At 41.1% G+C, this 72,089-nt stretch overlaps 1 protein-coding gene across 1 annotated transcript; it reads left to right on the top strand.

The window, feature by feature from the left end:
• The first annotated feature begins 24,882 nt into the window (after positions 1-24,882).
• LOC141602097 (uncharacterized) lies at positions 24,883-51,985 on the top strand. Its single transcript, XM_074422410.1, has 5 exons — positions 24,883-24,958; positions 25,073-25,252; positions 50,851-50,984; positions 51,084-51,210; positions 51,336-51,985. The coding sequence occupies exons 1-5, from the start codon at positions 24,883-24,885 to the stop codon at positions 51,983-51,985; spliced, it is 1,167 nt and encodes a 388-aa protein (XP_074278511.1).
• The last annotated feature ends 20,104 nt before the right edge of the window (positions 51,986-72,089 follow it).

The raw sequence follows: 72,089 nt of genomic DNA, 5'->3' as shown, positions 1-72,089 counted from the left end.
GGGGTTTAAACAAAGGAATTGAATTGTTGTGTCTATTTGGGAGTAATTGTCGGTTTTGACCCTTGTCCACCAACGGGAGTTGGTTAGGTTGGGATTGATTACATTACCTCTTTTTGGTCATGTGCCGACTTGGGTTGAGCCCGCGAGGGAGAACCCAAGTGGGGTGCCTTTGTTTTTCGGTTTGAAGTTCACCTTCGGGAGAAGGGTAGGGATGACAGGGAGTTTATCGCGGGCTTAAGCCCTTGATCTCGATGAGAGGTGAGCGGAGTGGGCCCACTTTGGTGAGCCTTGAGTCTTGAGTCGGGGGAAATCGAGTCATGAGCCCGGGAGGGAGTTGATTCGGTATCACTAGTGTCCCACCATGAGCCCGGGAGGGAGTTGCTGGGCGAATTAGAGGCGTCTCCACCCAATGCACCTCCCCCTTAACAACTAGTTGAAGGAACTCATGATTTATTATGAATGTCGGTGGTTTAGTCGCGCCCTAGGCCTTAATTAACTTGAGTAAATCGTATTTAATAGCTTGCTTTCTCGTTCTATAGTTTAATTAGTTTAATTTATTTCTTGTTATTTAGTTTAGTCCTTTATATAATCATTCATCCTTGTTTTGTCCGACTTAGATAAGCATAAGAATTTAAACAATTAGTAATCACCCTTGCTCCTTGTGGTTCGACCTCGACTACCCTACTACATTAGTTGAGTTAATTATTTGATTGGGGGAGTGCGACATGAAGGAAATGTAGATCTATATACATACTAACATACTCATATATGTTAAATTAATTTGTCATAAAATTAAATATGGATTTTATGCATGCAAACATTAAAACAATTAGAGAAGAAAACATGTCCTTACATTGTTGATTTCGGATTTATTGGGCACAAAAGAAATTTCCTTTTCTTTTGTTCTTGAGCTTTCCTAAGATGGAAGAACAAGATCCAAGTATAGGATCTCTCCTTAGGAATAATACCCAAAGCTAACTCTTAATCTAATTAATGTTATTTGAGCTAGTAAAATATTAATCTTGTGAAAAATTGAACCAAAATTGTTTGGTTTTTAGCTCCTAAAACTGGGTAGAGGAGAAGGAATTTTGGAGTATATTATCTCTCTAATTTATCATTAAAATGTAGAGAGGAAATTTTTATTTCTTACACTAGAAATTATAAATGTGAATGAATGAATAATTTAGAGGAGAAAAACTCTCTAAATGCTCTAGGTAAAACCGGTGGGGGGAGGAGCTTTAGGGGAGCCAATGCATGCCCATATTTGTCTTCACAAGGTAAAAAGGGTTGCATGGCTACTCTTGCTTTTTAATCATTATGTTTTCTATTTAAAATATAAACACAATTTTAGCCTAATACTCCTCTAATATGTCGGCACTTTTGGTTAATATGGATTCCATATTATTTTTGTCAATTGTCAATATGTCACATGTCACATGTCACATAAATTTGTTATGTATTTTTAACATATTAAAAATCAACGTATTAATAAAAATACGTCACATAAAAATCGACTTAGTAATTTCATAATTACTTGTGCCAAAATATTTTACCAATTTATAAATCACAACAGATTCGATTACTGAGTAATGATACAATTCGATTACTCAGACCGTATCTCATTTAATCACATTTCAATTTGATACGTAAATTTTACTTCCAAAATCGTCCGTCAATTTTTCAAGTAATTTAATTAACTCGTAACGTTATACGATTAATTAAATAATCAATTAAGAGTGTTGCCCTATAGGTATGACCTAAGGGGTCAACTGATCACCACCGTCGCACGACAGTAATGTCAAACTCTAGTCAGCCAATCATTACCGATATATGTTGACCAGTTGACAGTATAAATACTTCCCAATTGTATTCTTTAAAATGAGATTTAATAATGATATTTAAATCATGTAATCGCACTATTGTTGAGGACACATTTCCCAACAATCTCCCACTTGTCCTCGACAAGTGTGCGTTACCAATTCTCTTGTCCTATTACTATCTCCCACTCAATGCAAGGTGTCTTTCAGGTCGTACTTGCAAGTGATCATATCGAGAGTGGTTTCCTCGATCTGGAGAATAACTGTTTTGACCGGATTTATCCACTCTGGATTCCTTCCGAGCGTGGCCATGCATTTCCAGTTCATTACTCCTCGAGTGGCCCTGAGATATTGTTATAACCCTGACTAGGGGTGGACAATTCCTATCGCACTCATTCCCTTCGACTAGCCACAGTCATCATAACCCAAAATATGCCCATTTGACCCCATTTACGAAGGTCGTAGTAACACAAATCAAAGTTAATCTGAAACTGTGCCATCTTAGGAGAATAGTCTTTAGTCAAAAGAATCGACTCATTTGAATACTATAGTAGCTCTCGCCACGACCAGGCTATATAAATTTGCCAGAACTCTATAAGCGGTCATTAGGCCCGACAAAATGTTCCTAACAGTCTGCCTATGTGATCGACTAGTCATCTCACATGACTTTATGGCACTTGAACTTGCCATCAATCGCCTCACACTCTAGTCACTTCGAGACGTCACCTCATACAAGTGACTATGGGCAAATACTATGTTAATCCGAGTTCACTTTAACGAGGTTCAATTCTCACTACAACCCGTTTGGATGTAACAATGTATAAATTAAAGATAAAAGACAAATGTGATTATGAACATGAACAAAAACAACACTTTTATTTCATTTCAAAATCTAACAAAAATTTGGTACACATTTAAGTCCCATGGACGTAACATGTCCATCATGCTTAGCCTGCGATAAAGGCTTGGTGAGCGGATCGGCTATGTTGTCATCCGTCCCAACCTTACAAATCGCAATTTCCTTTCTTTCAATGAAATCTCTTATTACATGATATTTTCTAAGTACATGTCTAGATCTATTACTAGACTTTGGCTCCTTAGCTTGGAAGATTGTCCCACTATTATCACAATAGAGAGTGATGGGATCATTGGCGGTAGGTACTACTTTTAGACCTTCCGTGAATTGCCTGATCCACATAGCTTCCTTGGCAGCTTCTGATGCTGCTATGTACTTAGCCTCCGTTGTAGAATCCGCGATTCTGACTTCCTTGAAGCTTCTCCATATAACGGCACCACCATTGAGCATGAAAACAAAACCAGCTTGTGATTTCATGTCATCTCTATCTGTTTGAAAACTTGAGTCCGTGTATCCATTAACACGCAACTCAGTATCGCCTCCAAACACTAGGATAGAGTCCTTAGTTCTTCTTAAGTACTTAAGGATGTTCTTGACAGCAATCCAGTGACTCTCACCTGGATTCCCTTGATATCTACTCGTCATGCTCAAGGCATAAGAGACATCAGGGCGTGTGCATATCATGGCATACATGATTGATCCAACAGCGGAAGCGTAAGGGATCTCATTCATGCGTTCAACATCATGGGGTTCGGAGGGAGATTGAGTCTTGCTCAATATCTTCCCAGTTACCATAGGCACCAAACCCCTTTTGGATTTGTCCATGCTGAACCGTCGAAGAATCTTATCGACATAAGACTCTTGACTTAGTGCCAATATCCTCTTGGATCTATCTCTATAGATCCGGATACCTAATATGCGTTGTGCCTCTCCTAAATCCTTCATTTGGAAGTGGTTACCTAACCACTTCTTAACAGAAGACAACATTGGAATATCATTTCCAATGAGTAGTATGTCATCGACATACAAGATTAGGAACACAACATTGCTCCCACTGAATTTCATGTATAAACATGGTTCCTCAACACTTCGAGTGAAACCATTTTCCTTTATGACATGATTGAATCGATGATTCCAACTTCTAGATGCTTGCTTAAGACCATAAATGGATCTCTTAAGCTTGCACACTTTGTTAGGACTTTTAGAATCAACAAAACCTTCGGGTTGTATCATGTACACCTCCTCTTCTAAATGCCCATTTAGAAAAGCGGTTTTGACATCCATTTGCCATATTTCATAGTCATGAAATGCGGCAATCGCTAAAAAAATCCGTATGGATCTTAGCATGGCTACGGGGGCGAAGGTCTCATCATAATGGAGACCCTGGACTTGGGTAAATCCTTTTGCCACTAACCTAGCTTTGTAGACATCGTCATGTCCTTCTATGCCATTCTTGATTTTGAATATCCATTTGCATTGAAGGGGTCTTGCCCCTCACTACTACAAAAAATAGCAAAGAGATCACTAATAAGAAACCGGTTAAATTATCAAACCGGTCTCTTAACATAAGAAACCGTTGATTTTGTAAAACCGGTTTCTTAAATTAAGCTAAGAAACCGTGTTGAATTAAAATCGGTTCCTTAGCTTGTTGGATTTTTTTCCCACTCAATTACAGTGTTTACCTGTATCTTTTTATTCCTTTTTAATTCATTTTGTTTCTTAAGCACCCATAAGTCATGGTTTGTCAGTTAGAACTTATCATTCCCCATTACTAGCCTCGCCGCACATCGCCACCATTAATCGCACTCCCAACAAGAACGGCGCCACCTAGTATCGTTTGCTTCTTCGTCCACCTAGTTCCCTGATAATAGGTACTAATTTTTCATCAGTTCGTTTTCATTGCGTTTTAATTGTTTAGGGATTAGGGTTTATGGGTTGTTCGATCTATTCTTAACTAGGTTGTTTTAGGATTTTTATTGTTTTTCCGTCCAGCCAGTTCTAATTTGGGTTGATCAATTTATAATTTGGGTCGATCAATTTAAGGGTTTTGGATTCAAATAAGTTTGCATGTAATCATTTACTTTAATCATCGTTATATAATTACGAATGCGAATTAGTGATGATACAATCTTGTGATTTGCATAATTGTTGATGTTATGCTAAATAAACAGCTCTGAACTACATCTGTCTCAACTAAATCTTAGCAATCCTTTTAGATAAGGTAATGTGCTTAACCCTTTAGCTGGCTTTCTGGTTGGTTCTGTTTTCATAACACGTGACGTGGTTTTCACATTGTGCCTGTTGATTGAGGACAATAGGTTGATGTAATTGGATTTTGCTTTCTTGACCTTGCTTCAAACTATGAACCTGATTATGATGGTCCAAAACCTATTTATGTTTGCTTTGTAACCTAATGTCAATTGCTTAAACTTTGTGTTTAACCTAGACTTTCAGAGAGTTTTTACTGCTTGTTTTTTTCCCTTTTGTGCAGGAGTGAGGCGAGTGTTGACTTCGAGTTTGGGTACAGATAAGATGATGATTTCAACGACGAAGTTAACTAGAAGAGTTATTATTTTGCTAGATTATATAATTGGGGATTAGTTTAATATGAATTCGAATATAATTGTAAGATTGCTTACTTTTGGAAGTTGATGTTAATTACGTAACTTAATAATTGTAATATTTTAGTGATTTCAATTTTTGATTAATAATTTGTATTACGTAGGTATCAGTTTTTTTTAATTCTATTTTTTTTGTTTTTAAATAAAATATAAGAGACCGGTGTTAGTCCAAAACTGGTTTCAAAGAGAATATCAAAGAGATTGGTTTTAGTCCAAAATCGGTTTCAAATATAATATCAAAGAAACCGGTTTTGGCCAACAACTGGTGTCTAAGTCACTGATCAAAGAAACCAGTTCTTGGTGATAACCGGTTTCTTTAATATAACCAAAGAAGCCGGTTTACATAACCGGTCTCTTAGGCTAAGACACCTATGAGCTAGAGACCGGTTATAAATCGGTTTCTTATAGCCTTTTTAACCCGTTTCCTTGCCATTTTTTGTAGTAGTGCCTTTAGGCAAATTTACCAAGTCCCAAACTTGGTTTTCATGCATAGAATCCATTTCGGACTTCATGGCTTCAAGCCATAAGGAGGAATTTGGACTAGAGATTGCGGTCTTGTAGGTGGCGGGCTCGTCACTTTCTATAAGTAACACATCGAGTGTTCCATCTTCCTCGATAAGTCCCACATATCGATCGGGATGGCGAATTACTCGGCCCGTCCTTCTTAGTGGAGGAGGTACAACCGTGTTAGACGACGAAGGAACATCTTCTTGCATCTCTACCTCGGTTTGTAGCTCTTGAACTTCATCAAGTTCAAAATTTCTCCCACTCTGTCTTTTAGAAATAAATTCTCTTTCTAAGAAGACAGCCTCACAAGACACAAACACTTTGTTATCTTGAGGTTTGTAGAAGTAGTAACCTCGAGAGGTCAAAGGATAACCTACAAAGATGCATTTTTCGGATCTTGGGGCAAGCTTATTGTCGGGTTTAGTCTTGACATAAGCATCACATCCCCAAATTTTCATGTAGGATAGATTAGGAACTCTTTCTCTCCATGTTTCAAATGGAGTCTTTTCGGTGGCTTTAGTGGGACTATTATTTAAAGATAGAATTGCGGTTTGAAGCGCAAATCCCCAAAACGAGTTCGGTAACTCGGTTTGACTCATCATAGATCGAACCATATCAAGTAGGGTTCGATTTCTCCTTTCGGCAACACCATTGAGTTGTGGTGTTCCGGGTGGAGAAAGTTGTGATATAATACCACAACCTTTCAAGTGTGAATCAAATTCAAGACTAAGGTATTCACCACCACGATCGGATCGTAGTGCCTTAATCCTTTTGTTCAATTGGTTCTCTACTTCGTTTTGAAATTCCTTGAATTTCTCAAACGCTTCACTCTTATGTTTCATTAAATAGATATATACCCATATCTACTTAAATCCTCGGTGAAGGTTATGAAGTAGTCATAATTACCACGAGCGGTGATAGTCATTGGTCCACATACATCGGTGTGTATGAGTCCCAATAGCTCACTAGCTCGTGTCCCTTTACCACTAAAAGGATTACGAGTCATTTTGCCAACTAGGCAATATTCGCATGTACCAAATGATTGATAATCAAATGGTGTAATCACATTAGTCGAAATTAATCTTTTGATGCGATTCTCGTTTATGTGACCTAATCGACAATGCCAAATGGCAAAGCTAAAACATAAGTTCCCTTGGATTCGGCCGCTACCCGAGCTCCATTTCCAAGGCGTAGATCCACATCTCCCTTGCTAAGCCTCTCCACATCTCTTAAACCCTGTAAATGATTACAAAGGTGAGAACCACAACCGGTATCTAGTACCCATGTCATAGTGGAAGTATAATTTATATCAATAACATAAATCTCTTTAGGAATTGTACCTTTTGGAGTAATGAGTCCCTCCCTTATATTTCGCAAATACACGGGACAATTCCTAAGCCAATGTCCCATGCCATAGCAATAATGGCACTCTTCATTAACTTGCTTGAAGTTCTTGATTTTCTTTCCCTTCTTCTTGAACCTCTTGCCCTTTGAAGCAAGAACTTGATTGCTAGAGCTCCCACTAGCTTTGGCATCTTTATCTTCTAGAGACAAAGACCCTATAGATTGCATGAGGTAGTCTTCCTGAGACGGACTCACACGAGGTCTAGTAGTAGTGGGTGGTTTAGAAGAGGTGATGAAGTTAAGGTTTCCATCCGAACCTATCCCGAAATGAAGTTCTCTAGTTGTGTCGAAATCATTGTTGGAGCAAATGTCGTCAAGAACATTGTGGTAAGAATCAATAGTTATTGGTGCGGTAGCATTTGATGGATTCATTGTAAAGAACTACAAATATGGAGGAAAAGGAAATATTAACAACTGTCTTTTAAAATCATACTTGTAAAATATTAACAAGATATGAACATTTATATAGTGACCTCTACCCAACTATTATAAATGATTCCAAGACCCAAATTCATATCAACTTAGGCACGGGGTAGCCGATGCAACCTTTATCGATATAACTCGGTGGATTAACCTTTTAATCGATTCTACTTTTAGAACTCTTGGTCGATAAAATTACTCTAATATTGATCTATAGCCCAAAACACATCAACAAGGGCACGGGGTAGCCGATGCAACCCTTATTAAATACTTTTGTTGAGTTCAATCCAAATTTCGAATAAATGTGTCCATTATCCAAACCCATATCAACTTAGGCACGGGGTAGCCGATACATCCCTTATCAACATGAATTTGGTGGATAGACATTTATCACCCACTTCCCCTACGTAACAAGGTTTGTACCCCGGTGTGGCCGAGCGCACTCCCTCACGAAATAGGTTTTCATGGTTTCTACTATTTGGTAAGGCTATGTCTCAATTGATTGTTTTAGCGAGAGGTCATGTCAATTTATTATCTATCACGTTTTAAATGAACTAAAGCGGTGAACTACGATAATTGTAATTGACACGGTCGATAAACTCGATGAAAGAAGATGCATATTTTAGTTATGGTGATTTAGCGATGCATGTGACATAAAATAAAATGCAAGCATAAAAGTAAATAAATCCTAGTATGGCCTTTCCTAAAAAAGAAAAACTCTTTAACTATTACATATTCAGAAACCAACTCCATTGGTCCCTTGAACTTCGGTTGTGGCACGCATCTCGAGGTAACACCGTCTTTATGTATCGTCATTCTTGAAGAAATCCGTCTTTGGGAACTCCGGAATGAATAAAATTACATAAAAATACATAATTTCCTATTATACATATGTAACTAAAATAAAATAAATCTATTAAATTACAAAACGGTGATACGAGATCACAATAAAAATTACAACCGAATCGATATTCCCATACATTTCGGGAAATACCAATTAAAATCTAAGGCCATACTAAGTAAAAATACATAATTCAAAATTACATAAATTAAAAATTATGACAATCAAAAGAAAAATGCAGCATTATAATATGTATGAACATGCTTCATTTTATGCTAAATCGCCTTTAATTAGCCAATATCGTATATTACTCGGTTTTTACGGATTTGCGTGATTTCAACATTTTATAATCACAAAAATTACATAAATTCATATTTATGCACTAGTTAATTACCCTAACCACTTAGGACTCAAAATTTAGTCTTCACTAATAAATTGACCATAATTAACTCAAAATTCTAAAATTGTTCATTAATAGTCCAAAATTACAAAAATAAGCTATTAAACTTCAAATAAATCACTAAACTTCAAATAAATTCAAAATTTGAAATTTAAACTCATGAACATTCTGGAAAAATACCATGACACTCATAATGTTCAAAATCTTAGGTTAAAAATTTCGAAAATTTTCCGGAAAAACAATGTTGCGGTTTATCGATTTTAACTAAAATGATCATAAAACATGTGGAAAAAATATTCTCATCAACTTTTCAATTTTAGATCTGAAAAAGATAATAAAAAGCAACATTTGATGTTTTTCCTAAGTCATAGATTATGTTTTATTAATTTTTCACTAATAATGTCACTATTTATGCTATATTTCTTCAAAAATCCATAAATCATGCTAAAAGACTTCTTTATAGCCAATTATTTTACACACATCTTGTAAAATTGCATGTGACAACATATTAAAAAACTATGACCAGATTCGAAATTTAACTCATATTAACCTATTTTTCACCTAAATCCGAATTTAATAATGAAAAATCCATTTTTCGAGCATAACAAGTCCAAAAATTATGAAAATTTACAGGTTATCTCAAAATAATATATGTGACAACATATCCAAAAATCACTGGACAATTCGAAGTATAGCAAATTTTAGACCGAAAATGACATTTTTACTCATATAATCATATTTAAATGTCATTATTGTATAATATGAACAATAAAAATCCGTAAAATTAACCAACATATCCTAAAACATTTTAGGACCAGAAATATTAACATGCATGGATGAATTTCGTGATATATCATAATAACACAAAATATACAAGTTTTATATGTTATTCTTTATAACTCGGAAAAACTTTTAACCGATTTGCATGCAAAAACCGTGGCTCATGATACCGATTGAAGGAAATGTAGATCTATATACATACTAACATACTCATATATGTTTAAATTAATTTGTCATAAAATTAAATATGGATTTTATGCATGCAAACATTAAAACAATTACAGAAGAAAACATGTCCTTACATTGTTGATTTCGGATTTATTGGGCACAAAAGAAATCTCCTTTTCTTTTGTTCTTGAGCTTTCTTAAGATGGAAGAACAAGATCCAAGTATAGGATCTCTCCTTAGGAATAATACCCAAATCTAACTCTTAATCTAATTAATATTATTTGAACTAGTAAAATATTAATCTTGTGAAAAATTGAACAAAAATTGTTTGGTTTTTAGCTCCTAAAACCGGGTAGAGGAGAAGGAATTTTGGAGTATATTATCTCTCTAATTTATCATTAAAATGTAGAGAGGAAATTTTTATTTCTTACACTAGAAATTATAAATGTGAATGAATGAATAATTTAGAGGAGAAAAACTCTCTAAATGCTCTAGGTAAAACCGGTGGGGGGAGGAGCTTTAGGGGAGCCAATGCATGCCCATATTTGTCTTCACAAGGTAAATAGGGTTGCATGGCTACTCTTGCTTTTTAATCATTATGTTTTCTATTTAAAATATAAACACAATTTTAGCCTAATACTCCTCTAATATTTCGGCACTTTTGGTTAATATGGATTCCATATTATTTTTGTCAATTGTCAATATGTCACATGTCACATGTCACATAAATTTGTTATGTATTTTTAACATATTAAAAATCAACGTATTAATAAAAATACGTCACATAAAAATCGACTTAGTAATTTCATAATTACTTGTGCCAAAATATTTTACCAATTTATAAATCACAACAGATTGTATTTATAATAATTCATTCAATTCTGATTGTTTCTTTAAACAATAATTTCATCCGAGTAATGATACAATTCGATTACTCAGACCGTATCTCATTTAATCACATTTCAATTTGATACGTAAATTTTACTTCCAAAATCGTCCGTCAATTTTTCAAGTAATTTAATTAACTCGTAACATTATACGATTAATTAAATAATCAATTAAGAGTGTTGCCCTATAGGTATGACCTAGGGGGTCAACTGATCACCACCGTCGCATGACAGTAATGTCAAACTCTAGTCAGCCAATCATTACCGATATATGTTGACCAGTTGACAGTATAAATACTTCCCAATTGTATTCTTTAAAATGAGATTTAATAATGATATTTAAATCATGTAATCGCACTATTGTTGAGGACACATTTCCCAACAATAAACCCCACATCAACCCATCTTCCTTGTAGACTGGTTCATGGCTAATTGGGCAACTTGAGTTTCAAGTGCCTTAATTGACGCATCTTTCTGTTGATCACTCAGCTGCCACTGCTTTGTAAAGGATTGCAGCATAGACTTTAGCTCACCTATTTCACTCACCCCACCGGAGGATGATGCACCGTGATTGGGAGGAGCAAAGGAAGAAGGCTTCTGAAAGCCTTGTTGATTCTTGTGTGGAGGAACAAATAGCTGCTGCTAGTGCGGAGGAGGGGTAGGATTGAGCACATTTTGACTAGTCCACCTCAAATTGGGATGGACTGCCCCTTGGTTGTTGTAATAGGAACCCCCTCCTTGCCTATATTGTTGAAAGGCAAGGACTTATTCCTTCTCCACAAGACAGCCAACAGCAGTGTGACCATCATTACTCTCACACCTCTCACATGTGACGGTCTCCCCTCTAGTAAGCATATGGACTGTCTGAGGCTCCCCAGCAGCATGTAACTCCAACTTGTCAAATCTAGCATTCATGGCTTCCAGCTGAGCCACAACCTGCTTATCAACCACATGAACTGTTCTAATACCATCCCTCGGGTTTCCATACTCAGCATTGTGATTCGCCATCTCTTCAATAAGGGCCCACCCCTTATCATCATCTGTATTTTCCTGGAATCTTCCACTAGATGATGCATCAAGTATGGCTCTGTGGTCGTCATACAGCCCATTGTAGAACTGGTTAGACAGAAACCACGGATAAAACCATGGTGAGGAATAGACCTCACTAGCTTCTTGAATCGGGACCATGCCTCATATAGACTCTCATCAGGTGCCTGCCTGAAGCTTGTAATCTTCGCCCTCAGCTAATTGGTGCGATGAGGAGGGAAATATCTCTTGTAAAAAGCTAAAGCAAGGGTTTCCCAGTTAGTAACCCCTACGGCAGTGCGGTCCAGATTAGTCAGCCACTCCCTGGCTGAGTCAGTCAAAGAGAAAGGAAATAGAACTTCCTTGATCTTGCCTTGAGTTACCCCCTTAGTGGCGGGGATAGTAGAACAGTAGTCTGTAAAGACCTCCATGTGCTTTCTCGGGTCTTCACCTGCCACACCTCTATAAAGATTTCTTTCCACCAGATTGATGTAGGAGGGACGGATATCGAATGTATTCCCATCCTCAGTCTGGAGATTGAAACCCTTTGAAATTGAGGATGCTTTAGGCACCGAGTGACTAGAAAGTTTTGGCATCTTTACTTGTTGATCGGCAGAAATAAGAATGTCTTCTACAAAAGACTGGTCTTATGCGAAAAGAAAATGATGTAGTTCTGGTTCGAAAGTACTAAAGTCTTCCTTTCGTGATTCTCTTTGCAGACGAAGGCTATGCCTGAATAGTCTCTCTGGCTCTGAATCAGCTGAAATTAACTCAAACCTGTCTGACCTGGGCATAAACAATACTGAAAAAAAATAAGTAAGAACTGCCTCAAGGAATAAAAATTCCCTGAGACGGATAAAATAAACGAAGCAAAGACAGATAGGGCAATTGCCTCCCCAGCAACGGCGCTAAAACTTGATACGTCTGTCGTATACCTATCAAAAATAAACTAACTGAACTAACTATATAGCTGGGGAACTCAGGTCGATCTCCTCAGGGAGGCAAGATATCTGTAGAAGTCCGTCTATTTGGTCACAAATGGGGGGGGGGGGTTGTTTGAATTGTTTTCTAAACTAAAAGGTTTAAGGGAAAGAGAAGTAAAGACAAGAGCAGTAAAGGCAGAGGAACAGATGTAAACTATCAGATAAAAGGGGACATGTCAGGATTTCGGTTCACTACGGCAGTCCAGTGACTCAACTGTAAACAACTCAGACGAATTAATGCAAGACGGATTTGGAAAGGTCCTTTCGGTCCACTTTCTATCCTAAAATACCACTAACTTAACTTTCATTCTCGTCAGGGTAGTCTACTGTTCATAGCAGGCCTATTTAGTCCAATCTTTCGATCCAGGATTAATTTCAGCCAGATTAAAAGCATGACTCAGAAGCGTGCACTCAACTAAGTCGGTAAAATACAATTAAATTGCTATGGTGACAGAATCTCGTGATTAATTCATCTAACCTATTTACTACATCGTCACATTTATACCGTAGATCCCCTAATCCCAACATAAAAGAAGTTTAGATACTCATGTTGCTATTAATACTAAAACTAACAGTCAACATTGAAGTAACAGTAAACATGATGAAATAACAAATAAAATGCATAAAAGAGAATTAGGGCAAAGATTAAATATGACTAAACGAAGAATTAAAGCAAACAAAAGAGAGATTATTATTAATAAAAGAGAAAGGGATTACAATCGTGCGAATCCGGCGTAAAGAACACAAAATCCGAGCAAATCAATCCGGAGAACAAGGTTACAGAGAAAGGGAAAATGTAACGCAGTCTTCAATGAAATAAAAGCTAAGTAGTGAATGATAGATGATAAAAACTAGATACTAATGACCTACCTAAACCGTGCTTAAATAGGAAAATAAATAAGTTTATCGAAATAAAACAACTCACGGGCTAATTAAAGTCCACGACAGCAGAAACCACTCGATCAAGTGGAATAAAACCACTCGATCGAACAAAACTCAGGATAATCTACTCGATCGAGTAGAATAGTTACTCGATCGAGTAACTCTCTTTTCAGCATCTTTGGATCGAGTAGAAAACTAATCGATCGACCAACTGGGACCATAAAAATCACTCGATCGAATGGTAAAACTGCTCGATCGAGTCTTCTGTCTTCAATTCAGCCCAAACTCGTCACTGACTGCATCGTAAACCGTGCCTTCACACATTCCAATGCAGTATCTCAATCTGGCAAATCCCGTCTCCTCTAAATACATGTAAAAAGGATGAAAAATGGTACGATTCCACTACTTTCGCGTTCATTTCTACAAAATGGACAAAACGAACCAAAGTAGCCAATTCGGGGCATAATTTAATGTAAACAGTACAAAAATGCATGGAAATACGTGCTAAAATAGGCTAAAAAGACTATACAATATGCACGTATCAATTGTGCTGCTATTGTGACCCCTCCGCCTCAGGTTGAGAGCAAAAAGGAGGAAAGTTCGTCTGTTTTCCTTGCTGCAGGTACAGATGAAAATAATGCAGGAGCTGTCAAAGGGCATTGTGCAATTAATGTCAATCAAAGTGGGAGCAATGACGTTAAAGCCGGTGAGAAAGGAGTAAGGATGAGAAAAGGTCGCGCGTATGTGGACGTCAACTATTCTCATCCTAATGATTCAAGTCCAAGCTCGTGGAAATTGAAGAGGACGATTAATGTTGCTGACATGACGTCCTCCAGTCAAAAGCCCTCCAAGGGGCTACTGAATTGCTTCGGGAAGTAAGCGGGGAAATGCCCCGTGTAAGAATTTGTAAAAAAAATTTTTAAATTTTCCGTTGAATTTTGTTTATTGCGTTTAATTAGGACAATTAGAATTTAGACAATTTTTAGCGTAGATTAGAGACTATAGACTGTTACTTTGCGTATTTAGTATTTATGTATATTTTTGCGAGTGTTTTTATGCAGGTTTGGGGAATTTTACGCAAATTCAAAGGAAGAATGGCGAATTCAAGAGCTTACACGAGGAAAAGAGCTCGATCGAGTACTTTTTGTACTCGATCGAGTGAAATGTGTTCGATCGAGTGATTCCATATTACTCGATCGAGTAAAGCGGAAAAGGGGAGTTCTCGATCGAGTAAATTTTTACTCGATCGAGTAGATGAATCCAAAAAGTCCTCGATCGAGCAGGTCTAAACCACTCGATCGAGTGAAATTGCAAGAGACACACATGGAGTTTTCTTTAACTTCCTTCTTTTTTATTGTTATTTCATTTTACCCCTAATTTTTTGACACCCTTCCTCTTTTGCGATCAAAAACACCCCAAATCCCCCATATTTCTTGCCTATTTGCCAAATCCGTCACGTACATTTTGTTACTTGTTAATTAATCGTCATAAGCCCTCTGTTTTCCCCTTGATTCACGCCATTTTACACGATCAATTCGAGTTTTTAGGGTTTCACGATTTTTCTATTAAAAATCGCCATTGTTGCTTATTTCTTGCCGATTAATTGCAATTTTTAGGTTTTTAATCATCAAGTAAGTGATCGTTACACTTCTTTGCATTTAAATTTCATTTATTTTGCCTTTTATGAAGTGAATTAGGACCTAGGGTTTTGATTTTCTGTTTTGGATCGAAATTATTGACTATAAATTTGATTTAATGCTTAGTTTCTTGCTTGATGCTTAATCCCGTCTCCTCATTGATATTTACTTGCCTAGTTCGAATTTTGCACGAAACTTGCGATTAGGGCTGATTTTCAGTCGAAATTTTCGACTATCAAATGGGTTTCCATGCTGTCATATGCTTAATTTACTCCAGTTGTTGCTTAATTGCTGCCATTGATTCCTGCTACCCCGCCCTATCACTGCTTACCCGCTGTTATTCGAAACTTTTGAGGAAAATTGGGAATTTTCGTGCTGTAGTTGAATTTTTCGACTAATTAGGGGAATTTTCATGTTGTTTTCATGTCTGTTTTCTTATCAAATTCCCCTGCCCTATTTATTCAGGATGGATTCTAGCTCTCTGCCCTCCACTAGCTCGACTTCTAGTCCATCCTTGCCTGAGACGGTGGTCCCGGCTGTCACCACCGCCTCCACTTCTGTTAGTACCGCAGCCCCTGTGTTCTTAGTCTCTGCTGCTGGTACAATTTTTACGCCTTCTAGCACTGCTGCTAGCCCTGTTTCAGCAGCCACCTTAGTCACAGCCACCACCACTGCTAGCACTGCTGCTAGTCTTTCTTCTTCAGTGGTGGTCACAGCAGCCACAACCTCTACTTCAGCCACAACGGACTCACCTGCAGCTGCAACTGCTTTCAAAGCGGCCCTAGTTCCCCGCACCGTCACTGGACGGGCTTCTACTTCGGGTTCTAGAGGCCGGGGCCGAGGTCGTGGACGTGCTCGTTCCACGCCAGCCCCTAGTACTTATACTTCTGCTACTCATGGTGGCACGGTTACCATCCGAGGGGACGACTCCCTCGACTCCCACCCTGAGTACCCGCAGGTAATTTTTGTTAATGGTGTACATCGTAAGAGGTTTTATAACCTCGTTGGCTGTGAGTGTTTACCTACCCGGTTCTTAGACAAGCAGGCACTTGAAAGACTCGGCTTCTACGAGTCAGTTTGTGAGCTTTTACGGGGCACGGGGATGGCCGGACTCATCACTATGAGTGGCCACACTTTTCTGGAGCCGAGTCTTGAGTTCCTCAGCTCCTTCACCTTCTTTTCCGGGGCACACGACGCTGCCCCCACTAGTCTTACCGTGTCATTCTGGTTGTTCAACCGGACTTTTTCGACGACTTTGGAGGAGTTTGGTACCAGACTCGGCCTTTCCTTTATGGGCGACACTGCTGCCCTTAGGAAGGTCATTCGTCAGCTTTGGCGGACCTTGGCCCAGACCACCTTTCCCAAGCGAAAGCTCGCGCAGGTCCACCTTCCCCCTGCCCGTTACTTTCTTAGACTGATGGGGAGCACTATTTTTGGCCGAAGGGAGCCAGACAACATCAACAACAACGAGCTCTCCATCTTAGGCGGTTACCTGAACATTGACTGCGAGGGTCCTTTTACCCTCAACATCGCCTATCTGACCGCCCAGTACTTCCAGGCCCAGGGGGAGAAGGTCACGGGATCTATTGTCTGCGGTGGCATAGCCACCATTATTGCCCGTTCCCTTTTCCCTGTCTGGCCTCGTGACTTACCGTACCTAGAGGGGGAGAGGTATCTGAGCCTAGATGCCATGCATTCTCAGCATTGGCTGACCACAGACTACCGGACTTGGAAGATAGACGGTTCCTTGTCCGTGGACTTACCTTGCACACTTCTCCCCCGTCTAGCCCCTTTGCCTACTGTCGCACGGGGCGCCCGACTTCCACCTCTGCCTGACTACCACCTCCAGGTCCGACCACCTACTACTTTGTCTGCCGCTAAGAAGCGGCACAGACTTGAGACCGGAGAGGGGTCCACACCTTCTAGGAGCGGCCATCCTTCCACGGCCACTCCTACACCCATCCCGATCCCCACTCCTACTCCTACTTCTGCACCCGCCGACCAGACACAGCCGGTCCTACCGGCTAATTTTGTACCTCCACCACCCTTTGAGGCGTCCTCGGTCATGGACCAAGGGCGCCGTGATGGTTTGTTAGTTGAGATTGCAGAGAGACAGGCTCGTATGGAGCGGGACATTGCTTTGACTTTGTTCCCTCTATACGAGTATCACATGCGATGACACCGTCTGATCCCAGAGGGTTGGCCACACCCTTCCTTTTACCGGTACCCAGCTGAGGGCTACCCGGAGTCTGCTGAGGAGGAGGAGGACGAGGACCCGGTGGCAGCGGCGGAGAGAGCTCGAGCTGAGAAGAGGAGGAGGAGAGAGCATGAGGTAGACCCGGACTACACGACAACGGTGGAGGACGTGCGTGACAGCGACGAGGAGGCTGGCGATTAGATGCTGGTCTACTCACTTCCCCAGTTTTCTGGCTGGTTTGGGGAAGTTCGCGTTTTGTATGTCCATCTCACTCTTTTATTTTTGTCTTCTACTTTTTTTATTATTTTTATTCTTTATTGGTTGTATATTCCCGTTCCCCTGTATATATCTGTTGGTGTATGCTGGAGGACAACGAGGGCGTTGTCCGTTTTGGTGTGGGGAGGGTATTGCATCCTTTTGAGTCTGCATTTGCATTTGGTTTGCATTCACGTTTATGTATTTCAGCTTTGCATTGTTTATTTATTTCATTAAAAATAAAATTAAAAATTAAAAACAAAAAAATTAGAAAAAATTCAAAAATTTTCACGTTTATTTTTGCATATAGGTTGAGTCGGAACGGTTGATTTCCATGATGACATTGCACTATAACTTGTCATTTTTACTTGAGCCTTGCACTTTCGTTGATAGTTATTAGCTTTGTCATACGCATACTCTACGAGTGTTTGTTCAAATATAGCTGATTGTTTAGACTTGACCTGATAAATTGGCAACCTACTTTATAATTTCTGAGGTTTAGAGCCCATAACTGGTGACATTCATGACCAGTTCATTAGGAATTGAGAGTAGTACTCCTTGCATAGCATGTTCATCATTTTTGCACTTTTATGACATTCGATTTCTTGTCAAATGCACACATTCGGGTTTGTGGTCGGTGTCACATGCAGGGAGGTGCTTGCAAATTTCCCCTTTTTCTTATATTTTTCACCCATTTAGCTCCACTTAAGCCAAAACTTGCCTTTTTGACCCATTAGCTACATCCCAAACTGAGCATACCTAGTCAAGCTAATTTAGTATGTCTTTTGTGGTATGATTTTTCCGTCTGCAGTTTGGCCCGTGTGTATATGATTGGAGTTGGTGGAAATAGAGAAAGGAGAAAAAGAAAAAGAAAAAAAAAGAAGTGAAAAAAAAAGAAGTGAAAAACGTGAAAAGAAGAAAAAGAAAAAAAAATTGAAAAATTGAAAAAAAAGAGGAAATCAGGTGTACAGTGAAAAGCCAGGAAGAATGAAAAGTTCAAAAATTTAAGCTGGTTGATTTTGAGTCCGTCTGTATTCATTTCTATCTTGTGATGGTCCCACTCCTCCGTTTTATTCCATATTTTTGAGGAGATTGTGTATGATATTAGTGAGCTGTGTGCCAAATGAAGGGCACTTATACTTTATTTTTCAGTCAGTTGAGATTCAGATGGTTTTATATGGTTCTGTTAGGAACTAGCTTGACGCTTTTACCTCCACATTACCATAACTTGTTTTGCCTTTTCTCACCTGAACCTCACTATTCCCATATTATTTGTAAGCCCTCGGCTGTGACGCACATTATTGGTTGGAGTGTGTGCATTAGTACTTGAATTGTCTTTTATTTTTGTTGCATGCATGCTACGTAGGTGGCAGTTAGGTGAGTGACTATTTTTCCTTCTCTCTTTTACATATAACATTCACCCTGTGCTTCATGAGAGAAGAGTGACCACGTGAGAGTCCGATTTTGTTGGTCTTGCAAGGTCGATAGGTTGGCTATATTTCTGAAAAGCTTATAACTCGTTTGCGTATTGACTGCTTAGCTATAACTGTTAATTTTTTGTTGCATTAAATTGGTTCAAGTAGACAAGTTAAGCTAGCACTGAGTTTTCATTTCCGTTCCATTAGTTGCATTTTAGTTTACTCGAGGACGAGTAAAGGTTCGGTTTGGGGAGATTCGATACGTGCAATTTGTATAGTCTTTTTAGGCTATTTTAGCACATATTTATAGGTAATTTTATACTGTTTATATTGCATTTTGCCCCCGAATTGGCTACTTTGGTTCGTTTTGTCCGTTTTGTAAAAATGAACACGGAAGTAGTGGAATCGTACCATCTTTCGTCCTTTTTGCATGCATTTTTGAGGAGGCGGGATTTTCCGGAGTGAGTTTCTGCATTGGGATACGTGAAGGCACGGTTTACAAGGCAGTCGGGCACGAGTTTGAGCATATTTGAAGGAATAATACTCGATCGAGTGGTTTTATTACTCGATCGAGTGGTTTCTGTGGCCTTGTTTGATCGATCGAGTGGATTTATACTCGATCAAGAAGTGCTGGAAAGTGGAGTTACTCGATCAAGTAACATTTATGTTCGATCGAGTAGATTATCTGGAGTTTTACTCGATCGAGTGGTTTCAGACTACTCGATCGAGTGGTTTTGGCTTTCGTGGGCTTTAATTAGCCCGTGAACTTGTTTTTGTTATTGAAATTAGTTTATTTTCTATTTAAGCATACGTTAACTAGGTTTTTAGGATATCATCTATCATCTATTCTAAGTTTTATCTATCATTTCCAAGACTGCGTACTCTCTCTTCTTCACTGTAACTTTTATTTTCGAGGTTATTTCGTTCGGATTTGCTTGTTCTTTACGCCAGATTCTTACGATTGTAATCTCTTTCTTCCTCTTTAATATTAATCTTCCATTTGTTCACTTTAATTACTTGTTTTGCTTCATTTAATTTCTGCCCTAATTACCTTTTATGCATTTTAATTATTGTTTTATCATGTTGAATGTTGGTTATTTATTTGTTGTTAGCATTGATAGTATTAATAGCGATATGAGTAGCTAAACTTGTTTCATGTTGGGTGATACGATCGTTATGTACCAAAAATAAATACCTAGCTACTACTAACAGAAGTCAGCGGTAAGTAGGGTCGATCTCCATAGGGAGCCGGTCAGTATTCACTTGTCTATTCGGTTTGTCTAATGTCACAATCGGGGGTTTTAAGTTGATTTAACTAAACTAAATAGACTAAAGCAAGAGAGAAATGAATAAGAGAAATTAACAGAAGAGAAGGGAAACTAGGATTTTCGGGTCATCAATGAACGTCAGTTAAATGCAGCTAAGGTCACAGATCAGTCGATGTGTCGGTCTAAGGGGCAATGAATATCTCCTTTCGGTCTCAATTCACCCTAAAATGCTATTAGCTTAATTTTCGCCCTCAATAAAGCATCCTATTGTTCACTGCAAGTCTCACCCCTTCCAACCTTTCGGTCTAGGTCAAGGCTTACCTAAATTAAAAGGCTAATTGCTTCGAATCAACTAGCAGGATACAGTTATAGCAACGATTAACAACATAGACATAACTACAACGACAGATCTAATAACCTAGTTAACAATTAACATCCATTCATTGACTACCATAATCCTAGCAGAAGAATTTAGCTAGACATAATTAAATAAAGAACATAAATAAAGAGAGAAAGAGGAATAAACATTAAATTAAAGAGGGAAAAGGGAGAGAAATGTTACTGAAATAAATCCGGAAATAAAGATGAACAAGTACAGAAGGGAAAAGCAGCGTTCCGTCTCCAGGGAAGAAGAACTGAACTCCTAATCTGATATATCGTCTTCCTATTTATAGGAAAAGCGATTTTATTAACCCTAATAACGAAATATAACTTAAAAAGCCCGAGCCCACTGAGAAACCACTCGATCGAGTGGTTTAAAACTACTCGATCGAGCAAATCTGAGCCCAAACCGTTCGATCGACTAAAAATAGCACTCGATCGAGTAAACACTCAATATGCAATGTTCGATCGACCACGAAACTAGTCGATCGACTAATTATTTGACCTAAAACCACTCGATCGACTAGAAAAGCACTCGATCGTGTGAAAACTAACTTCAACAGCTCATTATTCTCGTTAGTACAGGTATGACTTGTCCTTTTAGCTCCCGAAATGGCTTCATGCATCCCGAGACAGCAATATTTCCGCTCCAAATTCATTCTTCCTCCAAATGCATGCAAAACGGACGGTAAATGGCTTGATTTCACTACTTTCTGGTCCATTCCTGCAAATAAGACAAAATAAACCAAAGTAGCATATTCGGGGCATTTCGTAGCAATAAACTACGATAATAGCATAGAAATACGTGCTAAAATAGGCTAAAAAGACTATATAAAATGCACGTATCAAATCTCCCCAAACCAAACCTTTACTCGCCCTCGAGTAAACTAAATGCAAACTAATGGAACAGAAAAAGATAACTCAGAGGTAGCTACAAATGCCCACTTAAGCCGATTTAATGCAGCAAACTAACACTTATAGCAAACAGACAAATGCAAACGATTTGTAAGATGTTTATAATAAAGCTGAACCGTCGACCTTGCAAGACCTTTAAAATTGGACTCTCACGGGTCACTCTTCTCTCATGAAGCAAAGGGTAAGCATATGTATGTAAGAGAGAAAGAAATATAGTCGCTCACCTAAACTACGACCCACATAAACATGCATGCAACTGATATGATAGACAATTCTAGCTACCAAACATACATTCCAACCAAACGAGGTCCTGTCACAGCCGAGGGCTTACAAAAATATGGTAAAGTGAGGCAATGGGTAAGAAAGGTCAAAACATTTATGGGAAAGTGGAGGTATAGGTGATCAAGCTAGTACCTAAACAAAACCATATGACAACATCCATCCTTACTCAATTATTGATTAAGCATAGTACCCTTCATTTGGCACAAAACTCACCAAACCGAACTGGAAATACTCCTCAAATGATATAAATAAAGCATAGGAGTGAAACCGTCAACCAACCAACATCTTTTTTTCGAAAACTTTTTCTTTTTTTTTTTCTTTTTTTTTCGGTTTCTTCTTTTCTCTCTGTTCCGGGTGTAATTCCGAAGAAGAGTTGTGACCACGTGAGCTTGTAGAATGATGCCGTTGCTCATCTCTTCCTTGTATTCTCTCTTGTAAAAGATTAACAAACTGAGGGCTCGGCTTGGGGCCGAGCGTACTCACTCCGACGCTCAAGTCAGTGAACTTAGAGAGATAAGTTGTATGTAACTTGGCGAAATATATAGTAGAGAGATAAGGGAGTTTATACCAATTATTCAGTTGGTTTTGGGATCATTTTGGGATCCTCTTCTCAATGAGAGAAGTGGAGTATTTATAGACTTTCACCTTTTGTCACGTAGTGGCCAAGTGGCCAAGTGGCAGAGCAGGTGGAAAGACTATCTTACCCTCGTCCGAGGGACCCATGGCAGGCCGGCAGGACTGGTTGACTCCATGCCGAGGGGACTGGATGTGAGTACGCGGATACGCCTCTCGGCCGGCTAGTTGTCGAGCCGAGACCCAGTGACAGCCGACAGCGTGTTTGCGGTTAGGGTCATTAATATGTTGACTTGCTGTCTTTTAGCTTTGACCTTGCTCAATATGTTAACTCGGTCAGCGGGTGCAGAATATGCCCCATCAATTTGCCCCCAGTGTAGTCTATGCCGTGGTATGGACTCCGATGCATGTTGAGCGTATTCTGCGCATGTTTAACTTCTTCCTTGGCTTGACTCTGTTTCTTGGTTCTGTTCAGGCCGTACCATATCCCCCCTCCACATTGTTGTGTAATGGACATCAAATGTGGAAAAGAAAATGGCGTTGGCCGAGACCAAGGTTGAGAGTGCCGTATGCTTTTGATTGCCCCAGGCCGGTGCTGCCAAGCTTGGTTGATCAGCTGGCCGTCGGCAAGTAGATACCAGGAAGCGTGTCAAAGAAGATTGGTTACTGTTATGTCGATTGACATTCCGTGGCTGCATGCTTGACACGTGGCCCGGTGTTGATTGGCTGACGCTTCATGGGCTTTGCTCTGATTGGTCCACTGAATGGGCTTTGCTCTATAAATAGAGCAGTGTGCCCCTAATTTTGACCATCAAACTTCATTTTTTTTTTCAAAAAATTTCTTCTTTCTAGTTTTCAAAGAGTTTTCTCTCTCTGTTCTTCGAAGCGTTACTCGGCGTAACACTTTCTTCCAAGGTAAACAAACAAGTTTTTTCCAACTTTTATTTGTTAAGTGTTTATTGTCACCATGTCTTCTGCTGATGCTCAACCCAGTACCTCTGCGCCGGGGGGCGAACCGTCGCGTCCTGATGAACAGGAGCCACTGGTTGTCACCCCGATAGGGTTTGGGGGCCGCAAGACGCCTTCTCCTGAGATTGATCCAAAATTTTTGGAGGGTGTTGAGGATGATGATGATGAGGCGACCCAATCTGATGGTGAGAGGCCGCATTATTTGTGGCACGGCGAAGCCTGCTCGATCAAACCAGATCTTGTCTGGACGAACAAGTTCGCTCGTGTCGCTGGCCCGAAACTTTTTGAAGATCATTACTCCTTCGGAAGGGGGTATAGAATTGTTGTCCCTGAGGGTGATCAGGCAGTCTGTTGCCCTCTCGAAGGCTGTATCGGCGTGTACATCAGACACCTGGAGTATGGGCTCCGGTTTCCTCTTAATGTACACGTTGCTGCCATAATTAAAGCTATGAATGTCGCCGTGGCACAACTGCATCTGTTGGCCATTAGGACGATCGTTGGCTTTGTATGGGTTAGTTTTTTTAAGGGGGAGGCCCCAACGGTGAACCTTTTTCGTCGGCTCCACCATCTTCGGTAGACTGCCCTAGGTGGCACGGGGTTGTACAACATACAAACCGAGCCGGGTTATGTGACCGTCTCGAAGCTGAAATCTTGCAAGGACTGGAAGGGGCGGTGGGTATACGTCGAGGTTCCGGAGGACTATCCATTGCCCCGGTCCTTCCAGCGCCGCGTCAACTTGCGGTGTGAGAGTCAGGGGGAGCATGAAAGATATGTCTCCCGTAATAAAATTAAGATGGACGCCATGAAGGTTCATCTAAAAGACGACGAAGTGAGGGCTATGAGCATGTTCGAGGCGACGAAGGATGGCACGCCGAAGGGATGGATGCCTCCGACGCAGATCGTCCTCCAAGACGAGCCGCTTTGCCACGTCGGCCTCATACCGGCCCTCAGCCAGGGTGAGTAGGGTCGGTATGAGGCCCCTCTTTGATGCTTTGATGTTTTAGCCTCGGTGTACTTCTCTCGTTTAACTCTTCTTTTGTTTCTTGCAGATCGGTTTGGTCAGGATCTGTCCGTCTCCATCCTCAAGAAGTTGGGACTTGACCAGGACGGGAAAGTTGTTGAGCTGCATCCTAAGGCCGCGCCACGTGATCGCAGACCGGCCCCTCACGAACTCATGGAGCAGGCGGTGAAGGCAATGGACGTGGCGGCGACTCAGGCGGAGATTGGCGGTAACGTGCCGCACCGGAGACCAAAGACAACGTCTACGCGGCCACGGCGTCAACTCCAGCTCAATCTTCAATCCCCATGGTCCAAAAGGTGCAGGTAGTCGTCGATGTTGAAGAGGAGGTCACCGTTGTGGAGGGTCCTCCTCCTTCAAAGAAGAGGAGAGAAACAATGCCTGCTGCCGCTGTTACCGAGGCAGGGGAAAAGAAGGACTCAACCGGCCCTCTATCCAAGAAGGTCAAGACTGGTACGGATCTAACCTATGGCTCGGATTTAGCAGGTTCTTTAGGCATTCCTGATGACAGGCTTTCTGATATGTCGATGAATGTTGACATGGACGCCTTGTCTGAGTTTTTTGTAGATCAGCCGTCGCCACCTGTTCTTCTCACCGAACGGCAATTGGAAAAGCAACCTGTGCAGACGGGTGATAAAAATGTCACCGCCGACTCCTCATCCCAGAAGGCTTCCTGTGTTCAGCTCAGGGAGGACGGCGTAAAATTGGCCAAAAGGCTGGTGAAGTGGGCTGAAGCTGCCGGCACTCGTATGGTCGAGCAAGAAAAGCTCGTGGCTCAAAGTGCCCCTACGCTTGAACGGCTTAGGCTTGAGCTTTCCGCTGCTAAGAAGGAGGCCGAGAGGACAAAGAAAGACTTCCTGGCCACCATGAAGGACTTCCTCGCTGAGCGAAAGCTTAAGGATGGCGCTGAGAAGGTGGTCCTGGCCGAGAGGGCTAAGGTTGAGGCGGCGTTGGCTGATGCCGCTAAGCTGCGGGAGGAGAGAGACAAATTTGAGGGTGGCTATAAGGCCATGGTTGAGCAGAGGGAAAAATGGAAGTCCCTGCATTCGGCTGAGGCGAAGGAGCATAAGAATACAAAGGCTATCCTTGCTCAGAGGGAGAAGGACATTGAGACTCTGAAAGTCGTCATCATCCCTGACATGTGTGCCCGGTACCGGGACCAAGCTGAAGATGCTACTAGGGATGCGATCAAAGAGCTCCTTCCTGAAGGTAACTTCCCGTGGCAAGATTTTGACCGTCTTCTTGATGAGAAGGCGACTGCTGCGGAGGCCAAGGCCACGGATGAGGCGAAGGCGGCGAAGGCTGCTTAGGAAGCGGAGGCCAAGGCGGCCCATGCTGCAAAGGTGAAGGAGGCTAGGGAGGAGGCTGAGAGGGCAAAGGCAAGTCAAGCTGCCAAGTCGTCCTCTGGACCGCCCACCGTTGGTAATGCTGCTACTGCTGCCGGTGGCGAGCAGCAACAAGCATAGGGAGACGGGCGGTCGTCACCAAATTCACCCGGCATTTCCGACAGCTTCAGCTGTTCGGAGGCCAATTTTTGAGCCTTTCCTCCCTGCCATCCTTTTGGTGCTTCATGTCTCAATGTTGTAATCTTTTGTTATACCTTTTATTTTTTTGGTAAAACTTTGGTAGGTTGTGCTTAGGCTATCCCTATGGGGACGGCCGTCGTCTTTGTCTCACCTGTAAAACATTTTTAATAGTGCTTATTTGTTCTCATCCTCCTTTCAGTTGTCTTATTACGTTTGAACATATTGAGCGCTTTTTCGTTTTTACTTTCGGCTTGGCCGAGGCAGTTAGAAGGCGCATCTCAATTGTACTTAAACGTTTTTCAACATGTTGGCATGTCGGTCGCTTCCTCCTCCACTCCCGGTCTTAGCCGAGGCGGTCAGATTTGCGCTTCCCAACCGCCGTTGTGAACATGTTAGTGTATCGGTCGTTGTGTCCCCGTCGCTCCCGGCTTTGGCCGAGGTAATCGGGGTTACGGCGCGACAGCGTTCGTATCTGTAGACATATTGATCGTTTCCTCTACCAGGCCTTCGGCGGGCCGAGGCGACTAGAGTTGCGTCTCAACTGTACTTATACGTTCCTATTAGCGTATCGGTCGTTGTGTCCCCGTCACTCCCAGCTTTGGCCGAGGCAATCGAGGTTACGGCGCGACAGCGTTCGTATCTGTAGACATATTGATCGCTTCCTCTGCCAGGCCTTCGGTTGGCTGAGGCGACTAGAGTTGCGTCTCAACTGTACTCATACGTTCCTATTAGCGTATCGGTTGTTGTGTCCCCGTCACTCCCGGCTTTGGCCGAGGCAATCGAGGTTACGGCGCGACAACGTTCGTATCTGTAGACAGATTGATCGCTTCCTCTGCCAGGCCTTCGGTTGGCCGAGGCGACTAGAGTTGCGTCTCAAATGTACTTATACGTTCCTAAGAACGTTGGTCGCTTTCGCGAGTATCAACTGCATTTGGCGTGACTGCCCGGCTTTGGCCGCGGCGTCTGCTTTGGCACGGCTATGAAGGGGACAAGCATTTCAATGGAAAACTTGGATCATTCTTCATAAGATATAATCGCGCATATGGGTGCCCACAACGGCCTCGGACACCTCCGCCGTCATATGAAATATTTCCTTAGGTTGTCTGTGCTCCTAATGGCTCATTAGAAGCACACCCTCCATGTCTGTCAGCCAGTATTCATCGAATCGCCCTCCTGCTGTAAGGAGGGGCTCTTGTGCTTCCCCCCGGTCTGAGACGTACATTAGTGTCAGGGCCCGGATGGACATCACTGGATTACTCCCATCCATTGAAAAACGGATTTTCTATTCGCCCCGTCGGAGCTTGCTCCTGGGCCTTCAGCTACATACTTGCTGAGGCTCCCTTTCGGATTAGCTCTTCGATGGCGTCCCTTAGGTGCCGACAGTTGTCGGTTTTATGGCCGGTGTGGCCGTGGTACTCACAGTACTGGCTCGTGTCACCGTCCCCCCTCATCTTGGGCGGTCTTGCCCACTTCTGTCCATCGTTCTTGCTTAGGGTGAAGACCTCGGCTATAGAGGCGACCAGGGGGGTGAGACTACTGTACCGCTTTTGGGTAGTACGGTCCCAAACTTCCCCCGGTGCCCGCCGAGTTCTGTTTCCTATTAAATCTCTCAGGCCGTGACTTAATCCCGTCACGGTGGTCTTCATCTATGTTGTCCCGGCGGCTCTTCCTCTCTGGGTGCCCGACTTCACTATGGCCTACCCAGGTCTTGTGATAGTCTTCCACCTTTATGGCTCGGTCGGCCATCTTTCTGGCGGAGTCGAAGTTGAGGTCCTCGCACTTGATCAGCTCGTTTTTGAAATCGCCTTTCGGGAGGCCTTTCATCAGTGCGAAGGCCGCCAGTTCGGTGTTCAGTTCACGGATCTGTTGAACCTTGGCGTCGAATCTTTTCACGTAACTCCGGAGGGACTCGTCCTCCCCCTGTCGAATAGTTAGGAGATCTGATGTCTCCACGGCCCTTCTCTTGTTGCAAGCATATTGGGCTATGAAGTTGTCTCTCAGGTCGGCATAACAGTGTACCGAGCCATTAGGTAGCCCCTTGTACCAACTCTGACTCATCGCATGCAGGGTTGTTGGGAAGACTCGGCACCACACCTCATCAGGCTGCTCCCATACCAACATGTACGACTCGAACGCCTCGATATGGTCGGTCGGGTCGCTATCTCCTTTGTATGATAAGGGCGGCAGCTTCAGTTTAGTCGGCACAGGGATCTCTAGGACATTGGCACTGAGGGGCTGTCTGACCACGTGTCGAATGACACGCGGCAATCGGCTCCTCGCACCCTTAGTCCGACTTCTCTCCATCTAGCAGGAAGGGCTTCTTGTCCGACTTTGGTGAGTCGGACTTCTTTCATTCCTCCGGGGGTGGCCTCGTTGTTTCCGCGGCGACGCTGTCCTCCCGCGAGTGGGGGAAGGACTTAGGTCTGCCACTGGCACCACGGGCTCCGCCGGCATCCTAGCTTGCCCGGCTCCTTGAATTGCTCCGGACAAGTTCTTCGGGGTTACTCCATGGGCCCTGGTCTCCTGTGGGTGCGCTGCTGTAACCGTCGTCGTGACGGGGGTTAGCGGCTTACTACCCATCAGGTCCAGGAATAGCTTCAATTTCGCTGCATCAACCACGTGTCCCATGACAGTGATTTGGTCGGTAGGCAGCGATGTTTCTGGCTCTTTTGGCATCCCGTACGCCGTGTCCATGACTCGGCCGGTGGGGGACTGCCCGATCTCAGAATTGCGGACTGTGTCATCCTGGAAGAATGCATTTCCTCCACTCACAGTTTCTTGTTGCTTTGACATCTTCTTAGCTCGTTGAATGGGTTTTTTGTTTTTAGTAAGGGAGGTGACTAGCTTTTAGTATCTATTCCCCACAGACGGCGCCAATTGTGCCGGGTGTAATTCCGAAGCAGAGTTGTGACCACGTGAGCTTGTAGAATGATGCTGTTGCTCGTCTCTTCCTTGTATTCTCTCCTGTAAAAGATTAACAAACTGAGGGCTCGGCTTGGGGCCGAGCGTACTCACTCCGACGCTCAAGTCAGTGAACTTAGAGAGATAAGTTGTATGTTACTTGGCGAAATATATAGTCGAGAGATAAGGGAGTTTATACCAATTATTCAGTTGGTTTTGGGATCCTCTTCTCAATGAGAGAAGTGGAGTATTTATAGACTTTCACCTTTTGTCACGTAGTGGCCAAGTGGCCAAGTGGCAGAGCAGGTGGAAAGACTATCTTACCCTCGGCCGAGGGACCCATGGCAGGCCGGCAGGCCTGGTTGACTCCATGCCGAGGGGACTGGATGTGAGTACGCGGATATGCCTCTCGTCCGGCTAGTTGTCGAGCCGAGACCCAGTGACAGCCGACAGTCCGTGCTGCTTAGGGTCATTAATATGTTGACTTGCTGTCTTTTAGCTTTGACCTTGCTCAATATGTTGACTCGGTCAGCGGGTGCAGAATATGCCCCATCACTCTCTTCACGTCTTTTTCTGTTTTTTTTTTTCATTTTTCATTTCTTTTTTCTTTTCTTCAACTTTTTTCTTTCGTTTCTTTATTTTTCACGTCTTTTTTCATCAACCTCCTTTTCTTCATAAATTACCAACTCCAAATCGATATGATATGAACCAAACTTGGACCAATAAAACATATACCGCAATAACATACTAAACTAGCTTGACAAGGCAGGCTAAATTTGGGATGTAGCTTAAGGATCAACAGGCAAATTTGGCTAATGTGGAGTTAAATGGGTAAAAATGAAAGAAAGGGAAAATGTAAGCACCTCCCTGCATGTGACACCAACCACTAACCCGAATGTATGCAGGCAAAAAGCAATTGAATTTCATAAACGTGCAAATTAATGATACATGTTATGCAAGGAGTAACTACTCACAATCCTACATGAAACTGGTCATAAATGACATCAGTTTATAAAGCTCTAATTCCTTAGAAATATAAGTAGGTTGCTAAAATCTCAGGTCAAGTCTATTCGTTCAGCTAAATTTAACATTAACTCGTAGATATGCAATAAGACAAAGCTAAAAAGATAATTAGTATTATGCAAGGCTTAAGCAAAAAGACAAATGCAGTGCAATATCATCATTGAAATCTACCGTTCCGACTCAACCTATATGCTAAAATAAACGTGAATATTTTTGAATTTTTAACATAACAATTTTTCAATTTTTATGAGATTTTTGAATTTTATAAAAATAAACAACAATGCACACAGAAATTAAACGTGACAACATAAATGCAATAAAAACAAGATGCAGACACAGATATGGATGCTTAACCTCCCCAAACCAAACCGTACAATGCCCTCATTGTACCAAAACATGGAAAGGAAACGCAAACTAAAAGAGAAAGAGAGTAAATGCGGAGAGTTTACAAGATTACGCGAATAAGGGACCTCCCCAAACCAGCCAGCAACGTGGGAGGTCGCTAAATAGCCCAAATATCGTCACAGGAAGCTAATCCAAGTCAAAAGCACTCGATCGAGGTGAATAGTGGTCGATCGAGTAGAATGGGCATCCAAAAATAGTTCGATCGAAAGGAATAGTAGTCGATCGAGTTGTTCTCTCTTTGCAGGTACTCGATTGAGTGGAATAAGAGTGCTCGATCGAATAGAACAGCAGCAAAAGCTCTCGATCGAGTACAAAAAATACTCGATCGAGTGAACCTTAGTATATTCCTGCAAAGACGCAATAAAACAGCCCGTAAAACTAACAAAGCGAGCATACTGATATAGTTTATGGTACGAAGACCAATTATTACAACTAAAACTGAAATAAAATAAAAAAAACAATTAAAAACAAATCTCCGGATTGCCTTCCGGGTAGCGCTAGCTTCAGACAGGTCCCAACTCGACCTTTCTTTTCTTCGAGGCTCTCTAATTAGTCACAATCAAAACAGCTCAAAGCGCGCAGCATGAGATCGTACAGCTGCGCATGTGCTACACAAAAATGTAAGTAGCACCACAGTGGAATCAAGAAATAGGAAATATAAATGTACAATTGTTTAAGTCTAACAAATTTCCTATGCGAGCTCCTAAATTTATCCACAAAATGAAGGAGCGCTGGAGCAATTGACAATAAATTAGGGCCCCGTTTCAGGTTAACAATTTTAAGACGACAAGGATGGTGAAAAATCGCTAATTTATTCGTCCACATGGGAGGGGGTATAGCTTTAAAAGAAATAGCACGAGTCAAATGAGGCATTGTATTATTCAAACAAACAATAATAGAATTATCGTTATCTACCTCGGGTTGGTTGCTCTCAATGATGGAATCATAGACAAAGGAAGATATTACCTCTTCCGTGTTAGGAGCAAATACCGACTCAGCTGTCCTTTCATCACCCTCCTCAGCTGGATTCGTCCCATAAATCTCAGCCTCAAGCGCATCCAGCTCGGCCTTGAAAAGGGGAGACTCACCATAACCGTTGTCATCATCAAAATTGTCGTCTAAAATGAACCCAAGTAACAAATCATTGCTCTCCCTGGCCAACTCACTCGATAGAGCAGAATTATTACTCGATCGAGGACTTTCCTCCTTATTTCCACTTGATCGAGTGCTTTGAACCACTCGATCGGACAGGTTTTCTGGAAATTCACTCGATCGACAAATATAAGTCACTCGATCGAGTGATTCTTCCTATACAGTGCTGAAATCCTCGTGTAAACTATTGAAATATGACAGAAATTCGTCATCCGAGTCATAAAAATCATCCTCAGCATTGGGCAACACGGTTTCTTCATGGGAAAAACCGCTCTCGGTAAAGTATACCTCTTCTGGTTGCCCACTATCTGACTCAGCTGCTAACTGAGCAATTTCAGACTCGAGCTTATCAAATCGTGCACAAGTGCGTCTATCATCTTCTTGCACTTGGGATGCAAGTGTCTTCAACAAAGATTTCAACTCCGCAACCTCTTCTGTCCGTATATCAGGGGGATCTTGTTGTTGCGGTGGCCATTGATAGGGTGGATGTGGCGGCACAACTACAGGGTAATGGCTAACACGTCCCCAAAGCTTGAACTCGTAGACCGCGTCATTTTCTGCCATACAAAAAACTGCATTGTGCTCAGCAGCACCACATCTCCCGCAGTAAATCACCTGCTGTGCCATATAATGGGACATAGGTGATGGGTCAAAGGTACTCAAGCCTTTCCTTTGACGATCTTTCACGTAGAACTGTCTAGGTAGAATCTGTAAGGCCTATCAAAACAGCACTAAAGAAAAAGATTAGAACGGCCTCAAGGGAGAAATCCCTTGAGGCTAAAAACAGACGAAATAAACAAATAAATAAAATAGTTGCCTCCCCGGCAACGGCGCCAAAATTTGATACGGTCGTTATGTACCAAAAATAAATACCTAGCTACTACTAACAGAAGTCAGCGGTAAGTAGGGTCGATCTCCACAGGGAGGCGGTCACTATTCACTTGTCTATTCGGTCTGTCTATGTCACAATCGGGGGGTTTTGAGTTGATTTAACTAAACTAAATAGACTAAAGCAAGAGAGAAATGAATAAGAGAAATTAACAGAAGAGAAGGGAAAATAGGATTTCGGGTCATCAATGAACGTCAGTTAAATGCAGCTTAGGTCACAGATCAGTCGATGTGTCGGTCTAAGGGGCAATGAATATCTCCTTTCGGTCTCAATTCACCCTAAAATGCTATTAGCTTAACTTTCGCCCTCACTAAAGCATCATATTGTTCACTGCAGGTCTCACTCCATCAAACCTTTCGGTCTAGGTCAAGGCTTACCTAAATTAAAAGGCTAATTGCTTCGAATCAACTAGCAGGATACAGTTATAGCAGCGATTAATAACATAGATATAACTACAATGACATATCTAATAACCTAATTAACATCCATTCACTGACTACCCTAATCCTAGCAGAAGAATTTAGCTAGACATAATTAAATAATGAACATAAATAAAGAGAGAAAGAGGAATAAACATTAAATTAAAGAGGGAAAAGGGAGATAAATGTTACTGAAATAAATCCGGAAATAAAGATGAACAAGTAGAGAAGGGAAAAGCAGCGTTCCGTCTCCAGGGAAGAAGAACTGAACTCCTAATCTGATATATCGTCTTCCTATTTATAGGAAAGGCGATTTTATTAACCCTAATAACGAAATATAACTTAAAAAGCCCGAGCCCACTGAGAAACCACTCGATCGAGTGGTTTAAAACTACTCGATCGAGCAAATCTGAGCCCAAACCGTTCGATCGACTAAAAATAGCACTCGATCGAGTAAACACTCAATATGCAATGTTCGATCGACCAAGAAACTACTCGATCGACTAATTATTTGACCTAAAACCACTCGATCGACTAAAAAAGCACTCGATCGAGTGAAAACTAACTTCAGCAGCTCATTATTCTCGTTAGTACAGGTATGACTTGTCCTTTTAGCTCCCGAAATGGCTTCACGCATCCCGAGACAACAATATTTCCGCTCCAAATTCATTCTTCCTCCAAATGCATGCAAAACGGACGGTAAATGGCTTGATTTCACTACTTTCTGGTCCATTCCTGCAAATAAGACAAAATAAACCAAAGTAGCATATTCAGGGCATTTCGTAGCAATAAACTACGATAATAGCATAGAAATACGTGCTGAAATAGGCTAAAAAGACTATATAAAATTCATGTATAATTGGGATTAGGGGATCTACGGTAGAAATGTGACGATGTAGTAAATAAGTTAGATGAATTATTTGTGAGATTCTATCACCATAGCAATATAACTGTATTTACCGACTTAGTTGAGTGCACGCTTCTGAGTCAACTTTTTAATCTGGTTAAATTTAATCTTGGATCGGAAGATTGGACTAAATAGACCTGCTATGAACAGTAGACTACCCTGACGAGGACGGAAGTTAATTTAGTGGTATTTTAGGATAGAAAGTGGACCGAAAGGACCTTTCCATATCCGTCTCACAGTAATTTATCTAAGTTGTTTACAGTAGAGTCACTGGACTGCCGTAGTGAACCGAAATCCTGACATATCCCTTCTTATTTGATAGTTTATCATCTTCTTCTGCCTTTATTGCTCTTTTCTCTGCTTCTCTTTCCTTTAAACCTTTTTAGTTTAGAAAACCAATTTAAACACCCCCCATTTTGTGACTAAATAGACGGACTCTTACAAATATCTTACCTCCCTGAGGAGATCGACCTGACTTCCCTAGCTATATAATTAGTTTAGTTAGTTATTTTTGATACGTATACGACAACCCTGTCACTTTTCCAGCTAACAGCACCACCATTGAGCATGAAAACAAAACCAGCTTGTGATTTCATGTCATCTCTATCCATTTGAAAACTTGAGTCCGTGTAACCATTAACACGGAGCTCGGAATCTCATCCAAACACTAAGATAGAATCCTTAGTTCTTCTCAAGTACTTAAGGATGTTCTTGACGGCTATCCAGTGACTCTCACCTGGATTTCCTTGATATCTACTCGTCATGCTCAAGGCATACGAGACATCAGGACGTGTGCATATAATGGCGTACATGATTGATCCAACGGCGGAAGCATAAGGGATCAACTTCATGCGTTCAACATCATGGGGTTCGGTGGGCGATTGAGACTTACTCAATATTGTCCCACTTACCATAGTTACCAATCCCCTTTTGGATTTGTCCATGCTGAAACGTCGAAAAATCTTATCAACATAAGATTCTTGACTTAGTGCCAATATCCTCGTGGATCTATCTCTATGGATCCGGATACCTAATATGCATTGTGCCTCGCCTCAATCCTTCATATGGAAGTGGTTACCTAACCACTTCTTAACAGAAGACAACATCGGAATGTCATTTCCAATGAGTAGTATGTCATCGACATACAAGATTAGGAACACAACATTGCTCCCACTAAATTTCATGTATAAACATGGTTCCTCAATACTTCGAGTGAAACCGTTCTCTTTTATCACATGATCGAATCGATGATTCCAACTTCTTGATGCTTGCTTAAGTCCATAAATGGATCACTTAAGTTTGCATACTTTGTTAGGATTTTTAGAATCAACAAAACCTTCGGGTTGTATCATGTACACCTCCTCCTCTAAATGCCCATTTAGAAAAGCGGTTTTGACATCCATTTGCCATATTTCATAATCATGAAATACGGCAATCGCAAACAAAATCCGTATGGATCTTAGCATGGCTACAGGGGCAAAGGTTTCATCATAATGAAGACCTTTGACTTGGGTAAATCCTTTTGCCACTAGCCTAGCTTTGTAGACATCATCATGTCCTTCTATGCCATTCTTGACCTTGAGAATCCATTTGCATTGAATGCTCCATCTTGGACTTCATGGCTTCAAGCCATAAGGATGAATTTGGACTAGAGATTGCGGCTTTGTAGGTGGCGGGCTCGTCACTTTCTAAAAGCAACACATCGAGTACTCCATCTTCTTCGATAAGTCCAACATATCGATCGGGATGGCGAGAATCTCGACCCGTTCTTCTAAGTGGAGGAGGGACAACCGCGCTAGACGACGAAGGAACATCTTCTTGCTTCTCTATCTCGGTTTGTGGCTCTTGAACTTCATTCAGTTCAAAATTTCTCCCACTCTGTCTCTTAGAAATAAATTCTCTTTCTAAGAAGACTGCCTCGCAAGACACAAACACTTTGTTTTCTTGAGGTTTATAGAAGTGATAACCTCTTGAGGCGGTAGAATATCCTACAAAGATGCATTTTTCAAATCGTGGGGCTAGCTTGTTGTCACTTTTAACTTTGACATAAGCATCACAACCCCAAATTTTCAAATAGGATAGAACTGGAACTTTTCCTCTCCATATCTCTTATGGAGTCTTTTCGGTTGCTTTTGTAGGACTAATGTTCAAAGATTTCATTGCGGTTTGGATAGCAAATCCCCAAAACGAGTTTGGTAGCTCGGTTTGACTCATCATTGATCGAACCATATCAAGTAGGGTTCGATTTCTCCTTTCGGCAACACCATTGAGTTGTGGTGTTCCGGGTGGAGATAGTTGTGATATTATGCCACAACCTTTCAAGTGTGAATCGAATTCATGGCTAAGATATTCTCCACCACGATCGGATCGTAGTGCTTTTATCTTTTTGTTCAATTGGTTCTCTACTTCATTTTGAAATTCCTTGAATTTCTCAAAAGCTTCACTCTTATACTTAATTAAATAGATATACCCATATCTACTCAAGTCGTCGGTGAAGGTTATGAAGTAGTCATAATTTCCTCGAGCGGTGATACTCATTGGTCCACACACATCGGTATGTATGAGTCTCAATAGTTCACCAGCTCGTGTTCCTTTACCGCTAAAAGGATTACGAGTCATCTTGCCAAGAAGACAATATTCGCATGTTCCATATGATTGATAATTAAATGGTGTAATCACATTATTCGAAATTAATCTTTTGATGTGATTCTCGTTTATGTGACCTAATCGACAATGCCAAATGAACGATTCATTTGGATCACTTGATTTGAGTTTATTTGATTGAATGTTGTAGATGTCATTAGTTGGATTCGAGGTTTCTAAAATGTAAATGCTATTAATGGAAGGAGCTTGGCCTATAACCAAGTCGTTCCTTGAAATAATACAACGATTGTTTTTAATGACAAAACAAAAAATGTCCATGTCTAACATGGCGATTGAAATAATGTTTTTAGAAAGTGTAGGCACATAAAAAAAATTATGTAAACACAACTCAAATCCATTAGGCAAAGCCAATACATAAGTTCCCGTGGATTCGGCCGCTACTCGAGCTCCATTTCCAAGGTGTAGATCCATATCTCCTTTGCTAAGCCTCTTCACGTCTCTTAGCCCATGTAAATGATTACAAAGGTGAGAACCACAACTGGTATCCAATACCCATGTCGTAGTGGAAGTATAATTTACATCAATAACATAAATATCCTTAGGAATTTTACCTTTTGGAACGATGATTTCTTCCCTTATATTTCGCAAATATATTGGACAATTCCTAAGCCAATGTCCCATGCCATAGCAATAATGGCACTCATTTTCAACTTGCTTGAAGTTTTTCCCTTTCTTTCCTTTCTTCTTGAACCTTTTACCCTTAGAAGCAAGAGCTTGATTTCTTGAGCTCCCACTAGTTTTGGCAGCTTTCTCTTCCAAAGATAAAGATCCTATAGATTTTATGAGGCGGTCTTCCTGAGACCGGCTCACAAGAGATCTTGTAGTAGTAGGTGGTCTAGAAGAAGTGATAAAGTTTAGGTTTCCATCCGAACCTATCCGAAAATGATGTTCTCTAGTAGTGTCGAAATCAATGTTGAAGCAAACGTCGTCAAAAACATTGTGGCAAGACTCAATAGTTATCGGTGTAGTAGCGTTTGATGGATTCATTGTAATGAACTACAAGTATGGAGGAAAAGGAAATATTAACATTTGTCTTTTTAATCATACTTGTAAATAATTTAACAAGATATGAGCATTTATATAGTGACCTCTACCCAACTATTATAAATGATTCCAAGATCCAAATTCATATTAACTTGGGCACGCTTTGGCGATACAACCCTCATCAATATAACTCGGTGGATTAACTCATTAATCAATTCTACTTTTAGAACTCTTGTTCGAAAAAATTACATTAATATTTATCTTTAGCCCAAAACACATCCGGCTATGGTCGAGAATACTTTTGTTGAGTTCAACCCAAATTTCGAATAAATGTGTCCATGATCCAAATTCACATCAACTTGGGCTCGCTTTGGTGATACAACCCTCACCAATATGAATTCGGTGGATAGACATTTATCACCCACTTCCCCTACGTAACAAGGTTTGTACCCCGGTTTGGCCGAGAGCACTCCCTCACGAAATAGGTTTTCATGGTTTCTAATTTTTGGTAAGGCTAAGTCTCAATTGTTTATTTAGCGAGAGGTCATGTCAATTTATCATCTATCACGTTTTAAGTGAACTAAAGCGGTGAACTACGATAATTGTAATTGACACGGTCGATAAACTCGATTAAAATGCATGTTTAGTTATGGCGATTTAGCGATGCATGCAACATATAAAAAAAATGCAAAGCATAAAAATAAAATCCTAATTGTATGCTAAAATTACATGTTTCACCGACTTAGTCTAATCTTCACATGCTAGGATTAAAATGTTGGACGTTGCATTGCATGCATATAAATCGACAATATATCGAGTATAGACAACTTCCCTAATCATTAGTAGAGGCCGCTATCGAGGCGGGCGGGATTAGGTGTTCGATCAAAAGAGCTTCAGATCATAATACGTACCCTCACCGCTTACTCCAGATCTCTGTGAACATCCGTGTTCATTGGCATCCACGAGAGTCATTCTAGACATAGAATGCTAAGGGTAACGAGTGCTTAGTATTCATGTCACTACTTTGTGTCTTGACATGGCACGAGGTATTCGAACGGTTTCCAATTTTCCACAATAAATTGGTGGCGACTCCACAAATGCAAACGCTTGTTCTCTTCCTCCCAAGCGCCCCTGTGGGCCCGCGTCCACAGTTTGGCGACTCCGCTGGGGATAATACACTTATGTGTAGCCAAGGGTGAAACTTGAACAAGGTTAGGGAATAGTTTGTACAAGACAATTGTCGGTTTTCATAACTCGGTCTTCCTAGATCGTTTCATTCAGCCTTTCTAGGCCCAACCCAACCCATTCGACCAATCGTCCCGTCTAAACGGTCCTAATTCTTATTTGGGCCTAAGGATGGATAGCGATTGACGTCATCCATACCATGGTACTTAATCTTGTTTGTATCAAGGACTTTCACTAATCGTGGAAATGGACTAGTAATCGGCCTTACTCTTGTTTGGCACAAGCCTCTCCACAGACTTCGGGTTTGATTGTTCGGTATGGCAACCCACCCTTTAAACCAAAACCTTTTAAATGCACTCAGCATCCCGTTGTAATGCTTGTATAAATGTTTGTACCTTACATGATCACCATTTCTGCTCGAGGAAATGGACTAGGAATCCCATCTATGCCAATCATTTGAGGTACCAAAACATCAAAACCTTCAAAGACTTAACCGTACTAGGAACAAGGATTGAAGATGACATCCGTAAAGGGCTCTTGTCCAAAACGGTAGGTCGAGGATATCAAGGCTCAACAAGTCGTTCTTACGGCTCCACTAGCAAAACCGATGAAGTTAACCTCCATGAGCCATCCAAGAAGAGTGCCCCACCAAGGAAATTTACAAATCTTTGGGACACTTATTCAAATGCTCTAAAAAGGTTAATGAAACAAGGCAAACTCCAACCCATAGGACCTACGCCCAAACCAGAAAAGAAATCTAAGTTCTGGGACGAGAACTCATACTGCGAATATCATAGGGGTAAGGGGCATGACACAGAAAAATGCTACAAATTGAAGAATGTGTTTCAAGACATGATTGAGGATGGTCGACTACCAATACCACCGAGAGGTAAGCCCAACAACACTCAAAATCCTCTTGGAATTCTAGTGATCAGAAGTGAAGAATCTACCTTAGATTGTTCACACCTCATTTCTCCCGTTGAAGATGAGATCCACGCGATCGAGAATGAAGGGTTCTACTCTATTATCTCCCCTACCATTTCCGACTTCATCACATGGGCAAGGAGTGTGGATAGGCAAGTTTTGGAATTGGAAAACGTGGTGACAACTTTACATGACCCCAATGCAACGCCTAAATAACATGCACAACTAATTTTCTCCCAAGATGCTACCATTCAAGAAATAGTCGCCGTGGTTGATAAACTAGTCGACCAAATCACACAATTAGAGGACGAGATCATGAGAATGAGGGAACTAGCTACAGTCAATGGAGTATGGGCCGATGATGATGAAGACGAGTATCTCATTGAACACTCCCTAGTCAAGGAAATAGTCCAAAATGGTGAAGACCAAGATGTAGATCACCTAACTCGTTCGGGGCGTCCATATCAAAATACTACTCAAAATGGTCCAACCAACGTTATCACGCCAAATGATAACTAAGATGACTCTACTGATCATTTGCTCAAGCAATTACAGATAACAAAGGCTAATATTTCAGTCTGGCAACTAGTAGCAAGCTCATTCCCACATCGCCAAGCTTTACTGCAAGCTTTGTCCAAACTAAATGTAGCACATAACTCCACACCCGACGATGTAGTCAACTTGGTCTTCCAAGAATCACCGAAGCTAAATAATCCTATTACTTTCTCAGACAAAGATTTGCCACCCTTTGGCGCCAGTCATAACTTTGCTCTTTACATCACTGTCATTTGCTTAAAGAAGAATGTGCCAATGACCTTGGTGGATGACGGTTCCGCGGTCAACGTCATACCCCTCAAAACGGCATACAAACTAGGCATGAGAGAGTCGGATTGGACCCCTACCAATCAAGGTGTTCGCGCATATGATGTTACACGACGAAAGGTAGTAGGGCTCATTAACCTAACCATAGCCACAGGGCCAATTGAGCGAAAGGTTAACTTCCAAATAGTGGACATTGAAGCTTCCTTCAACATACTTCTGGAAAGACCCTGGATTCACGCTTCCAAAGCGGTAACATCCACCCTTCACCAAAAGATCAAAATCCCACTAAATGGCAAAGTGGTGACGATCACTTCGTCACACATTAAGGCAATAATCGAAAAGAAGTCAAATAATCAAGTCCTTGCGGATTCAGTATACGAACTTGGGGGCTTTCAAAGCATAAGTGTCATAGAAAGTGAGTTGGCACCCCTATACTGCAATCCCTACTCCAACTTGGTGGTCAACCACATACTCAAATCCCACGGATACTCCCCTGGAATGCCTTTGAACTCTGTCCGAAGAAACACCTTCGCACCCTACAAGGAAGCTAACTCAAAAAGAATACCACTTGGACTAGGATACAAACCCACTAAAGAGGAAGTTCTCGAAATGCTCGCTCAAGTTCAAAACTGTAAGCACGTAGGAGTCCAAATGCGACCATACTTCCCTACCCTAAATGGATTCTTCGTTAGGGAAGGAAGCCAAGAACTCTTTCACGGATTTCCCGAACCTTGGCACTACCTCGGAGGGAAGCTAGCCGGAATTGAGATCTTTCACGATTGCTACTTCATTCCTCCAGAAACGGTTCCTACCGTCAAAGCCCGTCAAGCACCTTGCTTAGACGAACAAGCTGTTAGTCTACTATTTGGAGAAGACCGATTTGTTAGAGCCGCGCGGAATGAGATCATTACCATGATACTTCAAGACAACCACTTCAACCCTACCGCGTTAATCACAGAAACAAACGCGAACCAGCAGAAAGGATGGAGAAAATCAATCAAATGGACCAACAATTAAGGAAGACTTTTCAAGCTCACCACTAGAGAAGGAGAGATGCTCAAAGAAGAACCAGAAGACGATGAATTCGAGTTAGAGTCAGAGTCGGAGTCTAGAGAAGTCACTAAGGAGTCTCCTACTGTCGTCATCCCCATTCCCTTTGTTTCTCCTAGCTTAGCCTCGAATAGTAACAGTAGTTTGGGAAATGTCCCAACAACTGTCCCTTTGCCGCCACTGACCACAGATCAGATGGCTTCTTTGTTTCAACTTTTCTCAAACTTTAATATGAATAAATCAGGTTCTGCTTACTCTTTGTGTTATCTTGAATGCAATTCTGTTTCCGATGATACTGAGGATGACCCAGACCCAGACTCAATTGATATACCTCCCTAAATAGCCGAGGAAATACTAAAAGAGGGGGAAGGGGGACCAGTAATAGAGAACACTGAACCCATCAATGTAGGAACCGAACTAGAACTCTAAGAACTTAGGATAGGGATTAACTTGAGCTCTACCGAAAGGGCCGATTTTGTAGACCTCCTACACGAGTTCAAAGACGTTTTCGCTTGGTCCTACAAAGATATGCCAGGGATCGACAGGGATATCACCGAGCATAGAATCCCAATTAAGCCAGGTTTCAAGCCCGTGAAACAAAAGCTTCGTCGAATGAGAACAGAATGGGCTCTCAAGATTAAGGAAGAAGTCGATAAGCAATTCAAAGCCGGGTTCATCAAAGTTTCCGAGTACTCTGACTGGGTAGCCAACATAGTACCCGTACCCAAAAAGGATGGTAGAATCCGTGTTTGTGTTGATTTTAGGGACTTAAACAAAGCAAGTCCTAAAGATGACTTTCCTCTACCACATATCGACATATTGGTGGACAATACCGCAGATCACGCGTTACTATCCTTCATGGATGGGTACGCGGGTTACAACCAAATCAAGATGGCTATAGAAGATATGCATAAGACTGCCTTTGTCACTCAATGGGGAACCTATTTCTATACGGTCATGCCGTGTGGGTTAATCAACGCCGGAGCTACATATCAACGCACCGCAACCACACTCTTACATGACATGATGCACAAAGAAGTTGAGGTATACGTAGACGACATGATTGTCAAGTCCAAGGATAGAGAGGGGCATATTGCGAACCTTCGCAAATTCTTCTCAAGGCTACGGAAGTACAACATGAGGCTCAATCCTCAGAAGTGCGCGTTCGGAGTAACATCTGGAAAACTCCTGGGATACGTGGTTAGCCAACGAGGTATAGAAATAGACCCTTCCAAGATCAAGGCTCTGATCGAAATGCCACAACCTCAGACGGAAAAAGAAGTCATGGGATTCCTGAGAAAAGTGCAATATATAAGTCGATTCATATCGAAACTCACCATGATCTTTGAACCTATCTTCAAGAAGCTCAAGAAAACAGATCACACCATGTGGGATGATGACTGTCAAAAGGCATTTGACCGAATCAAGGAGATATTAGCTAAACCACCAGTGCTCATGCCACCTCAACGAGATCAACCTCTTGGTTTATATCTCAGAGTAACCGAAACAGCCATGGGCGCCATGCTAGCTCAAAACGTAGGAAAGGAAGAAATGGCTATCTACTACCTTAGTAAGAAGTTCTTTGAGTACGAGTGCAAATATTAACAACTCTAAAAGACATGCCTCGCTCTTGTGTGGGCAACGAAGAAGCTACGTCATTACATGCTTAGCTACTCCGTCAAAATATACTCCAAAATGGATCCAGTCAAATACCTCTTCGAAAAACTCGTCCTCAACGGACGCCTAGCAAGATGGACTTTGATGCTCTCAGAGTTCGACTTCAAATATGTGCCTCTGAAAGTTATAAAAGGGCGCGCCGTTGCCGAATTCTTTGCAGAAAATCCCATTAATGATGCACAAACAATCGATACTTGGTCATTTCCAGACGAGGATATACTCCAAACCGATGTAGACTCCTGGGACCTTTACTTTGATGGATCATCAAACTTAAGAGGATTTGGAATAGGAGTGTTGCTCATTTCTCCTGAAGGCGGGCATACACCGATCTCTGTCAAACTCGAATTTGAGGTGACAAATAACGCTGCGGAATACGAAGCCTGTCTCATTGGACTACAAGCGGCAGTGAGCTTAGGCATTAAAAACCTCCGAGTGCATGGGGATTCGTCCCTGATCATAAATCAAGTTACCGGATCTTGGAAAATCCGAAGCAAAAGCCTCGCACCTTATCAAGCCAGAATAGACCAAGTTGCCCAATTCTTTGATCACGTAACCTATCTACGCCTACCTCGGGAAGAAAATCAATTTGCAGATGCTCTTGCAAAACTTGCATCTTTGATTATTATGCCAGACGACATGGTGGAAATGCCTTTATGTATCGAACGACGATCAGAGCCAGCTTATGTCCACCAAATCACCGATGAAGAGGAAATCACAAAGGAACCTTGGTTCAAAGCAATTCTAAATTTCAAGCTCAACGGTACCTATCCACCGGATATGGACAAAAGGGGACAATGTGCTATACGCCTACTAGCTTCCCAATATGTTCTCATGCAAGGAGAGTTATACAAAAGAACACCTCTTGGTGTAATCCTCCGTTGCCTTGATCATTCACAGGCGCGGAAAGTAATGGAAGAAGTCCATGATGGAGAATGCGGTCCTCACATGAGTGGGCGCATGATGGCAAAGAAAATCACACGTTTGGGGTATTATTGGACCACAATGGAATCCGATTGCATCAAATACGTAAGACATTGCCACAGCTGCCAAATCTTCGGGAATGTACAACATGTCCCTCCTTCATTACTCTATACGATAACATCTCCTTGGCCATTTTCTGCCCGGGGAATTAATATAATCGGGAAGATAACTCCAGCCGGAATAGGAGGTCACTGTTTCATCTTAGTGGCAATCAACTATTTCACCAAATGGGTAGAAGCGGCTTCCTACACTAGTCTCACGGCCAAAAATGTAGCAAAGTTCATACAAGACAACATCATCTGTCGATACGGTTGCCCACATGAGATCATTAATGATAATGGATCACATTTCCAAGCTGAGACTAAGCAATTGCTAGCCAAGTACAAAATCAGGCATCACCACTCTTCGCCATATAGACCACAGACTAATGGCGCGGTAGAGGCGGCAAACAAGAACATTGTCACAATTCTCAAGAAAATGATTGACAACTATCGAGATTGGCCAAGCAAGATACCCTTTGCTTTGTGGGGATATCGCACATCTGTTAGGATGCCCACTGGGGCCACCCCTTTCTATTTGACCTACGACATGGAGACTGTACAGCCAGTCGAGTTAGAAATATCATCATTGCGTATCTTGCTCGAAAGTCAAATCCCAGAAGCCGATTGGAAGAGGGATAGATATGAAGAACTCATCCTCCTGGATGAACGTAGGCTACGCGCATTGCATAACGTCCAAACATATCAAGCACGTATCAAACGAGCCTTCAACAAAAGGGTCAAGCCAAAGAACATCAAGGAAGGAGACTTAGTACTGAAGTCGGTTAGAGCTCTTTTACCTGTCGATCCACGAGGAAAATTCCAATTTAACTGGGCAGGGCCATTTCTAGTCAAGTCCATACTTCCAGGGGGTGCGGTTAGAATCAAAGACCTAGATGGGAATGAATTTGCCAACCCGACAAACCTTGACCAACTAAAGCGGTATTATGCCTAGAATAGGAACAAAAACGCGCCTCGCGTAACCTCACGTGTCGCTCTTGTGGCACTAAATAAACGGCCCCTGGCCAAGCTGAAATAAGCTAATGTCACTCTGCTCTTGCATTTTGACAATTTGTCATCCTCATATCATCAAATAAACTAAATTGTACCTTAAGAGTAAGTAAAAACCTCATGCTTATCTTCTAAGTTCATTACAAGCTCCTGCTTAGAACAATTATTCTTTAACATTCACTCGAACTACGCACAAGGGTTTGATTTCATTTTCTTAATGAATACGTAGGCAGTCCTTCACAGGATACAACCCATTAATTTCAAAATGTAAATAGAAGGACATTTGCAATTGCATTTGAAATTTGACAAGAATAATAAATAGAAAATCACAACGGTTTCATAACCAATTAACCTCTTTTATTTCATTTTCTAATAATAATAATAATACGTTACATAATAATAATAATGCTAAAAATAAATAAATAAATAAAAATAAAAATAGGCTAGGATTCTAAAAACCCCACATTCTTATTACAATAATAATAATAAATAATAATAAATACTTAGGCTATTCCTCCATCTTCCCCTTGCCCTGGTCATTTTTGTCATATTTCTTGTCCCGACCTCGAGCTGGACGCTCTTGCGCCACTTCGGACCTAATCACCAACAGTCTTTCTCGTGGTCTGGCCTTCCCATTCTTGTCAATCACTTTGTCTACGGCAGAAGAGGTCTTCGGTTTCTTCGAAGGATGAACGACTCGAAAGCCGGCTTCTTCCTCTCCCTCAGTCAGATGCTTCTCCTTTTCCACCTCGCGCACCTTGTAGTCAACGGGCTCGCGCTTCCTCAATCTCTCACGCTCCTCCGGAGTAATAGCTTTCCTCCACCGCAGATAGGAGTCCGACACCCATAAGGCACAAACAGAAGAGTTCAAGAAACACACGTTTCTTTGAGCCCATTTAATGGCCCACTCCCTTCGACTCTCAGTAGTAAGCGCCACGGCAGTCTGCGGGACAGTGTCAAGCTTCGGGATTGTCTGCTTCAGTCCAACCTGTCTCATCAGCCTCTCCGGGAAGATGCATACCATGAATTCCAAGCCAGGGATGCGCACAGATCGGGTAGGATCCAAGGAAGATACTCCAGTGACATACTTGAGATGCCACCATGGTACAACCCATCTAATCAAGGGGCCATCATCACTCTTCAATTTGTTCTCCCAATAATTGCAGACCCGAGTGAAGTCCACCATGTAAAGCCTGGTCCTCATTGCAATCGAGCGAGCATGATAAGAAGGAACATGAACTGGGGGCTCGATCAATCGAAGACGCTCCATAAGCCAGACCTACCAAAAGCGGGTATTAGAAAAAAAAAAAAAAAAAAAAAAAAAAAAAAAAAAAAAAAAAAAAAAAAAAAAGAAAGAGAAAAAAGTATTCTTTTACCTGCAAGATAATGGGACTTCCCAAATAAGGTAGGCCGCGATTGGCTTTCCTATTATCCAAACCCAATAGGATCTCTCCTAAACATAAACAGCCTGGGCTCCTGCGCAGTTCCATTTGCTCAACTAGGCCCAGGAGACGGGGATCACCTCTCAAATCTTCATCAACATACCCTTGATAGACATATACATCTAACAAGCAAAATCCGAATGCCCTTCGCCTAGCAACATAAGAGATGGTAGGGTCGGCCTTGTTAATGAATCGATCAATAAAGTCCAACATTCGCACTCCTTTCGAGGTTACTAGACAGTCCACCTCAATTCTTGTCAATCCAAGCAAGTCTCTAAACTTGTTTTTATACCCTTGTGAAGTAGAAGGAGTAGCAGGCAAGTGTTCTGGGTCCCACCCACCAATCGCAGCAATTTCTTCAGGAAATGGGCAAATGTCACCTCCGAAGAAAGCAAAAACGTGATAATTCGGATCCCAATAATCAAGATAAGCATCTAGGAATGGTTTGACCACCTTAATAAGCTTCAAACTCAACAACGATCCAAGATTATAAGCATCCATATCATGTTTCTCCACGTTGGAAAACTCATTCGTCCACTCTTTTAGACGAATCTCTAAAGTATTCATGATGAATGATTATTTTGAGAATTTTATGTAATAAGACGAAGAAGAGACGGAAGAATTGTGTGAATAAAACCTCTATCGATGTTTCTATTTATACTAAAATCTGTTTCCTAAAATCCGCCAGGACGGATACACCGGGGAACAGGCGCAGCACCTGCTACGCCTCTTCAAAGGGACGCAGCTCTTGCTGCGCCTCTTCCTCAGCAACATTTCTGTGATTTCCGCGTTGGATCTTTCCTAAATTCCTTAGCGAATAATTTCCTATTCATACGGTTTATTATTTTGGTAAATACGTCAAAATTGCCATATTTCGTGTTTCCTAATTCCGCAGGCACGCTTTTCGAGGCAATATCAGCATTTTCGTCATTTTAGCGCACTTGTATATTTTCATTTTAGGAAATAATTTTTCATTTGAAAGTAATTCATTTCAAACTTATATATTTCTTTTTTATTATTTTTTTTTTAATCATTTCACTCCCGTCCTACATTACATTTCTAACTTATAGATTTCTATTTTTTTCATTTTTTTGGGGGTAACCCTCCCTTTCGTCCGGTTATTTCCGACAAATTTTTTGCATTTCTTTGCACTTTTGAGACATTCATTTTGCGCTAATTTAGGCCGTATATACAAATGTATGTTCTACGTGAATTTGTATGTGAATTTCGGCAGTATGACGGCATAAACCGTTATTTACCAAACCTGTTCAAAGCTAACCTGCAGGGACAAACAACACAACCGAGTAGCAAAGGCACTCAGGCCATCTTATACAACCAAAAGAGGGATATGTACAACAAACTGGGGGCTCGAGTCCCAAGCAAAATCCAAATGTCCAAAATGTAGGTCCTAAAATGTACAAATGTGCAAGATACAGCCAACAACAGACAAACAAAAACAAAACTACTGCCGATCGCCACCTAACTCCGCAACTCTCGCCTCGAGAGCAGCAACCTCGGCGTCGCGAACCTCAAGCTCCCTCAGCAAACGAGCTGCCTCCTCCCGAGACTGGGCCAGCTCTCGCTCCAGCTCACGCTCCCTCTACAAACAACAAAATTGGCTCATGTCAATCATTTCAGGCAATCACAAGAAAAGTAAGAAAATTAGAAAATGAAGTAGACGAAAGGTTCATACCTGACGACCTCGACCGCCGACAAGTGCCTCGACAGCAGTAGCTCGCAGCCGGTTGGCTACCCTCCATAACGCCACAAACCGAGACGACGCTATCTGCATTTTCAAAAAGTTCTCAATAATTGGATAAGTTCAATCAAATGTGTTCTTACACAAAAATCACACAAATCAAAGGCTCACCCTCCGAATCAGATGCTGCCAATTGTCCAGGCCAGCATCCGTCACAGCCACGTCAAAGTCACGCAGCTCGGAGATCGTCGTCCTCTCGGTCGCGTCAGTGTACTCGAGAGACTCGCGGTACTCTGAGGACTCGATGCCCGCCGCCTCGACCTCCTGCAAAGTCAAATGATTTTCATCAATCGATGATCTTTCATCGTATTCTCAAAAAAATCGAAAATAAAGAAGAGTAAATGTCACCACAACCGGCCAGTACGCCAACCTCCCGTAGAGGAACGCCGAGGAGTCCTCACCAGAAAGCAAGAGGGCGTCACCACCAACGCCAGCCAAGTCAGCCTCCCTCTCAGCCTCAGAAGGCTCCCTGAACATCGTCCTAGGAGGATCGATGGGAACCGTCAAGACATCCCGAGAGCATTGACGAGCTAAACGCTCGCCCAGGTACCACACAGGACCCATCGACGTCCTCAGCAGCAATCGGCTCGAGCTCCTAGGTCGAAGGACCTCAGCCACAAAAGGAGGCGCGCCAGCGTACTCTGCCCAAGGCCTGGGCACCCACTGGGAAAAGACAAGCAAGGAATCATTCTTATGATCGGTTTAAAAAGCAATAAAGAAGCAAAACGAATATAAGTGAGATGCTCACGCTATCCAGCTGAAGAGCGTTCACGTCCCGCCGGTAGACACCGTGAGAGGAACGATTGCTCCTCGTGCGACACATCACCCAATCCCTCACAACAAGATATGCCTTCTCCAGCGGCTCCGTCCTCTTGGGCGAGAGGCTCGGAAAGTAGGAGTACACCCACGCCCGTGAAGCAAGATAGTCAATAACGATCTTTCGTAATTCGATAAGGAAAGGAAGTGATTTTAGCCTAAATGAAGGTTCATACCTCCAACAGTAGTCCAGGGCCGACAGCACCAAGAGAAGTCCCCTTCTCCATCAACTCCGGACGAACCATGGCCCTCATGAAGCGGATGAGGACCGCAAAACCAGCGGTGACCTAGTCCCAACGTCCTAGGGAGCTCAAGTCAGAAAGAAAGGGAAGGAGCTTCGCCGACAACTTCTCTCCCTTGTCTCAGAGGTAGATCGAAGACAGGAACCAGCAAAGCCACAAGCGGGCCCTCTGCTCAGTTGTACAGGGAGTAGGAGCCGTCTATCTCCCGTCAATCACCACCTGCGCCGGGGTCTTCCCCGCAAAGTAGTCTCGGACATAAGAACTAGGCACCAAACCAGGCACTGCAGTAGCCTTTGGCGCTTAGTTCCAGCCGATCAATCTCCTAGCCTCGGCCGAGTCCACCCTCATGGCAGTCTCCGACCACTCCACCGCCTTAGTCCCACACGGCAGACCAGAGATCATGCCGTAGTCCTCCAACGTGACTCCCACCTCACCAAAAGGCATGTGAAAAGTGGAAGTCGTGTCCCAGAATCGGTCCAAGAAAGCACGAACCAGGCTAAGGTTAGCCCGCAGCTTCCTCTTCGCGATATCCCTCCAAGCCTGCACCAGGGCGCCAAATGCTCCCCGCTCGATCATAGCTCGCTCCTCCGCCGACAGCCTCTCGTAGCACTCCATCGCCGTCGTGTAGCCCGAGAAAAATCTGATGTTCCCGGCCTCCTATTGGGATTTGAAAAAAAAGCTATCTTTAGTTTGAATGAAATAGGAAAGGATATGAGCAAATGAAATGAAAGAAGATGAGTGATGGGTAATGAATTCAAGATTACCAACCTCTTCACCGTCCTATAGGACAGGTGACCCTCCGCAGCGCAAAGCAAGTGCCTGATGTCCCAGGTCTCATCCCACGCAGGTGCTCCCCTCAGCTGCCGACCGCCTCACCCAACATTGGCCCGCCTCGGGGCCTCCTCCTCCTCAGCAGCCTCCTCCTCCTGGACCTCGTCCTCAGCAACCCCACTAGCTGCCCTAACAGCAGTGAAAACCTCCTCGAGAACACGAGAAGCATCGACAGCAGTGTCTATGTCCATGGGAGCCCTCCCGGACGTAGAAGCCTCATCACCTGCAAAATTAAGGTAAATTTAGGCCGCGCCAAGTGACGATAAGCCTTGATTAGGGGATTTCCGAGTTTCAGAAGCCCTGAAGTCGCTCTTTTCTCGCCATCTTTCGTAATTTTCCCACAAACCCGATCACTCATGTGATAATTTGGGTCGAGTCAAGCTTAAGTTGAAGCCTAGTCATAGGTTCGAGTCGAAATTTCGGCAACATTTTGTTATAACGGCGATTATGCCCTAGAAAAGTGTCCTGAAAAAGCCGTCACAGACCAAAATTCCGAGGTGGTAGGAAGTTTACCCATCATCCAAGGATTCCAAATATCAAGTTTCATCGCAAATGGGCAATCCTAAGGCCATTTTCGAAGCAATTTACGGTTTAGCTGTGAAACCGTCTCAATTTCACTCAAATGCCCAAAAATCAACGAAAATTCAAAACAAATATATGGTTATGATCCTTATATTACCAATTAGCCATTTAAAAGGTCAATTTTACGAGGCAAAATCATTTGGGGAAAAAGCCCCAAATTTTCGACAATTACCGGTTGTTTCCAAAGGGAGCAGGGCTGATGTTGTTCATGCTTCTCTTTGTTCGTCGTATTTGTGGAGTTCATGTAAGGTATGTTCAAAACTTAGTTTCCAAATGGGTACTAAAACGCTATTCAATTAATTTATATTTTCTTTCAATGTTTTAAGATGTGTATGTCTTAAATTTGAGGTGCTTACATTGACTAAAAATATACGCTTACAAGCCGGAAGTGAAGACACTAATGTAGATGAGATAAGGAAATTCTTGGAGTGGATTCTGAAAATTGGAGATGGGTTGGTCGGGGATCCAAATGATGGTGATGTTGAAGTTGACATAGAGTTCCCCGACGATTTACTTATTCAACACGTGGCTAATCCCATTGCCTCCTTAGTAGATATCACTTATCCTGATCTTCAAAATCGGACCCAAATTATCTTCAAGAAAGGGCAATTCGTGCACCCACTCACGAAATAGTTGAAGATGTAAATGATTATGTGTTATCTCTTATCCATGAGGAAGAGAGAATTTACTTAAGCTCTGATGAGGTCAGTAGAGATGATAGAACTATAGGCGACCCTGACCTTTACTCCACAGAATTCTTGAACAGTATTAAATGTTCTGGCCTCCCAAACCATGAATTGAGATTGAAAGTCGGGGCTATGGTTATGCTCCTTAGAAATATTGATCAATCGCATGGGTTGTGCAATGGTACCAGATTAATAGTGACAGATTTAGGGAGACGCGTAATTAGCTGTACAGTGTTGACTGGTAGTCATAAAGGTGATAGAGTGCACATTGCTCGCATTACACTCACTCCTTCAGATTTCAGTAAATTTCCAGTCCGGTTTAGTAGAAGACAATTTCCCATTGCTGTTTGTTTTGCCATGACAATAAACAAAAGCCAGGGCCAGTCCTTATCTCAAGTGAGCATTTATCTTCCAAGACCGGTCTTCAACTATGGACAACTTTATGTTGCGATCTGGAGGGTTACAAGCAAACAAGGCCTTAAACTATTAATCTGCGACAGTAACAAGCGTACATCGAATATTACAACAAACGTAGTTTACCAAGAAATTTTTGAGTATTTGTAAAGTTCATATTACTTCTACATTTGTTGGACAATTTGTATCGTATGGTAGTGATTAGCGTAGTAACAATCGTAATAACATATACGTTGAATATTCAAGTGTGGATTTTTTAAATTGTCACGAGTTTGGAAATTTAATCATGCTCATTTATATGCTTACGAATCTAATTTTAGCGATTGTTACTACGTCCCGTGCATTTTTTGCACGGGTTTAACACTAGTTTAAAACCTATTATTATGCCTTCTAAACTTTGTGTTCTATAACGCACCAAAAATATCGGCCGCTGATTCCTTATCATCAAAAGAAAAACGTTAATAAACATTGAATCACTGACCGAGCTACGTTGATGAGATGGTAGTCCTTGCCATATTTCCGGATTATGTTGTACGAGTTTATTTCATATGTTTTACAATGACCTAGAGAATCTCGCAACTAACAACTCTATATGATCGTGCCAATAATTTAAGGGAGTCACATGGTCAACCAGACAAGCATATCTTAAGAACTCGACGGCAACCGTTACGGTGCATAGTTTTATAATTTAGGACAAATATATCATTTTACTTTGCATCTATTATAATTCTACCTGTAAAAAAAAAAAAAAAATTATGAGCCTAATACGATTAGTTATATTACTTCAATAGGTCTTGGTATAGACGGGTGGGGCGAACAGACGGGTAAAGACTTCTAATAAAATGGGTAGGGGGACAAGGTGGGGCACCCCCATGTGCTTTCCACTTTAGTGAAAATGGGTATTTTGTGAGGGGAAATGGTATCCGTCTATACGTATAGACGGATAGTGCCCGTCTATAATGAGAATTTGTGATATTACTTATATATCTACTTGTAACATTGACTGACAAATCATAATTGTTGTCCCCAACCCTCTGACCATTAATTAGGGAGGATATTTTTCGGTAGCTATTTTCCATATAACCGTTAGTAGTTAAACTTCGGGGCTTCGTCCCTCACTCGTACCAAAAAAAGGAAGGAAATGGTTGATGATGTACATTAAGGGGTCGGTCTCGAAATACCTTAAGTATTTGCTGATACCCGATCAATCGCATTAAGTTTCATTACAAATGAAGTACACCAAAGTACATTCCAAATATGAGAGTTTAAAAAAAACTTAAAAATAAAATAAAAACAATTCTTACTTAATATAGCGGGAAGAAAAGAAAGACGGAAGTCATAGTTGTCGAAAAATATGGTGATATAATTAGTCATAGTTGTCAGTTTTCCAAGCGATGAGACCTGTTACATGTATCGTGACGAGAACTGGCCCTTCCTATTATGTCAACTCGACCCATCTATCCTTAGAGATAACACTATCATATGTCGTACAAAAAAAATTACTCTTGTTGTCAGCTTATAAGTTCTAACTATTGTGGAGTATTTATGGCCTCGGACGATGTTTCTAGACTTTGAACCTGTCAGTCTTGACTCACTTACCTAATTTATGTGGTTTGCACGCTATGAGGTGTACTCTAAGATTTACTGCGAACTAAAGATAGCAGCTCACCGACTGCGTGTTTCCTATTCATAAAAAAAACGTTATAACTATTAAAAGTCCAAGTAATTTCTATTAGAAATATAGAACAATATATTCAATTTTATTTATTGCAATTTTCATGAATGATACAAATGTCTTCTAGCTATTTATACATAATGAAGAATCGTGTATATACGAAAAGAATAAAGAAGCGGCTCCTCCAATATTTACAACAGTTATAGATGACCATAAAATTCACGATTATAGGCAAGGAGACGATGTTGCCTTATATAATCAAGAGAGTTGTTGGGCTTGTTCTTGTGTAAAGACAGTAATATCGGAATACCCCCCCCCCCCCCCATTCCCTAAGTGGGAGCGTGGAGGCTTGAGATGCCCAATTTTGACAAAAGTTCTTCAAAGGAGGTCCGTCCTAAAGCTTTGGTAAAGATGTCATGCATCGAGTTGGCTCTTGGTGTGGACAAAGCTTGGTTTGATAGTGGCTTTTAGAATCTCATCCCGCATAAAATGACAATTCACCTCTATATGTTTGGTGCGTTCGTGAAAAATGGGATTCTTTGGTTAGGTATATTACTGATTGGCTATTGCATAAGAGTTCAATGGGTTGGTTGTGATCAATGTCGAGGAAGGATAAGAGCCCTTGGAGCCATTTGAGTTCGCATACTGTGTAAGTCATAGCTCGATATTCGGCCTCCGCGGATGATTTGGAGACGGTGGTTTGCTTCTTTATTTTCCATGAAATCGGGGAATCGCCTAGGAATACCATGTATGCGGATAAGGAATGTCGACTTTTTGGAACAACTTGCCTAGTCCGCGTCACAATAAGGGCGGAGGGCAAGATTACTGTCGGAGCGTAATAGGAGACCTTGTCCCAGATTATTTTTAGTGTATCGAACAACCTGAAGTCTTTGCACTCCAATGGTCAAGTCGTGGGGCTTGCATAAATTGTGCGAGTATGTGAACAGAATAGATGAGCTCCGGATGAGTGATGGTATGGTACACAAGGCGCCCAACTAAACTTCGATAGGGTTGAGGATCATCGACTAAAGAGGCTTCGGAAAGAGCCAATCGATGGTTAGGCTCCATAGGGACAGTAGCCGGTTTGGAACCCAGAAGACCCGATTCAGTGAGGATGTCGAGGGTGTATTTGCGTTGCAAGATAAAAGACTATTTTTGTTGCGAGCAATTTCGAGCCTAAAAAATATTTGAGAGGGCCAGAGTCCTTCATAGGCAAACATTTGCTAAGGTAGGCCTTGAACCGATCAATCATGAGAGAATTGTTTCCACAAATCACAAGATCGTAAATATAGACAAGAACATGTACCTCGATGTCGGGCTCAGAAATAGAAAATAGGGAATGGTCATAGGGACATTGCTTAAAACCGTAGGTGATAAGTGCGCAAGCGAGCTTTGCATACCAACATCGAGGTGCTTGGCGAAATCCATATAACGACTTGCGAAGACGACAGACCGTGCCATCATTGGTGGAGTGAAATCCCGGAGGTGGCTTCATATAGGCTTCTTCATGATGGTCGCCATGAAGAAAGGCGTTACGTACGTCCAGTTGGTGAAGATCCCAACCTTTGACTGCGCAATGGCAAGGACAGTGGGAACGGTGACTAATTTAATAGTCGGAGCAAATGCCTCATTGTAATCGACACCTTGAACTTGTCGATTCCCCATAACAACTAGTGCTGCTTTGTAGCGTTCAATCATCCCACCGGCGTATTTTATCTTATATACCCATTTTGAACAAATTGCCTTTTTATGAGGCGGAAGTTTCTCAAGTGTCCATGTATTGTTTCAATAAAAACCGTACTTATCCTTACCCTTACCCGCCCTGTTGTTTAAAGTCGGGCACCCCACGGACTGCCTGGTTCATACATATAAATTTATTTGTGAAGCTACAAATTAGTCGAAGTGATAAAATAGCAAATGCGACATTTTAATAATTTATTTTGTGAAGCTACAAATTAGTCAAAGGCTCGAAGTGATAAATAGCAAATGCGACATTGTAATAATTTCTTAGCCATGCAAAAATCTCCTCATCTAGATGTAAAATATAAATTTATTTGAGCAAAGGACATAATTGTTTATACTTATATAGCTAAGATTAAAGAAGAAGATACTAGATAACGAGAACTCTGTGCATTGCGAATATTAAATGATTCTTTCTTGAAAGGAAAAAACGAAAGTATTGAATGAGAAAATAATAAGTGATTAGTTGGTGTTCTAAAGGATCACTTTGATATTTCTAAAAAGACGAGATTTTGAGACTATTTTATAGCTAAATGTGATAACATTTAAAAAACATGTTACTATAAAAAGTAAAATTAGCTGGACTATTTTGATTACATTTGACCATAAAGTTATTACAAAATTCAATCTTTTTAAAAAGACAAAAATGATCAATTTAAAACAAGAATTTTTAATAAATGATTGAATCACTGACAGAGCTATGTTGATGAGATGGTAGCTCATGCCATATTTCCGGATCATGTAGTATGAGTTTATTACATAGTGTAAAAACAAAAAAAAAGTTTATTACATAGTGTTTATAATGACCTAGAGAATCTCGCAACTTACAAATCGGTATGATCGTGCTAAGAATTTGAGGGAGCCCATGGACAATAATGACAATAAGGTCAACCAGACAAGCATACCTAAAACAACTGGCAATAATCGTTACCGCGCATAGTTTTTATAATTTAGGACAAATATATCATTTTAATGTGCATATATTATGAATCTGTTTGTGTGAAAACAAGTACTGTACCTTAAGGTATTCGGAGGCGATTACTACCCTCCTAAATTTCGTGATCCACCCTTTAATGTAAGGGTTTGAGCCACGGTTGTAGATGCGTATTCTAATAAACAACGCTAAATTATTTATAATAATTTAGCGCTTAAGGATGAATGATATAATTCTCAAACTTAAACACAGGAATCTTCAACGATACTTATATATCAAGAAAGATCAAATAACACAACATCAACTAGAGTCTGCACAAGAGTACTTGTGGATGCTAAATTACAAACTAAGGGATACATGGCTGATTACCTCCATGATCGGATGGTCTCGCCGTGCTACATCTAAAGCTAATGCTAATGCTAATCTAAGACTAAGAATCTACGATCTAAGGATAGACTAAGTTGTAGTTGTTATTGTTTTAGTTGGTGTCATGTTACTTGGATGATTACCTCCTTATATAAACAATATCCTGGACTGTAATTCTTAGGGGCTGGTGTGTTTTTGATTAGTTTTATGGAGAGGATAAACAAAGACAACTATTTGCAGCGGAATAATGAATATATAAACAAGAATCTTGAAAAAAAACTTTATTTTTCTGTTGCTATTCTTTGGTTTAATAAGAAACAAGAATAAAGATATATATCTTCACCAAAGCACACAACAATTGGTTAAGATTGGAGTAACCTTATCAAAGCACAAAACCAATAATAAAAGCCTTGTGTGCTGCCTAACCACACAGCAAAGGACACACACAACTTCCACCACTAAGCAAAGAAGGTTTTCTCAAGCACAAAGCGAAGAGAGAATATAGAGAAATAAAGTTTCACTCTTTTTCATTTAACTCAAATCTGAATATTACAAGGATAGATGCTTGGTTTATATAGGGACTAAGACTTTGATCTTAGCCGTTCAAGCCTGCATCTAAGGACCATAATTGGCTCACAAAGAGTACAAGGAGAACAGCTAAAAGATCTTACAGAAACTGAATATAAGAACAAGAAAACAATAAAGCATAAAGCATAAACTATTAAAGCTGAATTCTGATTTGTTTGCTTGCACAAAGTCAATTAAGATGTGTAAGAGCTTGGGGAAGGACCCTGGACAGCTACATATCTTCAATTACTAAAGGTTAGGAAGACTTTGAAGCCTTGTCCAACTCTTGTTTAGCGAAAAATAGCAACCACAACAGCCTTGGCACATGATGGTGCTGAATTGGTACTACCCGGACCCATTGTTTTGCATTTAGCTTATCCTGCACTTTTATTGTGAATTACCGAAAACCCTTCGGAAATTTTCTCTTCTTAAGACCTTAAACTAAGAGGATTACGGTTTATGGAATCACTCAATTCCGTTTAGGGAGTTGCTTGGACCTTGTTCATGATGATGGACCAAAACCGGGTTTGAGAATTTTAGGAATTAGATAATGAAGTTATCTTTCACCTCCAAAACGAATCAGCCATAATCATTAAGTAAATCTTATGTAATGCAATTTTAAGTACTGACAAGTATATCCCGAACTTTCAACAGAAATTTACAAACCAGCCCCGTCTTGTAGATGTCATAACTTGTTGCTCCGGATAACATAGGAAGCCTACCATATACCAAATGAATGAAAAATGAGTTATATTCCTCCTCCAGTTGGAATCAGGCAAAAACAATGCATGGATCCTCAGTTATTTGCCTTTGAGCAAGTTCAGGTCAGGACTGATCTAGCTTGGCTAGTGCATTGCATTCTTTTGTACAAGTTGTTTGCAGGGAATATAGCTTAAGGTACATAGCTGATATGAATATGATTCAAAAGCCATACTCAAGCAAAGATAACAAGATTTCGAGGGACATAAGAATCGTCCATATCGATTGAGTATAGCTTGGGGTATAGACCAAAGAACTTGGCCCAGGTCTCCTGATCTGAGTATTCTTCTCATTCCTGCAGTCATTTGGCTTCTCCCTGACTTGGAACATAATGTGATCAATGGCAAGATATGAAGATCCCTATCCTAGAGTAAAAAGTGAAAGACCTATGCTCCAACTCCTATTCCAACCACCCCGAGTTCAAAAGAAATTTGTCCTCAAATTTCGAGTGCAGAAAAATCAAATACTCCAAATGTGTTCACCTTTTATTAAAAACAAGTAAATCCTATTCAGATTGAGGCATCCCCATGAATCTTCAGAAGACTTAAGCCCTTTCAGGCTTGAATAATATCTCAAGAGACCAATTATCATGACTTCCACCTGGATCATAAATAAGAATGACAACTGGCAAAAGTTGGGTTGTACCATTCCTAAACATATACTTAAGAATTTAATTTCTTTTCCTTGCTCTTCTTGAAGGCCGATCAGAACCACAAGCAGAATTCCCTAGATCAAATGACTTGAGAGCATGCCCTGACTTTCTAAGAGACTCAATTCTAAGCTGAAATTGCAGGCCACCATTTATAGAATACTCACATGGACAATCATTATCCTCAAGAGTAGTAGGATGCTGTAATACCCGCCTTATTAGAGACCTATTGACTGACCTTTTTACCATGTGGTATCCATAGTGAAGGATGGAAGGAAGAGCTATATTACGTTCATGACCGAATACTTGACCTAGTAAGGGTGACTCAGCCAAGTGCGTTGTACTCGGCCGAGTATGTTCCATACTCGTCCGAGTACGCATCTGGCAGCGTATTATAATATCACGCGAGGGTTACGACTTAAATCATTTCCGCCATATTTTTTATCATTTCTAAACCTAAAACCCTCTCTCTCTATCCTCCCATCTCTCACCACCCATTTTAATGTTTTGCCATGAACCTGACTCCGGGTGGGGATGTAACTCGGGAGTGGAGTCATTGAGTCGGGCCGTTTCGGCCAACGACATCTAGATGTTCTTCGTGGTATGTTTATGTACATTTGTAATCGATTTGTGGATTCTAATAGTATAGTAATAGGACGTAATTGCTGGTTGTAGCAAATGATGTGGATTCTTTCTAGGCTTGATGTGATTAATTAATGCGATTTCTATGGAATGGCGTAAAGTTAGGGTTTCTCTACTCAGTTTCAGATTTTGATTGTGTTAATGTGATTTGCATTGATGTGGGTGTTCTATTGTATTGGTTCGGTTACCGTATCATATGGTGGTGTGGCCACTTTATTGGTATTACTGTTATCCGTTGTGAAGCCATTGTCGGGAGATGGTCTTCAACCCCCATGTTCACCCCTTGTGGCTCCCGTCACAAGGGGGATGTGCACATTAATTGTAGATACCCGTATCCGTCGATATTGGAATTTGTAGAAATCCCAACAAAACACCTGATGTTGATAGAGCATATGTTTACTTACATCGCTCTTTAGCGTATTCCGTTTTGTGATGTGGGACAAGCGTTATTTGACGGTTTTATAATTTAAATGAAATTTAAATTATTTCGAAATGAATGAAATTTGTTTCTTCGATTTTCATATTTTCAAATTTATTTAAAATTTAAAGCTTTTATAATTTATTTGAAAAATAAGTTATTCTTCAAAGTTCTTATTTTAAAATCATTTGAAAAATGAGATATGTGACGATTTTACGACTCATCGTTTTATATTTAATTTGAAAAGTTAGATTTTAACGCAATTTTAAACGAGGTTTTTGAGACGGTTTTAAGCTCGTTTTTTAAACGGTTTTTAGCACGAGAATTGAGGTATAGCTTTGGCACATCCCACCCCCCATTGGTCGCGGGTTTGAACCCCCTTAGCCACCATCGATTACCGTCCCTTTTCTTCCACAAATCCGCATACTAAGCAACCCACCTCCAACCCCTTTCCCCTGTTTTCGAGCCCAAACCCGACACGCCAAAAACAACCGTTCCCAACTCCCAGCTAGCCTAGACCACACCCACCACCTACCACCTATCCCATAACCCAACACCTATCCTTGCCCTAACCCACACCAAACCCAACCCAAAAACCCACACCCAAACCCCAAACTCGTGCCCTGTTTTTGCGCGGCAAAACTGAGGCTTCCAGTCCCCTTTTCAAGCCCCCATCCCAACCAACTCCTTCCCTCATTTCTCTTAATTATTCCCCAAGTATGATAAAGTTATTTCCCCCATCCAAACAGCTTGCAAATCCCCTCAAAACAGAAACCGAATATCCTTTCATTATCTTTTCCAAAACCGACATATTATCCTCCACACTCCATATTTCGACCACATTTATTTACTCCCTCTTCAAGCAAGCTATCCTACTCTCATATTCAGCCAACAACCGAGCCTTTAGAACCCTAAAAGCACCCCCCTTCCCATTTTCTATATAAGCAAGCACATACACACACAAAAGAGAGACTCTTTTTTAACCTAATTTTTGAGCCATACACACACTAGCCTCACATTAAAAAGCAACCCTAGTATACTTGCATACCCATAAACAAAGCACAAGGTTCAGACAAAGTATTAGACAAACATTAGACCATCGATTTGCTCTCTTATTTATGTTTTCTCGCGTTTTGGACTGCTGCTGTTCACATCCAATTCTTGTCATTTTAAAAGCATTTTTGGTCTGGTTTTTTTTGTTAAAAATCAAATATTTGGAGTCTAAGGATTCCAGAACATCTTTTGGATTTAAATTTGTGTAAGAAACGAAGCCACAATCTTCATTTGAAAATCGCTGCACGAAGTGCCCTTTTACGTGAGAAATTGTTTTTGTTTTCGAAATTGATTTTGTTAAATTGTTTCGATATTTGTTTTACAATCATCGATGATGCGCCTTCTAAGCAACACTTTAATACAATATCCCGAGTGGTGTCTGAGTCTACATGTAAGTTGAGGGTGCACAAAATCCCGTCTCTTTCTTTCTCCTTTTCTCGCATATGACGCGGCCTGGTGGCCCTTTTGTCTCATTATTTTGCATCGTTCTTTAATTACCGTTTTATTAGTTAATGTTTCATAATTATATGCTGTTAATGATGAGTTTTAGTTGCTGATTTGGAGTAAGTTTATTGCTAATCATATGCTTGCATTTCGTTTTATGACTTTAACATGTTAATTAAAACAATTGCATGCTTAATTTATAAAATGAATTAATGTGTTTGTTACCCGTTCTAAATTAATTAAAATGAAATTTTGATTTGTTTAATTATATTCACAAGTTTAATGGCTTGTTTTAATTTTAATTAGGAAAAATGGCAAAATACTACCTATTAAAGTTCGAAATTTTTATTTTACTACATATTATGCTTAAATCTGCAAACTACTACCTACAATACTGCAAATATACTCAGTTTACTACCTACTCGACGGAAAACACAACTAATTGTACCAATCTCAGGTAAGATTGACTTTGTTCCAATTTTTTTTTTTTTTGCAATTACTTTATACCCATATTGCCCCTTCTTAATTCAACATAAGTATTCAAATCCATAATCTCCCTCCATTATCATCTTCATCTTCAACCCATCTTTTCCCTTATCCATTAAAGGTAAGTTTTCTCTCTTAAACTTTACTCTCGTCTCCATTAATTAGTCTAACCGGTTACGTTATTTTTCTTAAATTTTCTGGGTTTTGTTGTGTTAGATCTGGAATTTAATGTCTTCAAGAAACTCTTACTCACACGACTCAAGTCCATTGACATGATTGTGGTTTACAGTACTATGAAAGGAGTTATGATTAGATTAGAGAGGTTGAGTGGTAAATGTGAGAGTGTGAGGTGGGTAATTAATTGGGGGGAGTGTGTTAAGTAAGGGTAGAGTTGTCATTTTACATGCTCCGGCAACTTATTAGTACCAAATTCGCACTTTCCGTCAAAAAAGTAGTATAATATATTTAGTTGTAGTGTTTTGGGTGGTATTTTGCAGAAATAGACTTATTAGGTAGTATTTTAAAAATTTTAGACTTTAATAGGTAGTAGTATGCAAATTGGCCTTTTAATTATGAAATAGTTAAAATTAAATCACATGTTCAATTTGCCTTAGCTGATTTACGATGCATGTATGTTTATTTGTATCGTTATCATTGTTAAATTGCAACTTGGCCTAGCTAACCAGTAGAAAGCATGTTAATTGAATTAGACATTCAATAGGTCATACAAAACCCGACATAAGATCTTAAATGAATTTCTTTAAAGAATTTAATGAATTCATCTCTTCTTATGATAATTTCTCGCTAGTTGAATTGCGCATGGTTAGCATCCGATTCATGAGATTCGATGACTAGAATAGTCCGCAACGACCCATGTTTGGCTGTGTGTTTGCCTCGGCCTTCGTGCCACTTGTTGGTTCGGTTTGTTTTGTTTTGTCTAATTATTAAGATTTATTTCAACTATTATTGTTATTTAATCATTGTAATTATTTCATTATCATTTAAGCAATGTAGTTTATACTTTAAATATGGGTCAAGTTAGTCCTTTATTTCAAGTCAAAATGATTTTACAAAACCTTTTCTTTAGCTAGTAAAATTGATGTATTTAGTTAATTAAATCGAAGCGAGTGCGCAAAACGATGATGAGACCAAGGACGAAGTCCATGTGAACCGTGGACTTACCATTGGCACGAATTTCAAGGTGCCTAGAATAGGCGAGTATGTCGTGTGTCATGTTTAGCAATTGTATTCTGATCAAGTTGTATCTTTAATTCAATTGTTGGCAAATTGAGTCGATGAGAATCGTCCCTGGTTGTAATAGGTAGTGCCCCAATTGCTTCCCTTTCCCCAAGCCATGTTTTTGAATGCTTGTTAGCATAGCTCAAATCAACCTCACATGCTAAATCACTTGGACAAAGTAGATTAGATGCATTAAATGACTAGAAACCAAGCACACATGATAGGATCAAAATGGTGTTTTGCACTCTCATATATTAATTGTAGTCTTATCCAATTAGCCATCATAGTCCCAAGTAGAGGCCCTTATTGCAACGGGCGGGGGTGGGTGTTTTATTAACGAACTTTCCATCACGTACTTTCAACAACGAACTCAAATCTCATTTTCAAAAATGGTTCTCAAATTTCCTTAAATTTGGTGGCGACTCCAAGATGAATTTCGACCCCGTGGATAATACCTACATTTTCCCCACATCCACATTTTGGCGACTCCGCTAGGGATTTGTAACTTGAAAAGGAAAATGATGGCTAATAGGACTAACACTATGATTCGTTTTGCATACATGCATTACCCATTCGAGACTTTAGGAGGACCACCTCACCCATTGGATCGATTTCAATGGTTAGGAGGTGATGTCCACTATGCCGATTTAAATATCAAGATAGTACCGCCGAGATCTTCAAGTACTTTCTCTTACCATATTTCACACTTCTGCTTATGGGAGGGTTGACTTTCTTTGATAAGGTCGATCATTGGCATAGACCTAATTAGAGGACCGACCGAGACTTAGAAGAGTCTAGGTTCATGCACGATTAATATGTGAATCCTTATGTGCTATGTGATCATCCTCCCTGTTTTTTTCGAAAATTTCAAACTGTTTTGCCAAACCGTTTTTTTTTTCAAAAACCGTCTTAAAATCAAGCTTGTTTTTAAACTCGGAATGCTGCCGAAATATATGTAGGTTTTTCGACCAAAGTGAGCTTTTTATAGCGGGCATACTGCCCATTTAAAATCTCATTTTCAAATCATCCATTTTCAATCGATTCCAAAATGTTTTTCTCACCGAAACGTTCCCGAGCATAGAATATCATTTTGGAAAAAAAAATTGTCGCATTTGAATTCCGTTGATAGGAGTTATTGTGCATCAAAGTTTTTTCGACCGAACAAACATTGAATGAGCATATCTCTTGGCCATGAGTTCCAAACTCGTCAAACTTTTTTTTTTCAAATCGTAGTACTCGGAAAGATGATCGATTTGAAAAAAAAAATCTTCACTTTCTGAGTTCGTAAACACGAGCTATGACCTCTTTAAGTTTTTCGGATAAAAAATTTGGGTATTTCGTGCAAAGTGGCCAACTTCAGGGGTACCGCGATAATAATAATAATAATAATAATAATAATAATAATAATAATAATAATAATAATAATAATAATAATAATAATAATAATAATAATAATAATAATAATAATAATAATAATAATAATAATAATAATAATAATAATAATAATAATAATAATAATAATAATAATAATAATAATAATAATAATAATAATAATAATAATAATATAATTTGCAATGGTAATTCCTATAATAATTAGAATAAGGTAATTATAATAAGTTTCCTAATTGACCTCACATACTCTTTAATCTTACAATATAAATACATTAATAAATCTGAAAATAATTCATAAAAGAAGAAGGAAGAGATCTAAAAGAAACAAGAGAAGAATTAAGGAAGAGAAAAGCAAAGGAATTAATTTTATTATCGCCTCAAGGTAATTCTTTAAGACCGTCTTATGTATATATTTTGCGATATTACAACTTGTTATCTAGGCCACCATAGATCATGCCGTAAGTATTGTTGTGACCGTGGATGACCAATGATCACCGTTGACCTGATTTGACCACTGTTGACTGACGGGAGAGGGCGGTTTCAGGCGAGTTTCGAGGGGTGGTTGTGTTGCGGATTTTGTGTCGTTTTGAACCCTTTTTGTGACTGGTTTGGACCTCGACCTGGGTTGGGTCGACTTAAGGTGGGTATTAGACCACTGTGGGTGGCTCTAGGTGGTCGAGGGGGGGTGGTTTATGCGGTGCTTGGTCGGAATTTCGTATGGGTTGTGGGTTGTTGTCGATTGTTGTATGCTTGTATTAAACCAGGTTGTTTGACCACCATATCTCGACTTGACCTGGGTATGGTGGGTTTGTGACCTGGTGGTTGGTTAGACCATGGTGGAGGTGTATTGGTGGTTAAAGGTGGTAGGTTTCGGTGGTGGTAGTCTGAAAAACGCAAAATAGGGGAGGGACTGCGTGTTGTGTTGCTGTCGGTATTGAGTTGATGCTGGGGTGTTGTCGTCGGGTCATGGGGATGTAGGATCACCCCTGGAACCACCGTTGGTCAGTGGTGATGACGGTGGTGACCAGAGGTGGTATGGTTTGAGTATAGGATGGTGTCGGGTTTATGGGTGTGTGAGTGAGTATTTGTAGTTGTTGTTGTTAGGGCGCGAGGTTGTGGCTGATTGGGGCGGTTGTGGCTGGTGTTTGGGGCATGCTTGGGTGGCTGGCAGTGGAGGTAGCTGAGGGTGAGGGTCGCATGCTTTGTGGTTGTCGGGTTTGGGTGTGTTGGGGGTTGTTTGTGGGGATGGTATACACGGTTAAACCGTGTAAGCTAGGAAGGTTTGTTTGGTTGTTGAGTCGGGTTTTATTTGGGTGATTTGGGTGACTCGGGTTTATAAGTTAATCGGGTTTTGAATATAATTAATAATTAAATTGGCTGAATTAATATAATGAGTTAAATAATAAATAATTAAGTTATAATATTTATGTTAGGTGACGATTTGTGAACAAATTATAATCGGGTTCGGTTGCTTTAATTATTCGGATTCTTGTTGAGCTGCTCAGTTGGAAATTTGCTATCAAGGTAGGATAGCTACTCAATCACTTTACTGTTTACTTGAATGATATTATCTGATTGTATTGGTCGAATTGTTTGGAATTGTGATGGATGATATATGGTTGTTGGTTGGTTGCTTTCAGATGATTTAATTATTGACTACCTGAGCTCCTGACTGAGATGATTTGATTATTGACTACCTCAGCTCGTGACTGAGATGATTATATTGATTATTGGATTCCTCAGCTTCGTGTCTGAGATGGTAAGAAATTGTGTTGCTCAATTGTTTGCATTTTCATATCATGAGCACTTGCATTGGATACCTCGAATGTGTTCGGGACTTGTTTCTGGGATGATGAGACTACCTCAACTTCGGTTGGGATGATGAGATTACCCCGTCCAGGGATTGGCGGGATGAACGGGAGCGTCGGAGGATTGATCATGAGCATGCATTGCATTTGCATTTAATATTGTTCTTGTATCCATTTATTGTGGTTGTTTGGCTATTCCTACTCAACCTCGTGGTTGACAGTGTATTCGTGAACACCTGTGGTGAACCTTAATGGGGAGCAGATTTCACAGGTACTAAAGATTAGCTGACTTGGGAGCTTATGGGAATGCGTGAGGACTTGGCCAATCTACCTAGAAGTATAGACCACATAGAATATTTAATCACTTTATTTATTTCCGCTGCGAGTTATAATTATTATATATTAAGTTTTAGTTGGTTAAGTTGTAATGAACATGTAATCGCTAAGTTTTAATGTAAAGTACTTTGGTGAGTTGGACTTTGTTATTCACTACCTCGGGAAACCGAGATGGTAACAGTCCTATTTATTTGGGAATGTCTAGCTAAAGGCTCCTGAATAAATGGGGGTGTTACAGGATGTGAGTATTAGTCTCTATACGACATGTAACACCAATTTGCACGTGCATGACGCCATTTTCTTAGTACCTGTATGCATTCGGTTTGCGGTGGTGACACACGTGGCGAGGTAACTTACAACATTTCTTTCATTGCTACCCTTTAACATCACATTAACCAAATTTGCCCATTGACCCCCTAACTACATCCAAATTTAGCCTGCCTTGTCAAGCTATTGCGTGGTTTTTGTGGGTAAGCTGTTATCTATGTCAGATTTGGTTCGCTTCAAAAGATCTGAAGTTGGTAGTGAATGAAAAAGAAGAAAAGTGAAATGAAAGTAAAAATGAAAAAAGAAGAAGAAAAAAAAATGCAAAAGGATAGAAAAAGAAAAGAATCATATGAAAAAAAAGATCGTTTTAAAATACTCCCATGCTTATCATTACTTTTTATGGGGAGTCTTTTGTTGATGTGAGTGATGGTTTGCCACAATGGCACGGTTTTGTGTTTTGTATTGAGTAGTGAAGCGGAATGTGTTGACTATTTGGTTTTGGTTATACTAGCTTGGTTTTACCTCCACTTATCCAAATCTATTTTGCCCCTTCTTACCCAATTGCCTCACCTCACATTATATGTAAGTCCTCGGCGTGTGTCTTGGTCATGATTGGTTGTAATGCATATGTACGGTCGGTGGAAATCGGTTTCATGTTAGTTTACATGCATGTTCTTATAGGTCGAGTTAGGTGAGCGTCTTTACTTTTTTTTTATCCGATACATTTAAACTCACCTTGTGCTTAATTTGTGTGATGTGCGACCGGTGAGAGTTCGATATATATGAGTCTTACAAGGTCGACGGTCCAGTAGTTCAAAGCATTGATTTAGTTGCTTTTTCTTCAAGCAATGACTAGAACCAGGAAATCAACAAAAAATAACCAAAAAACTCCAATTTCTACTCAAAAAATTTCACAAAACTCACAAAAACCGGTTGATTTTAGTATTAATTCATCTAATAAAGGGAAATCGCATCAAAGACAGCTGTAATTTTCTTGTCAGGAGCTGGAAATTGACCTTTATTTGATACTGGAAGACGATGAAAGTGAGCATGACGATCTTGAGGAGGAAGTGGTAGCTGAACCTGTGACTACTCCGATGGTTCAAATTACTAAAGAAGATGTCGCTGGTGAGATTCTATTTTGGTCTACTTCTGTTGTTTGTTACGTGCTTGGTGCAAACCCCCCGAGATCTGTTTTGTCTGAGTTTGTACGCAGGGTGTGGCAGGCTCAGGGGGTGGACAAAATCTTATTTATGCCGAATGGTATTTTCCTTGTGAGGTTTAAAACGAAGGAACAACAACAATTTGTCTGGAATAATGGTCATCTGCTATTTGATAATAAGCCTGTCATTATTAAAGAGTTGACGCCTGAGACAGAGTTGGTAAAACATGATATAAAGAGGATACCAATTTGGATGAAAATTTTTGGACTTGATGTGAAGTATTGGGGATTGGGTTGCCTAAATAAATTATGTGAGATGGTGGGCAAATTCGTTCGCTGTGACGAAGCTACCCTTCATAAGAATTTTCCAGGGTTTGCCCGCATCATGATTAAAGTTGATATTGGACAAAAAATTCCTGATGTCATTAATTTTCTGGACGAGAATGGTGATACCCAAGCCCTAAAGATTGTATATGATTGGTTACCACTGATATGTACAGCTTGTAAGGGTTTGGGTCATTTGGCTGAGAATTCCAGGAAGGTGGGTGTTAAACCAGTGGTTAAGAAAGTGTGGAGGCCTAAGGGACCTGTCATGCCCATGCGTCCTCAACCAGTACCTGGTAAGCAGACACGGGTGGTTCCTATCCAGAGTAAGGAGAGGATGAAACCGAAGGAGGTATCACCTGCAATTGCCTTGACTCCAGTAATGGTACCCAAAACCCCAGTGGTTGAGAGTTCTATTCCCAAGAGGTTTATCATTAGATTAATGAGGAATGAGAATGGTGGACGTAGATCCTTTACTCCTGGGGGGTTATCATTTATGAAGAGTTTATCTAACCTTTTGCAGAAGTCTAGGCCTGGACTGCTTGAGCACTATAGTGTGGAAAAAGGGGGAACTAGTAAGGTCACCACTAATAATGGGTAGCTATGGTGTTTGGAATATTAGAGGTCTAAATAATCCTAATAAACAAAAAGAAATAAAACAATTCCTTCATCAGAATAAAGTGGGGTTATTTGGACTCTTAGAAACTAAGATTAAGAATAACAATTGGAATAAAGTTAGATGTACTTTGTGTGAGGACTTGGCCTTATGTACTAATTCGAGCTTACATAAAGGAGGCAGGATCTGGCCCATATGGGATCCCAGTTCCTTTGAGGTTGATATCATAGATGTTACAGTTCAGTGTATTCATGCCACTGTTATTGATAATGCGAGGAAACATAAATTCTGTTTCTTTTGTGTATGGCCTTAACAAAGCAGCTGAAAGAGAGCCTTTATGGAGTAGTTTGAGACAGTATCACACTACTATTAATGGTCCTTGGAAATGTATCTTTCAAATCCTTTGAGTCAAAACCCTTTTTCTTATTTCCCCTTGGTGTCAACTTCACAGGTGTCACAAGGAGCAAAATGTGGAAGCAGCGTACTTAGTATTTCAAACGGCCAAAACGAAACTATCTTTCTTTTAAGTTGTTGTAAAAATTTTGGGGGAACACACTTTGTGCTCCCTAAACTATTTTGGATTAATGAAGTTGCTTCCATTTTTAAGTTTATCGTTATTTTTGGATTGAATGTGGATATGGTAAGTTGAATATTAAGGCAATGTCCTAGTAGGCTAGCTGATGAACAGGAACAAGCAAATTGTCCCTACTGCAGGAAGTACCCAATGTGCGCGTGGTCGAAACAGAGGAATTCGAGCATCCCGATAGACAGAAAGCTCCCTGAACCACCATAGGCACCTCAACAAGTACGAAGCCGGCACACAAACAGAAAGAAAAAAAGAATTGCTAGCAAAACAACAGAAGGAACAAAACGAAAAATTTCATAAACACCCCTGAGCAGGGGGAACTTGAAAAGGCAAATATTTTTGCCCCTCCTACGAGGCAAAAACAAAAGTACCAAAAGGTGCCTGGCACCAAGAGTCAGATTACAATGGGCCACCACACAGGGTGCCAACAAAAACGTCAAGATAAAAATTAAAATTTAAATGCCTAAACTAGGCAGCAGTAGCAGAATTTGGGGCGGCATCAGCAGGAACATCCACTGGGATGTTAGGCTCCACATCAGCCTCTCCTCCAGATAGGCCTTCCCCTCCCTGCGCGACGGGGACCTCCTCCCTGACCTCCTCAATAGACACGACAGCTGGTTGCTCAGTCCTAGCACTGGTCTCTCCATCGTCACCACCCAAAAAGTCATTGATGAGGTCAAGTCCGACTTGACGGATATGCGGCGTTGAATGTAGTTCTTCTTAAGCAAGGTCCCACTGAGTGTTCACCCGCCCCAAACTCCTTGATGCATTTGATCTTTGTTTCCCAGTTGGAAACCATGCAATGTAGAGTCCAAGAGCAGGTGCTTCAGCTGCTCCACCTCCTTGTGAGCCTCTTCCATGTGCCCTTCTGCCACCCTTCTCTCAAAGATCCACCGTTCTGCGCCGCCTTGTCCTCCGCCAGCTTCTTCGAGCGCCACCTTCTCCCTCCTAGCCAAAGACTAAATCTGCATCAACCTTGCCCAGGTTGACATTGAGGTTGTTCACCTCCCCCATCAATCTGGCAACCTCCCTGTGCAGGAACAGGCCGTCCTGCAAAACCTGCCAGAGGAACAGTCAGTAGCTCGAACAAAATAAACCATCAAAATGTAAAGCGAATTAAAAAGGTACATGCAGGGCGCCCCCATGAGCTTCATCTAGCACAGTAGGGAGGGGAGTATTTCCCAGAGAATGGACAGAAGCCGGAAGCAGGAACTGTTCCATAAGAGGCCAGAGAGGTACCCCACTAGAGCCATACCCCTTGGGAAGGCGAATTACGGTGGAAGTACTAGGCAGGGGTGGCCTAGGAGCCACTGCAGCCAGAGGAGCAACCTCAATCGGGACAGGTGTGCTAACCAGCTCCATTTCAGCAGGGAGCGATGACCTCTTCCTGGGAGAAGGACCGGAGGAGGCAGAAGCAACATGCTTCCTCTTTCTATCCAGCAAAGAAAGGGAGGAAACAGGAGTATTCCCTAGTACAGGAACACAGTTAGAACATAAACACAAAAAGACCATATTGCAAAGAACAAATACCCGTGAAAAAAAGAGCCTTACCAGACGACATCTGGAATTCGGCAAATGGGGTTCTTGGCCGATCGGTGGAGGTACCAACTTCCTCTTCCTCCTCTTCTTGTTCCTCTTCTTCTTCTTACTTCTCTTCTTCCTCCTCTTGCTCTCTTTCACTAATGTCAAAAGGTACGGAGGCAGATACACCAACATGGGAAGAAAAAACACCAGGGTAAGAACGAGTTGCAATAGGGAGAGCGAATAAATGGTTAACCACACTATGATCTCTTGAGGGAACCGGCTGCTTCAAACCTGCAGCACTACACCAGTAAGAAAATTAAGGTAAAAGAAAAACAACAGACACACTGAAATTAAAATTACCTTTAGAAGCCCCCCACTTATCCAATAAGTACTAGGGGGTGGGGGTAAGAGAGTCAATCTTAACAAAGATGAATTTTGTGTTCCAGCCTTTATCCTTTACTTTGGGAGGAAGGATAATGCTAGGGTTGATGTGGTCATAGGACCTCAAAGAAATGAGCCCGGCAATGAAAGGCCTGAAAGTATAGTGCAGGGCAAGGTCACCTAGACCAATCCCAGATCGTGATCCTAAGTGAGGATACAGAGAGAGACCAGGATGCGCCATGCATGCGGTGCAAGTTGGCAGATCGCCAACCTATAGTGGCGCAGGATTCTTTGCACCAAAGGAGGAAAGGGAAAAGATAACCCATGGGTAAAGGGGTACTCGTACAGGCACGCCCAACCAAGATTATGGGCATCCGGCGCCTCCCCAGGCTGAGGAATATGAACCACAACCTCTTGCCCAAGGCCGAACCTCTCTCTCTCTCACCTCCTCATAGGGGGTGTCAGCAAAGCTGGAATCGCACAGCTAGTGATCTGCGAGGATCCCAGAAGATCGGAAGGGAGAGAGAGCAGCAGCAGGTGGACCCCCACGGGGAGAAGGAGGAGGAACAGTGCGGCGGATGGATTTCTTGGCCATAATTATGGAGTTAGAGGCGAAAAAATTTAAGAGAGAGAGTAAAAAGTGAGAAGTTACCTGAAAGATAAGAAGATTTATAGGAAAGGGAGAGTAAAAGGTTTTTTTTATAGAGAGGTTAATAGAGACGGGAATAAGGGAAGTGGGAGGGGTGTATTTACAACAAAAAGAGGGAGTTAAGAGAGGAAGTTAAGGGAGGGAGTTAAGTGAGGGGAGTTAGCAGAAGAGAGTTAAAGGAGGAAGTAAGGTTGGGGAGAAATCGAGGAAAGGAAATGTAGAGAAGTGGGGAGTTAT

This window comes from Silene latifolia, chromosome 9 (genome assembly GCF_048544455.1).
Source record: "Silene latifolia isolate original U9 population chromosome 9, ASM4854445v1, whole genome shotgun sequence".
Classification (NCBI taxonomy): Eukaryota; Viridiplantae; Streptophyta; class Magnoliopsida; order Caryophyllales; family Caryophyllaceae; genus Silene; species Silene latifolia.
The sequence above is the reverse complement of the archived record's forward strand: the minus strand, read 5'-3'. Positions and strand labels throughout refer to the sequence as shown.

Coding starts and splice junctions, on each gene's coding strand:
- LOC141602097 (XM_074422410.1), top strand. CDS start 24,883: ATGCCTGCTGCCGCTGTTACCGAGGCAGGGGAAAAGAAGGACTCAACC. Junction 25,253..50,850: donor GGCTGAAGCTGCCGGCACTC/GTATGGTCGAGC, acceptor GCCATTTAAAAG/GTCAATTTTACGAGGCAAAA. Junction 51,211..51,335: donor GGTCGGGGATCCAAATGATG/GTGATGTTGAAG, acceptor ATTATCTTCAAG/AAAGGGCAATTCGTGCACCC.